This window comes from Phlebotomus argentipes, unplaced genomic scaffold (assembly GCF_947086385.1).
Source record: "Phlebotomus argentipes unplaced genomic scaffold, Phlebotomus argentipes genome assembly contig_58, whole genome shotgun sequence".
NCBI classification, from domain to species: Eukaryota; Metazoa; Arthropoda; class Insecta; order Diptera; family Psychodidae; genus Phlebotomus; species Phlebotomus argentipes.
The window spans coordinates 17,202-89,290 of NW_026776189.1; the positions used below are offsets into that span (position 1 = coordinate 17,202).

General features: G+C 35.5%; 1 protein-coding gene across 1 annotated transcript; it reads left to right on the plus strand.

The window, feature by feature from the left end:
• Window positions 1-13,028: 13,028 nt before the first annotated feature.
• On the plus strand, window positions 13,029-55,526 carry LOC132264391 (paired box protein Pax-6-like). The gene is made up of 6 exons (XM_059764589.1): window positions 13,029-13,089; window positions 26,854-27,045; window positions 45,539-45,679; window positions 54,422-54,703; window positions 54,776-54,960; window positions 55,053-55,526. The coding sequence occupies exons 2-6, from the start codon at window positions 27,009-27,011 to the stop codon at window positions 55,524-55,526; spliced, it is 1,119 nt and encodes a 372-aa protein (XP_059620572.1). The 5' UTR covers window positions 13,029-13,089; window positions 26,854-27,008.
• The last annotated feature ends 16,563 nt before the right edge of the window (window positions 55,527-72,089 follow it).

The window sequence follows — 72,089 nt, forward strand, 5'->3', positions numbered from 1 at the left end:
ATTAATCATTTGCGTTCGAAAAAACTCAAGATTAGGTTAGAAAACAGCTAAAAGTCAAACATAACCTCAAAAAATTTTCTTTGTTTGGTTATTTTCGCAGTTTGTGCTCTAAAGTGGCAAATTTAACATCAAAATTTAATGGAAACATTGTGTTTTTCGCCATTTTCACTCATTTTCAGGCTTAAAACATATTTTTAGGCACAATTCATAACCTCACAATTTGGTCAGAATTGTTTTTCAAGCATTTTCTGCAGATTAAATTAGGAAAATCAAGACAATAATGCATTTTTGTCACTGCATCCTCAATATTAACCACCCCTTGTTGGTGGTTGCCTTGCGAGCCAAAAGGTAATATTTCCAATATACCAAAATGGATGGTTTTCCATCCACATTGAAGGTGACACTCCATTTTTGTCCTTTCTCTCGCGCGCGTATACAAAATTAAATTGATTGATTCACCCTCAAAGGATTGGAAATGTCGCAATTTCTCCATCGCATTTTTCAACCACCCCAATTTCGCAGGGTTTTTCTTCTTCTTCCACTATTAAGTCCCTCTGGTTTTGACGCTTTTTCACATTTGTCGGCAATGGTGAATAAATTTTGTGCGGTTTTGCCACGTAATTGCTGGGCAATTTTTCATTAAAATTGCCTTTTTTTCCTCTTGCGCTGATTAATATCGCTTGTGGAGAGAAAAGGTAGATTTTTTTTTTCTTGCGCCACCCGCGAATATTCATTTGCGCACCTTGTGAAAATGTGCTCCACATTGGAAGCATTGTTTAGCTTTAACGGTGGAGTCTTTCACTGTGAATTGCCATGCACTCAGCGAAAAACAAGTATCTTATCATGCCGATTAACTAACGTCTGTCAACCGTTGTAAATCTAACAATGCGTAATACTTTTCACGCAAAAATCAACTACGGCGTTATGTATAATCCATAATGTTTCTCCAAAAGCTTTGCGAATTCGTAAAGAAATTGTGAGAAATCAACTACGCTTAGTAATGAATACTATAATGGGTGAATTTATGACGTTATAATCAACCATGGCAACCAATTAATACAGCTAAACTACACAACTTCTTAACACTTCCCCAATTTCCGCGGAAGAATCAAAGACATTTCCAGAACTTCTGCAGTGCTTTGAAACATGCGTTTTCCTTATTTTCTTTCCCTTTTTTGGGTCTTTATAGACTTTTTCAACCGTAATTTTTACTTTTTTCACAAAAAAGTAAAAGTTTTCACATTTTATAACGCGTAATTGATTTTCCAGGGCAAAAACGCGGAAAAAACGCTGCAAAAACGTTGTTTTTGTATTTATGACGACGTAGTTAAAAGCTCGGTCAAAAGTCACGTAAGAGTGATTACAGACTAGCCGGATTATCCACAGAAGGTTCAGCGAGAGCGCGAGTGACTGACAGTTCGCTTAGCCAGAGAAAACCTGAATAATTCCTCGATATATCGAAGTTCAGACGATTTTTCTGGGGCTTCCCGACGGCAGCGCACTCGTGCGGAAATGCGCCGAAACATTGCACGACACAGGAAAGGTGCAAAATGGCCGAATCTCTTGCTAATTGATTTCCTGGATTATTAAAATCACATTAAATTCTTCTGCGAATCATCAATTTGCGCAATTTTAACGTCAAATTTCACACACATTTGAAGTATATGCAAATCAACTGACAGCTGAACACACCAAAATACACAGTGGCGCTAGTGTCGACAAAGAAGAATAACTCCTGAGTGTGTTTATGGTGACAATTCAGCCACAATTTGAGGGATGATCGATATTTTGGGGTGTGTAAAGATGGAGATTAACCACGACTTATGGCTGATCTGCGCCTTTGACACACTTCAAGCTCATCCACGGAGGATTATCGAGGATAATCGGCAGGTCTGTAATCACTCTAATGATATTAACTACGTCGTAATTGTATATTTATAACGTTTCATTTCTCCTCGTTTTTCTCTGTGTGTACAAAACTTCACTATATCCATTGTTGACTTGGCGCTTTTTTTCTTCTTCTTCTTCTGCCTTTTTCCCAACCCACGCGGCCAATGAATTTTTCCCGCCTTTTGGCGGAGGCGTGAGACGCGCGAAGGGTGAAAATGCTGGGCATTTTTTCCACGCCATGTCGCACTCTAACTGGAAATGGTTGTGTGTGTGTGTGCAAATGGCTGAAGGAGGGAAAATTAATGGTGTTGGAAAGTCCATATGCACCGATAATAATAATAACTACTGTGCTTCACTTCTCTCTCTTTCTTCACTCTCTGACGGAATATATATTGTAATTATGAAAAGGTAGAGAGTCAACGTTTTTTCACAATTTATTGCCCTGAAATTGTTGCTCAAACAATTGTTCTTCAGTTCCTCTGCCATGTGCAACACTGCGCGATGGTGTTTCTCGTCTGCAAAAGCATCTGGACAATTGATTGTTATCCACCGAAAAAACACACACACACACACACACAAACACAGCGAGAGAAAATTGCATTTTGCAGAGGATAAACAAGAGGACTGAGTGTGGAAATTCGTCAAAATCATCAGAATCAGTGGAAATTGAGACTTGATTTTGAGAAATTTGCGAGTCTTGGAGTGAAAAATCAGTGAGAAACTGAGTGAAAATTGACTCAAAATCAATCAACACAATTGCTCAATGTCTCAATTTTAAGATTTTAATATTATATTTCTGATTTTCCTTATAAAACAGCTGAGATACAACAGTTTCTTTTTCTTTTCCACCTCGCGAAAGAAGCTCAAAGATGAAAAATGTAAAAATTGAGTGAATATTCGGATAGAAAATAGTGATTAATATTTTATAAATATTTTATGTTATTATTTGTCATTTTCGCCACCCATTTATTGCATTTTAACTATTTTTCCTCCGAAAAAGAGAACCAAAATAGAGTTTGATGAAGTCAAAACTAACTCTACAACCCGCGAATTTGTTGATTTGCCTTTCATTTGAACGCTTTTGATGTGAAATCAAGAGTTGCTCAAGTGAAGAATGGACAAACAACACTTAAGCAGGAATATCAAGGAATGACAGGAATGGATAAAATTCTTGACAGAATAAAACAAATATGTTGTAAATATTCCGTTTTCCTGTCAGAATAAAAGATTTTCTACTAAAATCTCACATTTTCGCGCCATTTTCACACGTTTTTATAGCATTTTCAAACATTTAGAATAATTTCAAGCCTCCAAAAAAGCCTAAAAGTCAAACATAACCTCAAAAATATCAATAAAATTGGAGAAAAATGTCTTTTTGTCTTGGTTATTTTTGCGGTTTTTACTGTACAAGAATATTTGCAATGCAAAAGCTTCAATTTCAACCGAATTGAGGCATTTTCTACATAATTCTGTTAAGAAATAATCAAATTTCTTGCTTTTTTGAAGTTATGTGATTGATTTAAAAGGGATCCAGGTGATTAAAAAGTCTTTTAAATCATGAAAATTGTGTTAATTCTGGAATTATTTCTCTTTTTCTTGGCAAAGTTAAGCTTTTTCTGCTTTAAATACCTTCAAATTAGGTAAGAAAACAACTTAAAAGTCACTCATAACCTCAAAAATTGTGTTTTAGTCTAGAAAATTGTCTTTTTCGACAAATTTAATGTCATTGTCTTGTAGAAACATTCTGTTCTTCGTCATATTCACTAATTTTCTGGGTGTAAAAACGTTCAAATTAAGTGAAGAAAGATTTTTAAGTCGCTTTCATAACCTCACAATTTTGTCAGAATTTTTCTAAGTGTTTGTGCGTTAGAAATGAAGAAATGATGAAAAAGTGTTAAATAACAGAGAAAAACTTACAAAAAGCAAGTTAGCAAGATCAAATGAAGACGTGTTTATGATGAAAATGTCTTCTAGACATTCTAAACTCATGATTTAATGTGATTATCCGGGTCAGTTTTGTGGTTAAACCATGAATTTAGAGCAAAATCTGCGGCGTCTTAACTCAATTTTCACTGTCTTTTGTGCACATTTTTCTGCATTTCGTAATATCTCAGCCCCAAATTGAGATATCGCCATAATTTCAACACCATTTGAAAGATTTTTAAATTCTCATTGTTTTTTATCTTTACAAAATTGTCTTGAAAATTGAAGGAAATATCGAATTTTCATCGTCAAAAGTGGAAAAATTACCTAAATTTCATCATAGGTGTCCTAAGTTAATTTTCGCTACTGTAATTGAGAATTTTTAATCGAAAAAAAACACTTGATATTGATGAAGAAAAAGCTTAAAAGTCAATCTTAATCTCAAAAATTGTGTTTTAGACAAGAAAATTGTCTTTTTCCTTGGTTATTTCGGCGATTTGTGATTGAAAATGACAAATTTAACGTTGAAGAAGTGCAAGAAATGCCTTCAAAAACGTTGAGAAGTGTCTGGAAGTGACTTGAATTTCTTATCTCAAAAACTCTTATTTGCTTCTTGTCTTCGTCGTCCAAATGCGATGGTATAACTTTGCTGTATCATGAAAAATTCAGCAAAAACCCCCCGATATAATTTCACAGTAAATTTTCCACTGATGGTGAAAAGTTCTCAAGCTTTGCTGCACGCACGCCAGAGTGGGACACCATGATGAGGAGGAAGTGAGATAGAGTGATAAAGTTTACCTTTTTCTGCTCACTTATGCTCACCTTTTGGGCACTTCCTGAGCTCACAGGCGAAACACACACACACACACACACAAATGTTCACTCACCTTTTGCGCGCTCTTTGGTGGGGCTTCGCCATGGCTTATGAGGAGGAGGTGGGATTGTAATTCACAACTGGGGGTGAATACATGGGCAAAAGGGGCGTTTTATGTACAAGCGCACAGTGTCAAAGAGTGAGACAGAATGCGCGCGCGAGGCGGAGTTTTGAGCATTTGGGCGCGCGAAAAGGCACTCTTTGATGGATCGACAAAGTCGATGCTCGCATTCGAGCGATGGCACGATGGTCAAAGAGACACACTCGCATGACGGAGTGTCAATTGCGTCTTCGGCCAACAGGGGAATAACACAATTGGAAGTGTTTGCTGACTGTTGAGAAGTGAAAGTGTTCCAAAAATTCAATATCGAAGTCGATTTATCATAATTTTCGTCTTTCTGTACAAGAATCTTGAGATTTCTATCTTATGAGACAACAGCAAAAAATCTTATTTAAAAATTGTCATGTTTTATTCGAATGAAAAGTCGAATTTACATTGTTTACGCTGAAGAATTTTTCCCATAAGAAAAATGTCTCAAAAATTGCAGTCAAACGCATAAAACTTAGAACTAGAATTATTCTAAAATGTTTTTCAAGACTTTAAATGAATATTTTTCATATCTTTTAAATTTTTTCACTTGAAAACATTAAGGAAGAGTTCAAGGAAAGTATGAAAAATTGATTTTTTAGAACTATTTTCGATAAAATCGACTTTGAAAAATAAAAATTTTCAGATTTTCCAATTATTTCACTATATTTTAGTCCAAAAATTCCAATAAATACTGATAAAATCAACTAAAATATTTACAAAATAAAAAATACTTTGAAATATTTACACTTTAACGAACGATTTGAAGGCTTTTTTAAGATAAATTTGGCAAATTTTGCCGCGATATTGAAGTGAAGTCTTGAAAATGCTCTGCTGAGAAATTAAGGGGCAAATAAACAAGAAGCGATTTTTAAGGAAACTTAAAATGTTTCTCTAATCAAAAAATTCAATTATTTGAGTAAAATAATCATAAAAAAAGATTATTTTCGCAAGTAAAATTAAAAAATAATCAAATTATGATTTAATTAATTAAAAAAAAGATTATTTTCTCAACTACAATTGCAAAAAAAAAATATAATTTTAATAATAATAATATTATTATTATTATATTTTGAGGTTATGATCGGAAAAGACACACTAAAAAGCGGTTTTTAAGCGAATTCTTACAGAAATATCGGATGAAAATCGAATAAAAACGTTATCTTACCTTGAATTGGACTCTTTTGATGCCAAGAAACACAGCAAATTGTACTGAGATTGAACATAACCTCAAAAATTTTCATTTTGACTTGAAAAATGCTAATTTAGAAAGCTTTTTGGACCATTTTGACTGTTAATTACCAATTTTGAGATGATTTGTGATCCAGAAAGCTTTCCAACGGAGTTTTTGAAGCTTTTTTAGTTAAATTTTGAGGTTATGATCGGAAAAGATGTCCAAAAACAGCAGTTTTCAGTCGATTTTCACAGAAATATCGAATGGAAACTCAATACAATATAATTTCTCTTGAATTGGACTGTTTTGATACCAAGAAACACAGCAAATTGTGCTAAGATCGTACATAACCTGAAAATTAGTCATTTAGAAGAGCTTTTTGGACAATTTTAACTCTAAATCAGCAATTTTTAGATGATTTTGTGATGTGAAAAGCCTCAAAATGGTGGTTTTCAGGATTTCTTAGTGATATTTTTGAGGTTATGTTGGAAAAAAATGGTCAAAAACAGCATTTTTAAGTCTATTCTTACGATTCTTGCAGAAATATCAGATTGAAACTTAAGAGACTTCGAGTTCTAGAAGTCGTCAGGGAAATTTGGAACTGTTAAGAAGTGGTGAAGAGATTTCAGGCAAATTATTCCTCCCCTTGGCTTCTGCGCGGAGGTGAGAAACCATTCATTTCTTGCCTCTATTTGCCCAGGCAATTGTGCAGCGCCGCGCACAGGAATGTTGGCACATCACTCGCCGGGCAATTAAATTGACGGATGAGCCTTGGCGAAGACCTTGCACAACTCTAATGGACACTCCACACAATTTATGGTGCATCTCTGCGCGAGAGATAATTCAAGTGTAATTGTTGCACTGGACTTCAAGAACTCAAAATCCGCCACACGTCGCGGGGTGAAGAACTACGTCAACACGTGATGAAACTATGACGAAACTGCTTATTCCAAGGGGCAGATATTATGGGTCAGAAGTGGTGTACACAATTTTTATAGAAGTATTTGGAAGTGAACGTGCTTGATCAATCCCAATATGATGGGTTGAAAAGTCTTAAAGTCACAAAAAGAATTGTTTTTCCCATCTTTCTAGGTTATGTTATGAATTTAAGACAAAATTTGCCACTAAAAACCCTTCAAAATCAATTATTCCTGCGCTTAAGCTGGTAAATTCTGCATTTACTGATAACATAATAATGAAATCATATGAAAATCACAAGTTTTCAATGCTAAACTGGTATTAATGACGCTAAAATTGATCATAACCTCTAAAATATTGTTTCAAGATACAAAATAGTCGATTTTAAGAAATTTTTGATTGGTTTTCTACTCTAAAAGAGATTAATATTCACCAAAATTTGCCTTTAAAACATTCCAAAATTGATTCTTTCAAAGATTCTTCTGGATATCTGATGCTAATTTTTAGGTTATGTTCCAAAATGCATCCAAAAGAACGATTTAAGAGTGAATCACATTAAAAGATCCACTGGAAACTCAAAATACTGTTTCTCCGTAAGTTTCCAAGGCCATAAACATAAAAAAATGGCGTCTTTTTAGTAGAAAAACTCCTGAATTTGAGGTTATGAGTCTTTTGGCTGTTGAAAAAATCTTTAAACATCTGAAAAAGGAGAAGAAAATAAGGAAAATGCATGTTTTAAGCAGTGCTGATGTTCTGGAATTGTCTGTGATTCTTCAGAGAAATTGTGGAAGTGTCAAAAAGTGGTGTATAAAGTTTAAGGACAAATTTATTGAATCATTAGCATTTTAGAACATAAATTCTTCAATTCCTAGGAAGAATTAGGCATTTTCAAGGAATTAACAGAGCTTTTTTGGTCCTTTGATGTCAAGAAACACTGCAAATTGTGTTAAAATTCAACATAACCTCAAAAACAATCATTTTTACTTGAAAAATGCTAATTTAGAAAGCTTTTCGGACAATTATTACTCTGAAACAGCAGTTTTAAGTTCATTTGCAGATATAGAATGCTTCGAAAATGAGTTTTTTTTAAGATCTTTTAGTGACATTTTGAGGTTATGGTCGTAAAAGATACCTAAAAAGCTGTTTTAAGTGGTTTCTAACAGAAATATCGAATGGAAAATTAATATAAAGTAATCTTACCATTGAATTGAACTCCTTTGATGGCAAGAAACACTCCAAATAGTTTTAAGATTCAACATGACCTCAAAATTAGTCATTTGGACACTTGGAAAATGTTCATTTACACAACTTTCTAGACAATTTTGACTACAAATCAGCAATTTTGAGATGTTTTTGTGATCCAGAAAGCTTTCAAACAGTTGCTTTTGACGATTTCTTGGTTATATTTTGAGGTTATGGTCGGAAAAGATGTCCAAAAACAGCGGTTTTAAGTTGATTCTTACAGAAATATCAGATAGAAACTTAACAGATTTCGAGTTTCTTGAATTGTCAGGCAAATTGTGGAAGTGTTAAAAAGTTGTGTACAAATTCAGGCCACATTATTTCCCCCTTGGCTTATCCAGCAATATCTCACGGCCAGTGGGGAGAAATGTAAATTGGGCTGTATTGAAAATCGATTCCGCACCGGTCATTATGGCCTCTGGGTTGATTGTGTGTCACCTGAGAAATGCGGTTGTTCTGCTCTTCCAAGACTTCTGTAGCGCAAGCCATTAAGAAAAAGAGCCATGGCGATAAGACACACAATGGCGTGGCAAAAGAATCTCTCTCTCTCACATCCAAGGAGGCTCGTGAGAAACGAATTGTGGGAAATTATTGCCTATGCCAATGGGAAAACACTCTTATCTTCAACCAAGACTTTTAGGCCATTGATTTGGGGAATAATTGCTCAATAAGTTACCGTGAAATTTAAATGCAAATCTTGTGTTGCGTGAGTCAAAATGATGGTTTGTGCTTAAGGTTAGCTTTTGGTGCTCCTGAGAGACATTTTCAAAAAGAGAGAAAGAGGGAGAAATATTAGTTTTTTGTTATGGCTTTCAGAGTTTGATCTTCAAACAAGTCTCTTCAAATTAGGTGCCTAAATAACCATAGAAGAACATCACGATGAGAAAATTTCTTTCGTCTATAGAATTTTTGAGTACAAATTGTTTTCTCAGAAGTTGAGAATGTTTTACAGAAGATTTTTTCGTGAAATCCTGAGCTCTAGATTCGATAATTGTCCTTTGAAGAGACCGAAGAAAAACGCGAAAATATTTTCTTAAGCAATTATTTATAAGAAATTAAAGTGCAGCAATATTTGCTTTTTGTTGCTCTTTTGTTAAAAAATTATAATATATAAATTAAAAAAATATAGATAAATATAATCAATTTTGGACACACTGAATAAATCATTTCTACGTGTTTTGGTAAGAATTGTGACTTTTATACGATTTAAAACACGAAAAGAACCTCAAAAAAATCTTTCCTTCTTTAAGAATGTCCACTTTGTAAGTTTCTGTCCATCTTACATTAAAAAACAACTGTTTTTAAACAGATTACAAAGAAATATCCAAGGTGATATCTAGCAATTTAAACTTTAAAACGGTAAACAGAGTCCAAAAAGACTTCTTAAACGAATTCATAACCTCAAAAATCGCTAAGAAGCATTTTTTGATTATCTTAAAGGGTTCTCAGATGAATAACATTTACTAAACAAATTCTTAGACAGTAAAATCTGTTGTGAAAATCTACAATCCAACCATTTAAAGGACTTAAACCTATTAAGATTAGTTAATGATAAGTTGAGAATGAATTTAAGAAATCATGAAAAGGAAATAGAATGGATTTTTTGAAGTACTTTCAACGCGCACCAAAAAATGTGGAATTAACAAGAAGAAGAAGTATTAAATGATTTACCAATAACAGATTTAATGATTTTTCCCATAAACAAAGGATTTTTGATAAGTAAAAAAACACGTTTTCAGTGCAAATTATCCAACATCAAAAGCAAAAACGTGTTAGAAATGTCGTTAAGTCACCATAATTTCAATAAATCTTATAGCTAATTGTCGAGGGTTGCTGATGTTGGAGAAAAGTGGGTTTTCATTCTTTCGTCTTCCATCTATATTCCAATTTATTCTATCCATTCGTAATTTGAACTTATGTTGCCGAAATCATCGATAGACAGAAAGACTTTTTTGCACAAGTTCCAGCGCAAATTTCCGATCGTGAGATTGTGAAGTCGCGGGTTCGATTCTCCTGCAATTTCGTTTTTTTTTTCTTCACAACTCTTTTTCAAGGTCTTTTCCTTCACTTTATCCACTTTATATCGGCATTTTTTCCTCAATCTTCTCCTAAAAACTCTTTCAAACACGACAAATATAATGTTCTCTTCAAGAATTATCTCTATAATAAACTTCATCTGACGCTCAAAAATGCTCTTCTCTCAGAATGAGAGAAAGTTTTTTTTCCCTAACATTCTTTTTAGCGTTTTTAATGTTCATTCTTGGATTTGAAATTTCTCCTAAAAACTCTTTTTTTTTCAAGCCTAAAATGTCATTTTCTACAATAGTCTTTTGAAAAGCTGCTAATATTGCATGTTCGTGTCCTTTTTCTTCGCACACCTGCATTCATAAGTTCGTGTCCAGGTCGTGGTAGGTTTTTTTTTCATATATTTTTTTTCTGTTTTGGGCAGTTTTTTATACAATAATTTACACCATAATTGGTTAATTTTGGGAATTTAAACGCTTCACAATAATCAATTATTCATTACAAACCACGCAAAAGGATATTTGTGAAGCATATGAATTTAATTCACTCACAAAAGCACATTCTTCTGAGTGAATAATTGAATCAATTCTCATATATTCTATGTATTCTAAGAGCGAAAATGTAAATGCCTTTAATTTTCCATCACACATTCTGCGTATTCCAAAGGGATTTTCACTTATTTTTGCATCCATTCTTAGATATTCTGTAATATTCCAGCTGAAATGATTCTTTCATTCCTCACTTGAGCAATCATCGCTAATTTTATATTATTTATTGTGATATTTATTGTGCGCTAAGAATAACATCTATTTATAATTGTTTTCTTTCTATTCCTATAATTTGTGTCATTTTCACTCATGAGAAATATGTATTCAAAAGACATTCATTGGGTGAATTTAATCCTAGAACATGTTGAGATGGTGTTTTTCTTCACCCCTCGACAGATTTCTGTCACACACACTCACAAATATCAAACATTGTCTCAGTCATTTATCATTTTGCACAGAAACTTCGCATATCACGAAGAAATACCAATAAGTCACTCTTGCAGCGTGAACTTGTCCCTGTTATCGCGGTGCAACTCTTGGGCAGCAGAGGCGCTCAAGATGGGCAATTCACAAGAAGCGATTTTTGAGGAAACTTAATGTTCTCCTAATCAAAGAATCCAATTATTTGGGGAAAATAATGAAAAAAAAGATTATTTTCCGAAATAAAATTACACAATAATCAAGAAAAATAATTATTTTCTCAAGTTGAATTTAAAAATATTTTTTTTTGTTTTGCCAAAATAATTTTTTAATAAAATAATAATAAAAAACAGTGATTATTTTCCCAAGTAGATTTACAAAGAAGCTAAATAACCAAATTCTGTAAAAAATATTCAAAAAATAATTATTTTTCCAAGTAAAATTGGATAAAAAAATCGAATTCTGAATAAGAAAAACCAAAAAAAGAATTTTTTCCACGAAAAATTACAAAATAATCAAATTATGAATTAAATAATAGAAAAAAAATTATTCTTTTCACAAGAAAAAAGTTACAAAACAATCCAAATCTGAATTAAATAATAAAAAAAATTCAAAATATAATCAAAATTTAATGAAATATTCAGAAAATAATCAAAAAATAATTCAAATTTATATAAAATAATCGATTTTTAATTAAATATTGAGAAAAAAACTAAAAAATGATCAGAATTTGTATAAACTAAACATTTTCTAATCAAATATTCAGAAAATAATCAAAAAATAATTCAAATTAATATAAAATAATCGATTTTAAATCAAATATTCAGAAAAAACTAAAAAATAATTCAAATTTATATAAAATAATCGATTTTTAATCAAATATTCAGAAAATAATCAAAAAATAATCAAAAAATAATTAAATTTTCATGAAAAATTCACGGAATAATAAAAAAACAATCAGATTTCGTACAAAAAAATCAATATTTGCGTAATAATCCCAGATAATCAGCGAAAAATGATTGAATAATGTCAAATTGCGAGTGATTTTCCCCCTTGAGAGGCGCCCAAGATGGGGTGGGGCGCAAGGGAATGTGTCCTGCGCGGGTGTTTGAGATGAATCTCCAAATGGATGCTGTGCGGCTACTCTTTCGGGTGTCCATTATGCAAAGTGTGTGGGTTGATTGAATAGGAGATTGGGGGCCGCGGCGAAGGTGTGCGAAGAGTGCCACTGTATGAGAAGCGCCCTGCCAATTGAATGGCGCTATTTACCTGTGTGCGCACGAGGCGGTTATTAGGTGTGTGCTCTTCATATTAAAGACCACGTAAACCCAGTGGTTGCGCCCATTCACCATCACTCCATCCCGCTCACACAACCTCTGTGCCATCTCACGCCAGGTGAGATGCTCTCCTCTTTCACTCCGACCCGGGCCGGCGTGTGTGTGTGTGTGTGCCGAGGCGCGATTTGACGCGCGGCGGCTCAAGCTCACGGGTGCTTGATTTTGCTCGAACCTTCGTTGCTTCTTGTTTCCTTCCTTTTAGTCGAACGGTGCTACCTTTGCCGACAAGATCGACAGTCGCGCGATCTGACCATCTCTCACAGGTGTTTCTTTTCTCGATTGCTGGCTCTCGAGAGTGCGCCTTTTCCTCAACTTCCGGACTGTCTTTTTGGCCGAAAACTCTCTCTCACTCACTCTCTCTGTGTGTGGAGGAACTTTGTGGTGCGTGGTCAAGAAGGTGGACAATGCTTGGGTGTGATTGAGTTTTAAGGGTGGTTTTTTCTTGTTCTTGTTGGCCGAGAGAGGGTGAACCCAGAGAATAGGGAAGAAAGTGATAAAGTGTATCATGTTGATTGGATCGACGATCGGGAGTGAGTTCGCGCCTCTGCCCAGTGCTCCGTGGAGCTCCATGGAACCACCGAGAGCCCCCTTAGCCGGTGGCGGATCACTTCCGCCACCGCCACCGCCCACGCTCTCACTCTCCCCAACAGGTAGGAATTAAATTGTGTGTTTAATCGTGATTTAACACAAGTTGAGCCACTGTGAGTGAAGTGTTAAGCGTTCGAAGAAGTATTTTTGAGTGCAATAATAGCTACAATGTTGGGTTTACCAGCACAGCATGGGCATAATGTGCAATATTATGAATTTCTTAGACACTTTGAGCCATTTTCTTGCCATTCATCAATAAGAAATTACAGATTTTCTGTGAAATTGACTAAAAATCACACGTCTTAATAGCAAACTTCTGTATTTTTCACGGCTACATAAGTGTTCTTGAACGATCAACTTGACCTCTTATTCCAACACATCACAAAAAAAATCTTTGAACAGGATTTGAGACGCAATTGATGCGTAAGAAGTGAAGAAATGGTGAAAAAGTGTTAAACAACAGAGAAAAACATATAAAAAGCAAGTTAGCAAAATCAAATGAAGACGTGTTTATGATGAAAATGTCTTCTAGACATTCTAAACTCATGATTTAATGTGATTATCGGGGTCAGTTTTGTGGTTAAACCATGGATTTAGAGCAAATTATGCAGCGTCTTAAGAACATTTTCGTTGTCTTTTTGCGCACATTTCTCTGCATTTTGCAATATCTCGACCACAAATTGAGATATCGTCATGATTTCAACGCCATTTGAAAGACCATTAAATTCTTAATGTTTTTTATCTTAAGGAAAATGTTCGAGAAATTGAAGGAAATATCGAATTTTTCACAGAAAAAAGGGATTTTTTTGTGGAAAGAAATTTGCATGTCTTTAATGTGCTGCGAATTTTCACGTGAAACTCTTGAGAGATGTGAAATTTTCCACCAATCTTCTCTTTCATATTAATGGAGTAATTATCATGGCAAGTTTGAAGACATTCCGCCTAATTCTTCATCCCTTTTCGTCACACTAAACCTGAAACTATTGCATAAATTGACTCTTCAAATATTGTGATATTTTGTGTTCTTATTTGTGGTGTTAAATGTATTCGCGGTGTCTTCAGGATAATTGTCCAGTTGATTTTCAGTTTCGCATACGATCTAAACGAGTCTTACTTCGCGTGTCACGCACGAGACAACACTTTGATGACATAAAGGCGTTCAGTGTTCCTAAATTTTCACTAAAATTAGCACAAAATCAGTTCGCTGTAAAATTAGGAGATTTTAATTAAACTTTAGTATTTTGTACGTGCGTGAATTCACAGATATTTTACCATTAAGACAGTTTAAATTCGTGACAATAGCAATCATAGCCTGAAAAAACTTATATAAATCATTTAATTTGTATAAAGCGCCTAACCGCCTCTGGACTTAGTTTGAACCTTTTTAAGTGTCTTTAACGGGCTTTTGGTTGATCTATGATGGATGAACTAGAAGCTCAAGTATGTTTAATTGACTTTTGATTGCTCGATTATGTATTTTGTGTCTAGAATGTCACGAAAAATATAACAAATCTCTGGACATAACTCTTGTTATGTTTGCAATTATGGGATTTTAGTACAGAAAAGCTCAAAATTTCCCAATTAAGAGCCTCCAGGATTAAGATCATGATAAGATATGTAACATTACTACTGTTTTTGCCTTAAATGAGGAAGATAAGAGGCAAAAGCTGTTGTTTCTCTTAAAATTCCGATATTTATTGGTAACAGAGTCAACTTTGGTGTGTTTAAAGTGAAAGATTATCCATAATTCATGGGTTAACCATCCTTACATACTGTATAGACTCAATCACGATAACTTAAGTGATGTAGTTTGAGTTTAGACTCCGAAAAAGCAGTTTTTTTCTTATATAATTCTCTCGATGAAGTTTATTTTGTGTTAAAATCATCACAAGTGTGTTTATTTGCTTCCTCACCACAGTAGAGAAGTATGAATCCGTGCAAATACCTCAAATGCCTTCAGCAACCCCCCTTTGCCCCCCCCCCCAACCGGTCAATTGCATTTGGAGGGACACTTTTGGGGCACCTTTTGGAGGTCGCTCTTTGGCGAAGAATGGAATGCAATCCGCGCGCGGGCTTCACACAAAACCCGTCCTTCAATCGGCATGGAATGCAATCCACTGTCGACAAATTGATTGTACCTGATCTCGCGAGATCCGCGCAGTTCCCAATTTTGGGGTGACAGTAATCGACTCATTACAGATTCCTCTCACGTTGGGCATTTACGACAAATTCCGCGGGTAATTCTCTCATCTCTAAGAAGAAGAAGTGTGTGCTTTTTTGCCCCATCATAAACCCACCTCTCAAGTCAGATATAATAACAATAATAGTATTTATTACTAGATAAGTCTTCCAATGTGCGACTGCCGCCGCAATTCACCACAGCCTCAGTGGCATAAAAAAAGAAAATGGCAGAAAAGTCCTGGAATCATTTGACTGATTTGTACCACAAAACTGTTCGAGAAAACTTCATATATTGATTGGGGAAAAAGCCTAAAAGTCAAACATAACCTCAAAAATGTCACTTAAATGGCAGAAAAATGTCTCTTTGCATTGAATTTTTAAGCGTTTTTCACTGTACAAGAATATTTCCACTGCAAAAGCTTCCATTTCAATCAAATTTAGGAATTTTACCCTAAAATCAATTTTATTGCTTTTTTTTTTAAATGTTATGTGACAAAATTACACTAAAAATCATCTAATTTGTGTTTAAACTGAGAATTCTTCACTTTTCTTGGCAAAATTAAGCTTTTACGTCCGAAAAAACTTAAAATTAGGTTAGAAAACAGCCTGAAAGTCAAACATAACCTCAAAAATGTCTCAGTAAATTCTCTTTGTTTAGTTATTTTTGCAATTTGTGCTCTAAAGTGGCAAATTTAACCTCATTTTATAGTGAAAACATTGTGTTATTCGCCATATTTAATCTTTTTCAGCGTTAAAGTACTTTTTCAAGCTGAATTCATAACCTCACAATTTTATCAAGATGTTTTTTCAATCATTTTCTGAAGAATTAACTATGAAAATCACGACAGAAATTGTTCATGAACAAATTCTGGACGTTAAAATCATTTTTTACGTTGTGAAATCTGAAGCATTTGAAGAGTTTAAACTTCTTGAGATGGATAACACCGGATTAGCTTTGTGATAAGTCCAGAATTGAGTGTGAGAAAGCGATGGAAAATGTATTTTTAAAGGGGTGTTAAGAAGTGTGTGGAAGTGTTGAAGATTCTGCAGAGGAATTGTGGCAGAATATCTCGTGAAAGATGGTGAAAGTGGTTGTGATTTTAAGCATGTGAGCTTCAGGTGTGCGAATCTGGGTGGAAAATGGACACGACAGCACACCAATGTTCCTCCTGTCTCGTTAAACAGTGTCCATTAATTACCCCGATTATGATCTTGGCTTGCATTTCGCCACGACTCTTCTGTCACCCCGGAATGTGTAATGTGTTAATTGCCGGGAGTTTTGTGTGCTCTTTGGATGGTATTTGGTCATCCACATGGTTGCTGAAGAGAACCTCAATGGGGGCATGGAGAATTGCGTGCAGAATCGCATTTTAATTTTCAATTCGTGAATTTTAGCACCCTTGTTGAGACGAAGAGAGTCACACAATGGCCAAGAGGTGCACCACAAGAGAAAAAAAAAGAGCAAACCGTGTCAAGATTGAGATCTCTTCTCCCTTTCAGCCCACAATTCTCCCCTCTTTCACACACACGGCAGTGGTGATAAAAGTTATCAAGTTATGTGGTGAAATTCATTGAGATGTCCGCACACGCCGTATGATAATAAACACATCATCGCGCATACAATGGGCAGTCAATGTTGTGTCCCATTCACCGACGGTTCACTGTCACACCGCTGAAGAATTTATGGACACCACCGTCGCCGCCGTTTGGCCGCGAGAAAGGTGTACTGTGCTGCCAAAAAGGGTTGCTAATATTGGGTCAAAGCTGCATGAAATTGGAGACTTATTCCAGGAATAATTGGAATATTTAATAAAGAATGGAATAGAGAATCACAGACAGTTGCAAAACTTCAGGGCTGGTATTCTCGAAATGTAAAAACTGGGGCGTGAGATGGCATTTCAGGCGAGAAACTGTGGAAAATGAGTTTTTTTGGTATTTTTGACGGCAAAATCATCCTTTCTTCCTTAAGTGAGATTTCGTCAATCTAGGCGAGATATCTCTCTCGCTTGGGTTGAAATGAAATGAAAAACACACCAAAAATCTCGTATTTTGTGAGAAACATGTGTAAAAAGTGGATATTATTGACTTTTTATTGTGATTATTTCAAGTGTTTACAGCTTAAACCACGCCCATTCGCAAGCTCCGCCCATTTATCTATGAATTGTCTCTTAATACTCGTGAAAATCTAATCCTTAATTCAATGAATTCTTGAAATAAACTTATTAAAAACGATTTAAGAGTAATTTTGGGGAATATTTATCTTTTATCATTTCAACAATGAGTTGAAATTTGCTATTTTAGAGTAAGAAATACAATAAAAATCTCTTAAAATAAACTATTTATAATCCTAAAACTGTATTTTAGGGATTATAATCAGTTTTAGCCTAATTAACAGACTTTAACATTGATATTAGCTTAGACGCAAAACTAAATAAATGATTTTGGAGGTTATTTTGTGGCAAAGTTTCCTTGCAAAAGTCGTCATTTCAACTTTTTAAACTCTTAAAACTTACAGTGAAACAGTATTTAAGGAAATTATTGAAGTTTTCAGCCAGATATTTTTGATATGATTCAATTTTCAATCTCTGTTTTGGAAGAAAACTGAAAAAAAAGATGCGAAAAAGAGCAAATTGAAGGAGAATCGAATGAGTTTTGGCGGGGAAAGAATAATTCGAAGAATGAATTGTGGAATATTATGGGAATTTTGAGGAATGGAAATCCACTTGAGGTAATACTTGGGAATAACAGAGAAATGCAAGAGATTGTGGCACTCAAAACCCCAGATTGGAAACCCCTTGTGTGAGCGGGAATCACAATTCACCTCATCAATTGTCTGTGCGCCTCTTGTTGTCCACAATCGCCGAAAAAAGTCACCTCGCATGCAAATTCAATTGCGCGATTCGCACCTTAAGCAGGTGCGATAATGCAGCATCGCACGATGGGAAAAGATGTGCGCGCGAATGACAATAAATGGCAATAAATTCAATCGAAAAATTTCTCACATTAACCCTTAACCAATTCAGCTGATGCTCAAAATCTTCCTCGGCTTTGACGACACACTCGCACATCATTGAGAGTTGTAAACTCTTAAGGTTATTTCACTCCACTTAATGCCATGCAGAATAATATCCAATGCACACACAGAGAAAAGAGGGGAAATACGTTATAATATACATAACGTCGTAGTTAATATCTATAACGCCAGTCGTAATAATCAAGCCAACTACGCGTTATAAATTTCCGTATAGATAGGGGTAAACGGGGCAGTTTCAGATTTCTTAATTTTCTCAGAGATTTTCACATGAATCAATTTCTAGTCTTCACACAATGTTTTGTAGTCCTTAAGGACTACAATTGACGAAAATTTGCACAGGATTTGCCTTTACTGTTTAGATAAAATAAGTGAAAATTGACGAGAATTTTTCTGCCAAATTGATTGTGTGTTTTCTCCATTAAAAAAGCCACAATTCGCGTGAAACACTTTTACTGGATATTGAGAGTTAAATAGAGATCCTATATAAGGACGAACTTTTCCTCCTGATCACGGCCCTTTCAGTGGGTGGTGGAAAATGCACAAAAACCATCCAATGGGGCAGATATAGATTCCTTCGCGGGGATGTTTCGGATCACCACAGACTGAGAACAGTGCGCTCTGACAGTCTGACGCAACATCACGGTCGAAATTTTCTTGTGGCAAATATTGAAGATTTTTCACAAAGTGCCGTTCTGTGCTGCATTGCTTCATCACGTTAAACGACTTCTTAGTTGAAAAGTGAGAAAATACACGCGAAAATCACTGATTTTAGAGCAGAAAGTTGCCACTGTTGACGCATGGTGGCGTTGCGATACAGGAAAAATGACGGGCAACTTGCTTCTCGCTTAGAAATTTTGACAGTACGTGCAAAAGTGTCGAGAAAAGTCGCGAAAATAGTACTTTAAAGGCGATTTTTAGGGAATTAAACAGTTTTAGTGTGTAGATTAGAAACCAAAGTGATCATTTGCCCGCGATTCAACAATTCCACGAAGGAATTAATGGTAAATATAAATGAAAATTTAGAACTGCCCCAGAGCAATCCGAAACATCCCCGTGCGGGGCAGTTTCAGATTAATTACAATATTATTTTCAATCTCCTTTAGAGCGAAAACGATCAGTTTTAATGCCCAATGAAAGGCATTTTCTGAAGCTCAATAGACAAGAGTTTATTTGAGCGTTGTGATAATTGCAATATATTCAGCCGATTTTTCAAGAAAAAATCTTAAAGTTGAAACAGCATTTTGAATCTGAAACTGCCCCACTTACCCCTAAACATGGTAATTTGTACAATAAAAAAAAATCCATGTTTAATTTTAAAATACTTCAAATATCGTCACTTTTCTCTTTTCTTACACTCCAAAGTGTCTGAAAGTGTTAACATTATTTTTAGTGTCTCAAGCAGCAGCAACACACACATTAAAAGTGTTCTGTCACATCTCCATAAATTTCTTCCTGTGGCGCAAAACGATCCATTTGTCAACATAGTTGCATAACAACCTCAACAATACAATTTAATGCAATTGTCGCCAGATGTTAATAGCGAGGCAATTGAGACCCAATTAGGGTGCAATTTGCACTCTTTTTCTCTCCTCTCCTCTCCTTAAACCACAATTAGTCGCCTTTAATGAACTGGCCATTTACATAAACAGGCCTGTGAACAAATTGCTGTGGTGTTCAACAAAAAAAAAGAGGAAAAATGCAGAAGAAATTGTCGTTGGCGGACTCATTTTTGAGCTGGGCGTAGCCTGGCTCTATCTGTAATCGCGCAAAAAATCAAATGTCGCAAAATCGACTAAAATGACATAAGGGAGGCTAATTATGACGAAATCTGACCATCTGTATGTCGGTCCGCCGGTCCGTCCGTAGTAAATGGACTTGTAGCACCTAAACGGAAAGAGATATCGACATGCTGTTTACACCAATAATCAAAAATCCTACTGTTGCTAGAACTTGGGGATGTCAAATCCAACACACAAACTCTTTATCCGCCATTTTGAACACCCCTAAAACACTATTTCTTCATTAACTCAGGTCATATGGTATGGATTTGCCCCAAATTTTAGTATGTTATAGTTGGCCTCAAGACCTTTCCAACGAACTGTCACTGAAGGACCTAGGTCCTTCCGGACCCTAGATACTAGGGTCCAAATTTTCAAAACTAAAAATGGCTATAACTCCGGTTTTAATTATCCGTTTTGAATGAGTGAAAGTTCGTTAGTTAGATATCATAAAATACCATCTCTCACCCAAACATCATAACTTGGTAGGACCACCGCTAGAGGCGATAAAGTCGAAAAAAACATTTTCGAAATTTCGAAATCGAATAATTCGAAAACTAGATTATCAATTTTCTTTTAATTGTAATATGTTGTAGCTAAGGCCGAGACCTTTCCAAAGACCCCCTATTCGTTAAGATTGAAATGATAGGAGGGGAGATATGGAGGGTCAAAGTTCACGTCTTTACCGGCCTTTATCTCTGTTTAATTTTTAACTCAAAAATATTGTCTAAAGTGAAAATATTTTAAATGAAATTTTTAGATAATTTGATAGTCTAGATTAAAACGTTTCTAAAATGTACTCATTCTTTTTAATCAATGCCATAGAACCCGAGATAAAGCGGTTTAAATTATGTAAAAGTGATTACATTATGCGCCCTCTAGTTATGCTGCTTTCGCTCATGAATCTAGTTAATTGCCTACTTTGTGGCAATTGAAATCCACTTATTTTTTTTTATCTCTAGCAATTGCTTTTTTGTATCCAATCTTCATTCATCAAATCCAACATCACTTTAGCTTAGCTACAAATCGAGTCTGTCACATTTCGACTTTGGCAGCATCGCTCAGCTCACCCATAAGCCAACCTACGCCTTCACTTATCACGTCCTTTTTTCTCATGGCACAGTCAGGGCGGTAGCGCATTTCGTTCGCTGCATTAATTGGAATTTATTTGGCGCTTCTTCTTCTCTGCATTGAGGAAATCTCTTGCGCATCGCGATGGAATGGGAAGTGGACAAGTTGGGAATGAGGTTGATGGATGACGACTAGACGCAGAGAGCGAGAGAGAGAGAGAGCAAGGGGGAGATAATATGCCTCAAATCTGTACACCACTTCCAGACACTTCTGAACGTCTTTGAAGGCATTTCTTACACTTCTTCAACTGTTTCCTAAACGAATTTATGACTTATCACAAATCTAATCCAGGTTTTTCCGTCTTAAGAAGTTTAAACTCCTCAAATACTTAGATTTTAGATTGTAAAAATTGATTTTAATGTTCTTTGATTCGTTCATGGTAAATTTGTGTCTTGATTTCCTAATTTTGTCATCACAAAATGCTTTTAGAAAAATTCTGATCAAATTGTGAGGTTATGAAAACCGGAACTAAAACTCTTTGGATACTTTTCAAACGTGGAAATAAAGTGAATTTAGGACAAATCAGAATGTTTTTACATGGATAATAAAGTATAAATAGCGAAAAAACCTAAGCAAAGAGTGTAAAAGGATATTTTTGAGGTTATGATTGATTTTTAAGCTTTTTCTTACCTAATATGCCGTTATTTAAAGCAAAAAAAGCATAACTTTGCCAAGAAAAAGAGGAATAATTCCAGATTAAACACAATTTTCATGATTTTGAGGATTTTTGATTCACCTGAATCTCTCTTAAATCAAACACATAACCTAGAAAAAGCAAGAAAACTGTTTTTTTCTAAACAGAATTATGTAGAAAATGACTTAAATTTTAAATTGCAAATATTCTTGTAAAGTAAAAATCTGCGAAAATAACCGAGGCAAAGAGACATTTTTCAGCATTTAAGATGATATTTTTGAGGTTATGTTTGCCTTTAAGGCTTTTTTTTCAATCAAAATGAAGTTTTTTCCGCATAAAAATGCTCAAATCTGCCAAGAAACAGAAAAATTTGACAATTTAATCTGTTTTTTAAATAAACATAACCTCAAAAAAGCAATAAAATTGATTTTTGAGTAAAATTAATTGGAAAAATGTCTCAATTTGGGTGAAATGGAAGGTTTTTCAGCATATATATTTTTGTACACCACTTCTGATTGTAATATCTGCCCCTTGAAGAAAAGAGAGAAAGAGAGAGAGAGATGGACAGGATAATTTGCTAATTCTCCGCTCTGCAATTGATGATCATCGAGATCACACCGGATAGGGGGTCTATCTTATCCGGTTAATCTCCCCACGGAGAGAGAGAGAGCCATGGGTGGAAGATGCTTTGCGCGCCACCCGGACGGACTCTCGCGGGTGATCCCACAAGGAGGGCCACACAATTTGTGATTTGGCAATTTGGAGGCGATGATCGACAAGCGATAAGGTTTGATTTTTCGTGTGTGTGTCTTTCTCTCTTGGTTGGAAGACACAATTTACAGCGACCGGACGCGATAAAGTCTCTCTCCCTCATCGGTGGAGATTCAACCCTTTTTCTCGCATAATATTCAATTACCCAGAGGGAAACACACTAGGCGATTTCTGAGGAATCTTAATGGTCTCAGTCGAAAATTTAAAAAAAAATAATGAATTTTTTCCACCAAAAAAATACCCTGCAAAATAACCAAAAAACTTTAATATTTTCAACAAGACATTTAAATTAATTATATTTAAATATTTATTCTGAATTAAATAAAAAACAAAATATTTTCTCAAGTTAAATTAAAATTTTTTTTTGTTTTGTCAAAACAAATTTTTTTATGAAATAATTTAAAAAAATGATTATTTCCCCAAGTATAATTACAAAAAAAAATCAAAATAACCAAATTCTGTAAAAAAGAATTCAAAAAATGATTATTTTTGTAAGTAAAATTGAAAAATAATCAAATTTTTTAATAAAATAGTTAAAAAAATGATTTTTTTCCACGGTTAAATTGAAAAATAATTTAAAAAAATATATTTTTTTCCTAAGTTAAATTGCAAAATAATCAAATTCTCAATGAAATATTAAAAAATTATTATTTCTAATGAAATCATTCCTTTTTAATTAATTATTTTATTAAAAAAAATTAATTATTGTCCAAAGTAAAATTGCAAAATAATCAAATTTTAATGAAAAATCCTGGAAATAATCTAAAAATAATCAGAATTTTGTATAAAATAATCAAATTTTTATTAAATATTCAGGAAATAATCTAAAAATAATCAGAATTTGTAGAAAAAAAACAATTTTTTATCAAATATTCAGAAATGATCAAAAAACAATCAGAATTTTGTATGAAATAATGAAAAAATGAGTAAAAATCACAAATAATCGAATAAAAATTATGGAATGAAAAGAAAATTAATGGTCTAAAATTGCGAGTGACTTTCCCCCTTTTGTCAATTTCCTTCTGTCGAAGCCTAATTCGAAAATCAATGGGATTTACCTTCAACTGGGTCTTCCACTCTCTCTCTCTCTTCTTCGCCCCATCGCGCTAAATTGCCCGTGTGCACGTCGTTAAGCTGTATGAGACACACAAGTGTATAAAATTTAATAGTAATTTAATTAACTTTTCATGCATTTCGATTTTGTACACACATATATATGTATGCAAGATTGGACTAAATTGGCATGTGTTTATATTGTTGCGCGCGGAGTTTTTTGTGCAATTGAGGTGGACTAATGTGCATAAAATTGCACACAAAGTGAATCTCTTCGCCAGAGTGGCACAAATGCAACAAGGCGACGGCGTATAATATGAATTTGATGTACAATCATTAAAATGCGATTAGTGCAAATGTTCACTGAGAACTTGTCCAGTGTGTTTACGGCAAATCCGATTGTGTGTTGTGTGGAGCCCAAAAGAATCACTCAAAGTTTTCTACCTTTGCGCGCGCAAAGAAAAGGAAGACTCGCGAGAGACCATAACAAATGGAGAAAGAATGCAGAAACCACAAAAAAACAGGGTGAACTTGACGAATTCTGGGCAAACATCATAAAATTACCACAATCAGTGTGGATAAATATTTATGTGATTGATTTTATCAAGGGGGAAATCATTAGTGATTTGAGAACATTATTTTTGTGATTATTCAATCATTTTTCTTTGATTATTTTCTGAATATTTGAACAAATTTTGATTATTTCATACAAAATTCACATTTATTTGATCATTTTCTGAATATTTCATTAAAAATTGTTTATTTTATACAAATTTGGATTATTTTTAAATTATTTTCTGAATATTTTATTAAAATTTGATGATTTCAGACAAATTACGATTATTTTTCAATTTTACTTGAGAAAAATTCTTTTTTTTTTAATTATTTAGTTCAGAATTTGATTATTTCGATTTTTTTGTTATTTTACTTTTGAAAATAATTGTTTTTTTTGTTTTTTTTTAACTCTTGACTATTTAATTCAGTAATTGATAATATTTTGATTTTTTTCTCTATTTTAGTTGAGAAAATAATCTTTTTTTATTATTTAAATCATAATTTGATTATTTCTCAATTTAATTTGGGAAAATAATAATTTTTCATTACTTTTTATTTAAACTTTGATTTTTTTTATAATCTCACTTGGATAAATAATCTTTTATATTTAAAATTTGATTATTTTTCAATTGTACTTGGGAAAATAATAATTTTTTTTGATTATTTAATTCCGAATTTGACTATTTTAAATAGGAAAAAAAAACATTTTTTGAAATCATTTTGTTCAGATTTTGATTATTTTTCAATTTTACTTGGAAAAACTTGTGGGAAAATAATTTTTTTTTTATTATTTTACTCAAATAATTGATTATTTGATAAAAAAAAAACATAAATTTTCTTCAAAAATCGCCTTGTGATTTTCCCCTTGGATTTTATAGACAGTCTTCATTAAATTTCTTTTTACAAGTTATTAATTTGTTTTTTTTTTGCAGTACTAAATTTCATTAAAAAAAAATCAAATTTGTGTTAAATTATTCACATGGCCAGGAAAATTATTAAAATGATTTTTTTTTTAATTTGACAAATGGATAAAATTTGTCAAATTGAAGAATATTTATGACATTTGTCATAAGAATTTTGTGATTCTTCTGATGTCATCAAACATATTTTCCAGCAATGCGATTCTCCTGCAGTACAATATCTCCCCCTTTGCCGTGTGAAACCATCTCGATCTTGAGTACATTCCCCAACTTTCCGCACACACAAACACTTTGGCGGAGAACAGCTCATGAGTCAGCACCTGAGCTAATAAATAGGTGGACACGCAAAATCACAAATCTCATTAGGCTCTCACTGACTCCGCAGCTCGTGTGGAAAACTTGTTAACTAGTCAAGACGATGAGGAGGCATCAATTAGCCAGCGTAAATTGCACATTTCACCATCAACTGGGATAATTTGGGGCGTTCCACCCTCGACTCAAGAGTCATGCGACTCTTCTCTTCACAACAACTGGGCGAAACCCGCTGTTCTTGTGATCGCACAACATATTGAAACACGAAAAAATACCAAAATGACATCAGGAAACGTGACGAAAAAGAGGGGGGTCATTTTTTTTTGGGTGCTGTTCGTCCGTCCGTCCGTCGGTCCGTCGTAAATGGACTTGTGGCGTCTAAACAGTAGGAGATATCAACATGAAATTTTCACCAAAAATCAAAAATCCTACTGCCGCTAGAGAATGGTGATATCAAATCCAACCCCCCACCCCTCCGTCCGCCATTTTGAACATCCTCAAAACAGTTTTTCTTCATTAACTTAGGTCCTATGGTGTAGATTGGGCCCAAATTTTAGTATGTTATAGCTGACCTCAAGACCTTTCCAACGAACCACCACTTAAGGACCTAGGTCCTTCCGGACCCTAGATATTAAGGCCCAAATTTTGAAACTTAAAATGGCTATAACTCCTCTTCTAATTAACCAATCGAGATGATTTTGAGCTCATTGGAAAGGTTTCATAAAATGCCGTCTCTTTACAGAACATCATAACTTGGCGTAAGCACCGCTAGGGGCGCCAAAGGCAAGAAAACGATTTTCAAATCTTTAAAATCGAATAACTCGGAGTAAATGTAATGCATTTTGTTTAAATTTTAATATGTTATAGCTGAGGCTGAGACCTTTCCAACGATATCCTACTTGTGAGGACTGATGTTTTAGGGGCGGAGATATAGAAGGTCAAAGTTCAGACCTATATCAGCCCATATCTCAGTTGTTTACTAACCAATTTTGATAATCTCTTCACCAAAAGACGTATCTCGACGCCCTTTAGTAGGCTACATAAACCATTAGTATGTGACGTCATAACAAATGCCGCCATATTGAAAAATTCTTTGAACGCCTGTATCTCGGCTATAAAACTGTGTATTTTCGGTTTTTATTTGCTCGATCATAATGGTTTTGGGCTCATTGAAAAACTCTTGCAAAACTCTAGAACTCATGAGAACAATTGAAAGTCATCAGACCACCGCCAGAGGCGCTAATTTTAATAATAATATTTTCAAATTCCTAAAATCAATAAATTATTAGTTTTAAGATGTTTCCAAAATGTGATTAAGCTTTTTTTCACTGCCATTGAACCTGAGTTATGGCGATTTGAAATTCTTCTATTGAAAGCCAAGGTTTGACGCTCAGCTGATCATAAGCATTCGCTTATCACGACCTCTTCTCACTCCTTTTTCTCTCTGTCTCTTGCAGTTGGCCTGTCGCCCAGCGTCCCATCGCCGGGCACCGTGCCGCCGGCGCAGTTTGCTGGCGGAAGTGGCGCCCCATCGCTGAGCGCCCTGGTGTCACAGCATCGTCTGTTGGAGCTGTCGCGCTTCAGCTTGCGTGGTTACGATCTGGCGCAGCACATGCTCACGCAGCAGGGCGCCGTCTCCAAGTTACTCGGTGAGTGTAAGTTCACGACATTCCATCACTTCTTGCACCACATAAATCGCATAAATATTCCATCCGCTCTGTCCCCGGATTGAACATCAATTCGCGTCGCGCGCAACAATTTCGCCAATACATCATATCGTATAATTCCTTTCAATGGTAATTTCACATTGGCGGATGCGCCAAGCAGCGATCGTGCAGCGCGATATTTGGTGATCGTGTGTTTTAGCTGTTTTTAAATGTGTAGATTCCTAAGACGCTCTTAAGATAAGACGTTTAAAGTACTTTGCGTGTGATAATTGAAGGGATTAATCAGGTCATAGCAATGATATTTTTCAATGAAATTGAAACTATGATTACGCAATTCATTTTCTATATAATATATATCATACCCAGTAAAAACCAATTCGCTATCCGCCGTTTTTCCACCGATTTTTCCATCGTTATTCCATCATGATGCTCCAGAAACTCAAATTATGCTCAAATTGCTGGATTTGTGCAAGAAATCCACCATTTGAATATGACGGAGTCCACACTGCGGGATTCCTCTGAAGAATCCTTAAAGCCAAATCCCTTTTGTCTAAACTGGGGGACAAACGGTGGACGAATCTTGCAAGATTCCTTAAAGAATACCGAAGTCAAATTCCTTCATTTTAAAGACCGTAGAAAGCAGGCGTCCCGCAGGATTCCACCACGAATCCTGCAGGCAAAATCCCTCTTTCTGAGTGGCTGAGACACCGGAAGCGCCGCGACGAAAGATTTGCCATAACGGATTACTGCTGGAATCTTGCGGGAGAATTCTACCGCAATTCCGCCAATGGAATTGGAATTTCCAGCAGGATTCCTGCAGGAAAATCTATAAAAATTCGCCGTTTACGGTCCTTTTAGCCATTGCTGGAATTTCAACGGATCATCTTGCGTGATTCCGGCAAGGAAATCCATTAAAATTCCACCATTGTCCTTGCTGGAGTTTCAACTGAAACTCTTCAATGTGACAAAGAACTTATTAAACTCAACATTAGGGCACCTTTCGTGGATTTAATGGCAAACTTTGTGACCTCTGGTCAAGGGTTAAACTGGATGTCAAGGCTGTGTTGAAAGATACTTCTGTTTCAAATTAAGTGCGCCTTTTCTGGGCGCAGAAATGACGAGTGTGCCAAATTGGCCCCGAAAGAGTGTTGGGATAAATAAATTCAGATAAATTTTATGATGCTAAAATCCTCTCAAGAATCTGCGCGTCATTAAAGAGACTCAGAAAACTCTCAAAACCTTTCCATATATTGCGCGATATGCAAATTGGGCAGCTTTTCTCGTGAGCGCGCGCGCGCGCGCGCGAAAGTCTCTCCGAAGAAAAGAAGATCTGCGGACCGAAATTGATTAACGGGTGTCACAAGTGGGAGGAGGAGTTAGTCCAGGGAAATTAGCCAAAGTGCTAATTGTGAGACTGTTCAAAGAAATTCATTATATTTCCTTAACAATTTATATGTTTTTTGCTAAAATTCTAGCATTTTTTTTCCTTCTTTACTTGTTAGTAAATTTGCATTTTGTTAAATGTTCTCAGAATTCAATTTCTTTGTCCTTTTCTCTCTCTCTCTCTCTGTGGGGGTGGGATGAAGAGGCTGATGAAGCCCTCCATGGTGGATTTCTCAATTGTCTTCCATCGTGCCCTTGATTGAGTAGTTTAAAGAGAGAATGAATGGCTTGTAAATGGCGAGGCGAAACCGCATTTTTCGCACCCGATGCCTAATAGACGGGATCATGTTTCGGGACAATGGAAGCAGTTGAGGATCTCTTTGCCTCTCTCTCTCTCTCTCTCTCTCTCCACACCCCACCAGAGACTTCTGCTGGCCACATCTGCGGTAAATGCATGATCGCCATTAAGTGAGTAGCAATTACATGTTTTCTGTGTGCTGATGCTCAACTCTATTATTAGAGTGAAAAGAGTCCAGCGTTTCGAGAATGAAAAAAAAAAACCCCGATGATGATGTGTATATATAAAATTATTAATGTGATATGGAGAGAGGAAAAAGGCAAAAATTGTAAAATGAAACTCCACACAATGGGTGGATTTTAATAATATGTAAATATTCATTATTGAGTGACCGCAGAATTGGTTTGCCTCAATCTTTTGTGCACTGTCTGTATGCTTGCCTCTCTTTTTTGCTCTCTCTCTCTCTCTCCGCCCAAACCACTCAATGGGCATTAAAGTGTATCTTTCAGAGCTATATAATAATGACTGTGAAAATGGTATTTATTTACTTTTTTGTTATCAAATAAAACATATATTATACAGAAAGGGCGGGTTTTTTCTTCCTGTCCCATCACGAAGTGTTTAGACAAAAGTTGTATCCGCTTTAAGAAGCCACCGTAAAAGGTAAACAGTATAATTTTTTTCTGTTCACTACACGCCTTTGCAACTTTACATTTCTATCTTATAAGATAAGATATGAATTTTCAAGTTTTACTTCTAAAATGCTTTAAGAAACCAAAAATTTTCCTTGAAAAAAGATCGAAGGATGTCCGAAAAGACATAACGTCAATCTGGGTGAATTGAAATGTGTAAAAATGATCAGAAAAAATACATATAAATATGTGATTATTTACATTAAAACAACGATATTGTCTATTTCCTTGGTTTTAATGTGAAGTTTTCGGCTTTTCTTGCCACAAAAAAAGTATGAATTAACGTCAGGCGGCAATGTTTGAAACGTTTCAGGCTTCGCAGAAGATAAATCCACCACATTCGTATAATATACTAATCGTAATCTTGCAACGCCTTTTAGTAAAATCATATTTATGACAGCTTATTAATAATTATTATTATTATTGCAATGATTAGCACTTTTCATTATCCATTTAGTAATAAGAATCATTAGGTTGTCTTAGAAAGTCTTGGTAAAAGTTATGAATTTCACATCTTATTTATCAAATTGTATTGGATTATAAGACGAATCGACGGATTTGACTGTATTTTTGACAATTAAAAAAAATATCTTCAAATTCTCTTAAGAATTCATAACAGCAAAAAAAAAGACGAGCAAGCGAGAAACCACAAATTTTTGCTACTATAAATTCAACAATGGGTGGTTGGCAATAAAAATGCCTCTCACTCTCTCTCTCTCCTCACCTTTCCAAAATACATATCATAAAAATTTATATGAAAACAATTAGTTATTCCTCTTCTGCTGCTGCATTATTATTATTGCGTCTAAAGACCGTGAGATTCTTCCATTATGATTTATTCGGTGAATGATAGTGATCTTTATATTGCCAGCAAAATATCCCAAGTCTTCGCGTCTCACCGCGCGCACATTGGAAAAGCGCCACGTCAATTGCTCCCGCTAATCGCGATGGAATATCAAATGTGAACCCAAAACATATCAGACAAAGTCAAAGTTTCGCCTCTTTTTTTCTTTTTTTCCCCCATTGCTTTTGCTGTCTATAAACAGTGACCATCTGAGGGAAAATTGCACCACCAAAATTTGCGGTGCGAAAATTTTTCGCTGTGGCTTTTAAAATGTGGCACTGCGCGCAGAGTGATTTTTTTTCTACGCGATCGTAAATCATTGTTGCTTCGCCATCCGGAGTTTTGGCAAAGTTTTCCTCTGTCTTTTATGGCCGTCGGGGCGAAAGGGAGTGAAGAAGATCGCACCGACTGAGCATCTGTCGGTGATAAAATATTCATAAAGTCATAAACGATCATCCTCAGCAGCCCCGATTATCCCACCATCGATCCTCGCGGGCTCTCCTCCACCTGTGCGGTGGTCTGTCTTTTGTCCGCCGTCGCGCGGCAATAATTACGCATAAGTGGCGCAATGATCGAAATCATAAAAATATACCCAAGAAGCACCGACAGAATAAATCGGTCAGTTCTTTGCATAGATTTTTCGATCACAAGGGGCAGATATTACAGCCAGAAGTGGTGTACAGCTTGAAAAAGATGATTTTGTACTTCAGAAAGCTTCCAAACTGAGCCTTTGATGATCTTTTAGTGATATTTTGAGGTTATGGTCGGAAAAGACACACAAAAAAGCTGTTTTAAGTGGTTTCTAACACAAATATCGGATGGAAACTTATTACAAACATTATATTTCCATTGAATTGGACTCTTTTGCTGCCAAGAAATACTTCAAATTGATATTTTCCAAGTGTCTAAATAACTATCTTTGAGGTTATGTTGGAAAAAGATGGTCAAAAACAGCGTTTTTATGTCGATTTTTATAGAAATATCGAATGGAAACTCAATACAACACAATCTTTCCCTTGAATTGGACTCCTTTAATGCCAAGAAATCCCTCAAATTGTGTTAAGATTCAACATAACCTTAAAAATAGTCATTTGGACACTTGGAAAATGTCAATTTAGACAACTTTTTGGACAATTTTGACTGTGAATCAGCAATTTTAAGATGATTTGTGATGCAGAAAGCTTTCAAATACAATTTTTAAACATCTTCTTATCATATTTTTGAGGTTATGATCAGAAAAGATGTCCAAAATCAGTAGATTTAAGTGGATTTTTATAGAAATCGCAAATAAAACCTCAAGAGATTGACTTTTATTTGGGAATTTGATGTGGAAACAGATTGAAAATTTCATATTCTAGAAGTGTCAGGGAAATTTGCAGTCATTTGACCACCAATTTTCCTCATTTTCCGGTCCTCTGGTCATCTGATGGTGTCACTTGGGTATTAATGTGTGGGATAGAAATGCACCACGCGGTGTTTGAGAATGCCCGGAAATACAGTCAAGTTTGCAGAGATCACTCCGATCTATAAATTGTACAGCGCGATCTGATGAGTGACATGACAACAACACAGCGTTATGTGCTGTTTCGCTGTTGTTCTATTAAATGTTTTTTTTTCTTCTTCTTCTTTCATGAATAATTAATAGAAATTGTACTGCGGTCATCCGTTCTCCAATGCAGATCGCGTCGTAATTTATTCACTCACTCCATGCCTTCAATACACTGCGCGATCTGCACTTCTCTCTGTTTGTTTCCCAAATCATCATCATCATCATCACATGTGGGTGGATCGCGAGTGCATCCCAATTTGCTCAGTGTCGCAATCTCTGGCCTTCTGGCTGGTGTATCACGAAAGATCATCCACTTTATCAGTAGGTATTTAAATGATTAACCACTTGTTCTATGTTCCCAGCGAGCCAAAAAAGCTAAAAAAAAATGAGCTAATTTAGCTAAAAAGTGCTAAGTCTACGAACTAAAATTTTAACAGCGCTGGAACTAAAAGTGTTAAGCTGAAGCGCCGTTTGAGAGATAAGAGACAGAGTCTCTTAAGCGACGCGTTCACAACTTTTAGAGCTTAAACTATTATAGCTAATTATTAAACTATTAAACCGCGCGGGATTCCCACCGGTCGCGGTCACTTGTTCCCCAGTGGATTTTTGACGGAAATCCCCCTCGGGATTCCTGCAGATTTTTCCATACACAAATTTGTATGGAGCCTGTCCGCGGATATCCACTGGTTTTTCAGTGGACTTTCCTGCGGGATTCCTGCAGGAAAGTCCATTGAAAATCCTTCAAGGTTAAATTGGACACAAAACGATGGATTTTCAGTGGATATTTGCGAGGAATCCCGCAGGAAAGTCCATTGAAAATCCATCGTTTTGGGTCCTTTTTATCCCCAAACAGTGGATTTGCCCGTCAAAAATCCAGTGGATATCCGCTGGATTTTTGATGGGCAAGTCCACTGTTTGCCCAGCCTTTTGGGATGAAGGATTTGGCCTTAGGGATCCTCGCGGGAATCCTGTGGCGCATCCATTATACTCCATGGCAGCAGTATGGAAAAACGATGGATAATCGATGGACAGATTGTGTTTTTACTGGGTTCTGATCGAATTGAGATCCAAAAACTCTTTTTCTCTCTCTCTCTCTCTCGAAAATCTCATCTAACTTATAAGGCGAGATCTCTTGAGAGTTAGTTATAGAAATTTAATGGTTTGTGGGATAATTAAAATTCACAACATTATGCATCACACCGCGATCACAGTTGTTGTGCAATTTCCCTCCGCGATTGACAATCGCGATTACCACCATTGCATTGTGGTTGACTTTTCCATGCGGTGTTGCGGCGCTCTGGCGTCTGGGAAATTTCTGTCAGATGGTATATGATTTCGATAAAACAGTGGCGAGATTTACGAGGCCAGCGCATTTGATGATCGCACAAGAAGTCAACACCTCGAAGGTTTCAATGATATGACAGCCTAATTTCTGACCACTCTCATGGCAATCTCTCTCTGTGGCCACTGGCTTGGGATAATTGGCAATATAATGCTCGAAAACTTTTCAGGAAGTTAGCCATTATGACAGAGAATCGCATCGAGGTCATGCGATCGTCGATGATCACGCAAGATCACCTCGCGCGTATGCAAATGTGTGCGGCGCGAGGTGACAAAAAGGACGAAACAAAGGTAAAAGAATGTGAATGAAATCTGTACACCACTTCCTGACCACTTCTTCAACTCTAGCAGAATTAAGAAGAAAAAAAACATTCATAATTATGAGAATCTTAGAAGAAATTACAAATTACAAAGAGATATTGAAAGTTCTCAGTCGGCAATTTTGTGAAAAACACCTTTAATTTTGTCTTTAAAAAAGCTTTTTCGATCATAACCTAAAAATTATTAGGTTATTTTATTTGTGAGGTTATGAAAGCCAACTTTAGAACCTTTTTAAACTAATTTCAAACCCTTTTCAAACCCTTTTACAATGTTTTTTTACTTGGTAATAAAGTATAAATTGCATAAATAACCGTGAAAAGAGGTTAAAATGACATTTTGAGGTTATGTTTGACTTTAAAGCTCCTTTTTTACTTCTGAAATTAAACAAATTTACAGCTTTCTTGATCACAAAGGCTCAATTGTGTCAAGAAAATGGAAGAAAATGCTTCGAAAACATCTTGAACAAATTGTGAGGTTATGAATTCAGCTTGAAAAAAATACTCTAAGTCTCTATTTTGACAAGAAAAGAGAAGTTTTCTCTGTTAAAACAAAAATTAGATGATTTTGAGGGTTATTTCATCACATAACCTAAAAACAAAGCGATCAAATTGATTTTTCTAAGAAAAGTAATTAAAGAAAATCCATCAATTTGTTGAAAATCAAGCTTTTGCAGTGGAAATATTCTTGTGAAGTAAAAACCGCGAAAATAACCGAGGCAAAGAGACATTTTTCTGCAATTTAAGTGATGTTTTTGAGGTTATGTTTGACTTTAAGGCTTTTTTCTCAATCAAAATGAAGTTTTTTCCGTACAAAAATGCTCAAATCTGTCAAGAAACAGAAAAATTTGACAATTTAGACTGTTTTTAATTAAACATAACCTCAAAAAAGCAATAAAATTGATTTTTGAGCAAAATAATGAGAAAAATGTCTCAATTTGATTGAAATGGAAGCTTTTTCCACTTCTAAACACTTCCTTTCAAGCTGTACATCACTTTCGACCACAATATCTTCCCCTTGCAGCATATTTTGAGGTTTTATATTTTACTTTTGTAGACTTTTAAGTGTTTTTTAAACGGATAAAAGTAAAAAATCACCATTTTTATTGCATGCAAATGCTTAATTTTGTCAATAAAATAAAATATTTTCACTTTCAGTGTGAGAATTGATGTTTTTGGAGATTACTTTTATTCACTAAATTCTGCTTTTATTAATTACTTAAGCTGGCAATTAATTTGGACGAAACAATTCCACTTCTTAAGAGACTTCTTCTGCTCAATTGTACACCACTTCTGACCATAATATCTCTTCCCCTTTGGGACGAAAGGTTGGGTGACTTTTCTTGATAAATGTTGGCTTCTTGGGAAAGCGCTTTCTGCGCGCGGTCCATTAAACGGTGGCGGAGGAAATTGCGGCCGCTTAATTGATGGCAGAGAGAATGCGCGTAGTTATTGTAATTTAAATATATACGCATGTAATGAACATGCAATTACTCAATCCATTGGCGCTGTAATTGCACTTCAATTGCCAATCATACGGATCGTGAGGATATTTATTTGCAAAAGCACTTTTGCATGATCGATTCTTGGGAATCGCCTCGCAATTTTTCCCGCCTCGACGCCGCGTGAAGACGAAGAGAAGATGAGAGAGAAAAAAGCTGCCAACAATGATTTTTCCAATGAACAAATTATGATTCAGTATAATATGTATATCACTTAGTGCCGCGGTGAGAGAAAGAGGGAGAAAAAGCTTAATGAATTCTCAAGGGGGAGATAATATGTCTTAAATAACACTTCTTAAATATGATATTTGGAGTCTGTTTCCACATTAATCCCCAATTTATAATGAATTTCTTAAGTTTCCCTTCGATAATTCCATAAGAATCGACTTTGAAGCACTTTTTTGGATATTTTTCCAACTATAACCTCAAAATATCACTAAAAGATCATCAAAAGACTCAGTTTGGAAGCTTGTTTATGTAGAAGCTGACAGAAATGTCCTTTCTAGCTCAAATACCTTTTCTTCTCCTTAACACAAATCATGCTAATGTCAGCACAATCTTCCCTCTTCTTCACATTTCTATGTCTCGATAAGAAGATATGCAGGGCCTCCAATGCTATGAGTTTTTTAACGTTATATTGTTAATTCAGAGCCAAAATCATCCAGAAAGTGGTGAAAATAATCATTTTCCACGTTCTAAATAATTATTTTTCAGGTTATGTTCGACATTAACCACAATTTGCAGTGTTTCTTGGCATCAAAGGGTCAGAAAATTAGTGTTGATTGCATGAAAATGCCTAATTTTGCCAAAGACTAGCAGAATTTATATGAATTTATGTCAGAATTGTCCAAAACGATGGTAATTTTCGAGGTTATGTTCAATCTTAATAGAATTTACAGTGTTTCTTGGCATTAAAAGATCAAAAAATCACTGTTAATTGCTTGTAAATGCTTAATTTTGCCAAGAACTTGCAGAATTTATTTGCTTAATTTGCATTTTGTGTATAAAATGCTAATTATTCATTAAATCTGTTCTTGATTCTTTACATAACCTAGAAAAAAAGATTCTAACGTTTGTTTCAGCATGAAAATCGAAGAAAATTCAAAGAATCTGAATGATTTTATAAGAAATATTGACGGGTATTTAACACTTCCACTTCTAAAGTACTTCTGCTGAACTTGTACACAACTTGTGGACTGTATTATCTCCTCCTTATGAATTGTCTTTGTGGAGAGATCGTTCGCGATCACTTCCTGACTGTGACTGTTATAGGCCAGTGTTTGCACAATTGGTTTTGCTGAGGCTGAGAATGGAGATCAAATATTTTCGGAGCACTGTGTGTAAGACGATGATGTTAGGAGGCAAATGCAGCAATTACCATGAGAGTGGCTGGAGTTTTATTTGATCACGCATTCAATGGAAGAGGTGTTCTGGTATTGAGACATTCATTGCGTGCTCCACGCTCTCGCGAGTGTGTTTCAATGGTGCAAAAGAAAAGCCACAGTGCAAGAGATGCGGTCAACTCACGTACAGACCTTTTGATTTTTCTCTCTCTCAAAGCGAATGTCCAGAGGCGACAGGATTGCACTCCAGAAACCAAGGAGACAGAGAGAGAGAGAGAGATGGATCCTCAGCAGCACCAGCAGGGCGACAGTCTCACCAATGTCTCAGATGGAGACTGCGCCTCTGGTGTGGCAACCACCGCAGAGAGAGACAGTGAGAGAAGTTGAAAAAGAAGTGGCTGAGCTATTGATTTGAACTGATGGGACGATGATTTCTCGGTAGCTTTGCCACGCACAGTGGATTTATTTCTTTTTACTGGCCATTTCAACAATAAAATAAAATCCACCTCATTCCGAAATCGTGTGTGTGTGGAAAAATTATTTTATTGCCTTTATTGCCCATGTTTTGGTCCATCATCGCGATGGAAACACAGATCATTTCATATTTTTCCCTGTCTCTCTCTCGAGTGAAAAAGCCACCCATCAATCCTTTTATTACCCATCTTGAGCGCGCGATGAAGAAGATCACCAAAATAGAGACACTTTTACACTCACTGAATTCCCTTCTTTTCTCCCCCGTGATTGAGTCTTTCAACAATGACGAGCAAGATGTTTGTGAGGTTTATGGAAATATTCGAAAAATTTCAGTCTTTGCCTTGAGCACAAGTTAAACCTGAGTAAATGATGGTAATTTTAGCGATTAGTAAGGCGAAGATAATGTATTAAACTAAAATTTCTTAGATTGTTTGCACGCTGATTTTCAAATTAGAATAAATTTCTAAATATTCAGGTTTAACACTTTCTGCTATTTTAATGACTTGTAGAGTTTTACAAGAGCTTTCCAACGAGCCCAAAATCGTAACGATCGGTCAAATAGAACCGGAGTTAAAGCGTATTCAAAATTAAAACTTTGAACCGTCATAACTCCGGTTCTATTGCATCCACAGAAAACTATAACCTATTTTTAGAGACGTCTCGAACTGGACTACAACATACTAAAATTTGAGAATAATTTATGAACAAGTAGCCGAGATACAGGCGTTCAAAGGTTTTTCAATATGGCGGCATTTGTTATGACGTCACAGGCTAATGGTGAATATGGCCTACTAAAGGGCTTCGAGACACGTCTTTCGGAGAAGAGATTATCAAAATCGGTTGGTAAACAGCGGAGATATGAGCCGGTAAAGGTGTAAACTTTGACCTTCCATATCTCCGCTCCTAATAAATAGGGCCTCATAAGTAACGGTTCGTTGGGAAGGTCTCGACTTCAGCTACAACATAATTAAATTTGAAGAAAATGCATAACGTTTTCTTCGAGTTATTTGATTTTGAAATTTTGAAAATTCTTATCATGACTTTAGCGCCCCTAGTGGTGGTTCCACCAAGTTATGATGTTCTATTAAGAGACGGCATTTTACGGTACCTTTCCATTGAATACAAAATCATTCCAATCTGTTAATTAGAAACGGAGCTGTGGCCATTTTAATTTTTGAAACTTGAACCTTTATATCTAGGGTCTGGAAGGTCCTAGATCCTTAAGTGGCACTTCGTTGGAAAGGTCTTGAGGTCAGCTATAACATACCAGAATTTGGGCCCAATTCATATTATAGGAGCTGAGTTAATGAAGAAATAGTGTTTTTTGGATGTTCAAAATGGCGGACGGAGGGGTGGGGGGTTGGATTTGACAAAAAATCTTCATTACCACTGCACACTTTTAACCTTTGCCGCAAACCGCATGTTGATATCTCTTACCGTTTAAGCCCCACAAGCCCGTTTGTCACGACAGACGGACGGACGGACGGACGGACGGACAGACGGAACGACAAATAGACACGAAAAACGAATACGGACCGAAAATAGTATGAAAAATCAAATCGAAATCATATAAATGCCACTCAAAAACAAGATTGTTTGATTTACAAGGAAATTCAATTTCTAGAAGATTTGGTTTTTAATATATTGGTTAAAGAAATATGTATGAAATTAAGATAAATCAATAAAATAAAATTCCATTGCAACAAAACTTAATCTTGAACATTTGAAACTTTGTGAAATTTAATGCCATGTAAGTGACTTTATGGCCTGAAACTTTCCCACCATCCCGAATGCCTCGCATGGTATTGAAGTCTTGGGCTATTCCGATTGATGTTCCTCTGCGGTGATTAAATGAAAATGATTAAATTAGGGTGCGTTCATATAAAATGACACATTTTTACGATCCACACGGATTCATTGGCTTTTTGATAGTAATTTGATAGGGCGATTTTATGGCTGTCTCTCGCTCTCTCCCTGCGCCCGCGGGGGAAAGACATTTTAATTGGATTAACGCGCACAAGGGTGATCCTCAGATGGAGCACGATCGCGGGCAGATCATCAAGAGCCAAGACCAAGGGGCAGATATTATGGTCAGAAGTGGTGTACAGCTTGAAAGGAAGTGTTTAGAAGTGGAAAAAGCATCCATTTCAACCAAATTGAGACATTTTCCTAACAAATTTTGCCTGAAAATCAATTTTATTGTTTTTTTGAGGTTATGTGATTAATAAAAAAACAGTCTAAATCGTCAAATTTTTCCGTTTCTTGACACATTTAAGCATTTTTGTGCGGAAAAAACTTCATTTTGATTGAGAAAAAAGCCTTAAAGTCAAACATAACCTCAAAAATATCATCTTAAATTGCAGAAAAATGTCTCTTTGCCTTGGTTATTTTCTCTCTGTTTACTTTACAAGAATATTTGCACCGCAAAAGCTTCTATTTCAACAAATTAAGATATTTAATAAAAAAATTTTGCCCAGAAAGATCAACTTGATGGCTTTGTTTTTAGGTTATGTGATAGAAAAAACCCTCAAAATCACCTAATTTGTGTTAAAACTGAGAATTCTTCACTTTTCTGGGCAAAATTAAGCATTTTCGTTCAAAAAAAACTTAAGATTAGGTTAGAAAACAGCCTGAAAGTCAAACATAACCTCAAAAATATCACTAAAATTGCAGGAAAATGTCTCTTTTTACTGTAAATAATATTTACGTTACAAAAGCTACCTTTTCGACAAATTTAGGTATTTTTTCTTATTACTTTGACTAGGAAAATCAATTTTGATTGTCTTTTTTAGGTTATGTGATGAAATAACCTTAAAAATCATCAAATTTCTGTTTTAACTGCAAATATTTCTCTTTTTCTCTGTAGATTTCAGCATTTTTGTGCGAAAAAACGTCATATTGAATTGAGAAAAGGCTTAAAAGTATTGGAATGATTGCATAACCTCAAAAAATATCGAATTTCAGACTAAAAAAGTGTTTCTTTAGGTTATTTTTCGCGGTTTTTCGTAGAAACATTGACATATTTCACTATTTTTACTCATTTTCAATGTTTGGAGGAATTTAAATTAGTCGTAAAAGAATTTTCTAAGCAGATTTCATAACCTCACAATTTGATTCTATTGTGAAAAAGTCAGAATTGAGTAAAAATGCATTTTTAAGAGTGTTAAGAAGTGTCTGGAAGTGTTGAAGATTCTGCAGAGGAATTGCAGAAGTGTTTTGGAAGTGTTGTACACTGTTTATCTCCCCCTTGAGCAAAGACAGCATAAGCTGTGGATCACCCTGTGTGTGCGCGCGGAGATGGACACTGAGACGAGGTTTCTTATCAGGGGAAGAAGTTGAGAGCACGATTGAAACTTTTATTGTGGACTCTGGCGTTGCTTTGTGCCATTTTATGGAGTTGCTTTCCAAATTGATGAATTTTATCGTTTGTTTACAATAAATTGTATTTTATGGTTAAATTTTATTTACTTTTTTACTGACTTTTGGGCCGACTGATGAGCATTTTGGGTGGAGGATGGCATTCTCTCAAACACACAGCGACACTTTTAGATGCTTCCTCGTGTGCTTAGTTGGTCTGTTGTGCGCGTTCTTTTGCTTGTGCGCAGACCCAGAAGACGATGAAAACACATCTCAAGCATCTCTCTCTCTGTCTGTCTCTCTCAAGAACACTTGCTTCAATTTGTGTGTCTGCGTGTGTTAAAAAGTGCGCAACAACCTGTTTAAACTACTCTTTGAGAAAACGTTTGAAAATTCCTCAATATAATCGCCTCGATCTCTTTTTCTCCCCGCGCCGCAATCGGCAATTCAACACACCATCGAAGAAAAAGATCTCGAAGCGGAAGACAAAAGTCCACGCAATGTCTCCTTATCTGCTTCGCATCTGGTATAGATGTCCACGAGGATAGATCGTCGCGAATAGGTTAAACAAGGGGAAAATCACTTTTTGTGATTTTTACTCAAATTTTGATTTTTTTTAATTATTTTCCTGAATATTTGAAAAAAAATTTTGATTTTTTTTATAATCAAAAAATATTAAAAATTAAAAAAAACATAAATAATTATTTTTGATTTTTTTCCAAATTTTGATCATTTCATACCAAAATTTGGATTGTTTTCTGATTATTTGTTTTTCAAATTCGAATTTTTTATTATTTTATACAAAATTCGGTTTATTTTTCAATTATTTTCTGAATATTTATTATTAAAATTTGACTATTTTATACAAATTCTGATTATTTCTTGATTATTTGTTTTTTTTTAACTTCAAATTATTTTTGATTTCTATTCAAATTTTGATTAATTCATACCAAAATTTGGATTATTTTTTTATTATTATTTTCTAAATATTTATCACAAATTTTGAAAATAAATTGAATAATTGTAAAAATCTTTTTTTATTTCATGTAGAATTTGAATATTTTTCTATTTTACTTTGGAAAATACTTTTTTTCTTTTATTATTATTTTATTCAAAATTTTGATTATTTTGCAATTTTTGATTTGAAAAACAATAATTTTTTTTTGATAATTTTACTCAAAATTTTGATTATTTTTCCAAATTTACTTGAGAAATATTCTTTTTTTTTAATATTTAATTTAATATTTGGTTATTTTGATTTTTTTTGTAATTTTATTTGTGAAAATAATAATTTTTTCAAATTATTTTCAATTTTATTTGAGAAAATATTGATTTTTAAAAATTATTTTAAACTAAATTTGATTATTTTTCAATTTTATTTGGAAAAAAAATCATTTTTTTTTTTATTATTTAACTCAAATAATTGATTATTTGATTGGAGAACATTAAGTTTCCTCAGAAGTCGCCTTGTGATTTGCCCCTTGAGGTTAAAACGACACTTTTCCCTCTGCCAAGATCTTGCGTGGTTTTCGTCGATAATCAGACCAATCTTCTCGCATTGACACACGATCCTCATCATCGTGGTGCAACTTGTGGGGGTTTTGTGCGATAATGCGACGAAAATTCTACAAGAGTTTCACGCGGATTGCAACTCCTCATCATCTCTTTAGCCTCACACTTTATGGCCATGCCAGTTAAGAGTTTGATAAGCGCTGTCAAGTCCGGGTGTCTTTCGGTTTCAAGATCACCCGAAAACGGTAAAGTTTTTTCGATAGAAGACATAAAATTGTGTTCCAGTTTTGCACGATGAGAAAAGTATATATATATATATTCAGCAATAAAATGGCTTTTAAGAATCTTTATCATTACTCAATCATCTAAAGAGCTGTCTATTTGAGCAGATCAAGTCTTAATTATTCCTCAATGAGCACAAAAAAAGACCCAAGAATCACATTATTTCTTCGAAAACCTGACAGTGGACAAATCTCTGTCGAAAAAAGATGATGTCTTTAAGTACTCTGATGAAGATTCTGAATAAAGAGAAATTTTCACTTGCATTCTCTTTAGTAATCAATAGTTTACTTTATAATATTGTAAATTCTAATTGAAAAATTTTGTCATATTGTGATTTGTTTAATGCACTCATCAATTTATTGGCTGAATCACTAGGCAACAAAAATCACACTCCCCCCCCCCCCCTTTTTTTGAAGTGTGGATTTTCTGATTCCTTGAGTCATCAGCTTTCCAACGGTATCTCACTTTTTCCCTAGACTCTCAAGTTCGTCCTTTTAGAGCCTATTTTCCCCTATTTTCACCCACTTTGCCGCACTTATGTGCTCATATTTCGCTCAATTTTCCACGGATTTCCCCCAAATTAGGCTCAAATGATAGCTATTGAAATTATCTACTACTTTGTAAAACATTGTGAGTGTTTTAGAGCACTTCTTGTTGGTCAAAAATGATCTTTTGTGAAGCACTAGGTAAAAAATTTGCCGGGTTTTTTACTTCACTTTTTTCTAAATATCGCCGAAACAAAGAAACTTTTATGTTGGATTATTTTTCTTATGTGTAAAACACTTCAGGGGATGCATTTCCCCCCCACCGTATACATGTCGAAGGGATATTACAAGATATCAAGAAAGAACAAATCACATTTTTGCTCATCACGCCATGAAAAAATAGTAAATCAATCTGAATACGTGCGAAATTCTGAGAAAAACTACCCAAATTCCGCGAAATACTCTTAGGGATTGCGGATTGCGCTTAAGATTGCACTTAGAATTGCGGTGATTGCGCCAAAACATTGCAATTTTACACTAGAGATTGCGAAGATTGCGTTCTCAGTGAACCGTGATTGCGCCACATGTTTACCCCTTGTTAATTTATCAGTTCTTCACTAAATCCAAGACGTCCAAGGGTAGATAATATAGTCAAAAAGTGATGTACGGCTCAGCAGAGATACTTAAGAAGGCGAAAGTGTTCAAAAACTTACTGACTAATCATCCAGATTTTTGATATGTCTTTTGATTTTTACAAAGAAACAATCTTTTTAGGTTATGTAACAAATCACACATCATCAGAATTTGATTATTTTTCAATTTTATTCGGGAAAATAAACATTTTTATAAATTATTTTTATCAGAATTTGATTATTTTTCAATTTTAATTGGGAAAATAAACATTTTTTTAAATAATGTTTTTAAAAACTTGATTATTTTTCAATTTTAATTGGAAAAAAATCATATTTTTTTAAATTATTTCATTCAGAATTTGATTATTTTTCAATTTTAATTGGGAAAATAAACATTTTTTAAAATTATTTTTATCAGAATTTGATTTTTTTTCCATTTTTATTTGGGAAAATAAACATCTTTTTAAATAATGTTTTTTAAAACTTGATTATTTATCAATTTTAATTGGCAAAAAATCATTTTTTAAATTATTTTATTTAAAATTTGATTATTTTTCAATTTTAATTGGCAAAATAATAATTTTTTCTTATTATTTTACTCAAATTATTGGATTTTTTAATTATGTTTCCTCAAAAATCGCCCCTTGTGACTTGTCCCTTGGAAAAATCTCCGAAGTTTCCGAAAGAGTTGTAGAAGAAAGTAAGGAAAAACACATGTTTTAAAAGCACTGGTGATGTTCTTGGAAGTGTCAGGAAGTGCGTTGTGTACACATTTTAGCCTTTACTATCTTCCCTTTGTTTGACCACAACGATGGTTATTCTTCTGGCCCAGCAAAAGTCATCGGCAGAAATGGGGGGCGGCAGAACGTTGGCAACAATTCCTCCCATTCCCAATTAATCCGGCGACTCGTTGGCAATGCAAACATCGGCCGCCGCCGGGCACGAGAGGGGGTGGAGCTGTGACCATAACTCCTCGGCAACTGCATGCGCTTTTGGGCCCCACTCGATGACATGTGGGCCTCCGCGGACATTAATTAAGCACCTCTAATCGCGAATCGCCCGGGTGGTCGATTCTCCACCTCGAAACCCAAAGCAGCCCCCCGGCGGCATTTCCAGCGCGCCGCCAACAATCACGGCCCAATTGTGGCCGGCCTCCAATGGCGCACACCTGCAATTCCGTATGGTAATGTTTCAAGGGCGGGGGGAACGAGAGCGAGAGAGAGAGAGAAAGAGAGAAATTAATAAAGCATTTCGATAAATGCAGATCTGAATCAATTTACGCGGGAAAGTGGATTTGGAGCGACTCCACAAGACACCTATCAATTTGCCCGATCTTTTGTGCTGCTCCTCTCTTTTTTTCTTGTGGTACGCCAAAGGGAAGAGATTAGACGGTGAGGAAGTGGTGTACAGAACAGCGGAAATGTTCGAGAAGATGTCTAAATATTTACAAAATTCATTTGTCGCACAGTTTTTTTTCTCAATTTTATTATTGAATTATTCAGAAATTCGTCGTTGTAACATTACAGAATTCGTATATCAGTTCCTTAAAAGCTACTAATTTGGTGTTGCAACTTTACTTTGTCATATAGTTAATATTGACGGCCGCCTGGTGGCGCTAGTGTAAAGTACGAATGAAATACGAACGAGAAGGCGTTGCAAGGCAATGCTGGGACTTTATTTAATACAAATTGACAGCTGTCACAATGACATTTGCTCTTTGATGATGTTTTTAGGGCAGAATATTCCAACTTCCGCCCAGTTTCTGGCCATTTTCCTCCTCGTGGAAGTTCGGAAATGTTCTTTAGTGGAAGTGAAACTGACTTTCAAGACAAGATATCTTCATTTGACAACTATTCGTGACATTAGGTGTGTTTTCAATGGGTTTCTTGAAGGATTCTTTGTGGCCAAATTGTCGCATTTTCGAGTTTCACTTGAAAATGCCTTAAGAAACCAAACATTTTTCCTAGAAAGGATCGAATGATGTCCGGAAAAACACATAACCTCAATTTAGAGCATTGAAATGTGCGAAAATGACCCAAAAAATACAATAAATATGTGTTTATCTACACAAAAAAAGCATAATTGCCTATTTCCTCTGGTTTTATATACAAAATTTTAGGCTTTTCTTGTCTTCACGCGATGAAAAATATGTGAATTGATAAATTCCCCACATTAGTAAATATTATCAGAATCGTAATCTTGCAACATCTTTTTTGCAAATTCATATTATTGACAGCTTATTTTGAAATGTTACAAAAGAATAGTTGCAACGAGGGATAAGAGATTTTCCACTTTAAAAGAAATCAAGAGCATGGTGTACATGTTTGAGTTGTGCCAACTTCCCCTTGACACGCCGTGCGGGCATTTGATGATCATGGGCAGAGTGAATAGATTAAACTGTGCGTGGTGAGCAATGTCGGCAGCCACTGACCAAAGATCCCTCTGTCTCTCTGACTCATTGCAGGCACGCTGCGCCCGCCAGGACTCATCGGAGGCTCCAAACCAAAGGTAGCAACGCCAGCTGTCGTCTCAAAAATCGAACAGTACAAACGGGAGAATCCCACCATCTTCGCCTGGGAAATCCGGGAGCGATTGATTTCGGAAGGTAAGAATCAAGGGGCAAATCACAAGAAGCGACTTCTGAGGAAACTCAATGTTCTCCTAATCAAATAATCAAATTATGATTTAAATAATAAAAAAAAAAGATTATTTTCCCAACTAAAATTGCAAAAAAAATCTAATTTTAATTAAAACAAAATAACCAAATTCTGAATAAAATAGTCAAAAAATTAATATTTTCTTAAACAAAAATTGAAGAATAAATGAAAAAAATTATTATTTCCCTCAAAAAAATACCCAAAAAAAATTAAAATAACCAAATTTTAAATTAAGAATAAAAAAAAATAATATTTTCGAAAAATAAAATTGAAAAATAATCAAATAAAAAATATCCAAAAAAGATTTTTTTTCAAAGTAAAGTTGAAAAAAAAACAAATTTTCAATAAAATAATCAAAAAAATGAATGTTTTCCAAATAAAAATTGCAAAATAATCAAATATTGAATAAAATAACAATAAAAATTAGTATTTCCCAAAGTAAAATTATAAAAAAAATCAAAATAATCAAGTTCTGAAGTGAATAATTTAAAAAAAAAAGAATTTTTTCTCAAGTGAAAAATAATCAAAACTGAAAAATAATCAAAATTTGAATTAAAATCACAATAATAAAAAAAAATAAACAGAATTTGTGTGAAATAATCAAATTTTGAAGAAAATAATCAAAAAATAATCCGAATTTGTATAAAATAAAACAATTTTTAATGAAGTAATTCAAAAAAGAATCAAATTTTAATCAAATATTCAGAAAAAATTAAAAAAAAAAAATAATCAGAATTTTGTATATTAAATAATCGATTTTTAATCAAATATTCAGAGAAAAAATCAAAAAATAATCAAAATTTTGTACGAAATAAAAAGTTTTTAATCAAATATTCAGAAAAAAATCAAAAAATATACAAAAAATAATCAATTTTAAATCAAATATTCAGAAAATAAATCAAAAAATATACAAAAAATAATCAAATTTTAATTAATTATTCAGAAAATAATCAAAATTTTGTACGAAATAATCAAAATTTCAATTAAAATCACGAAATAATCGAGAAAAAAGATTGAATAATCACAAAGTTAATGGTCTCAACTTACGCGACTGACTTTCCCCTTGGTAAGAATTGACGAACATTGATTGCTCCACATGAGACAACATCGATTCCATCTTCTTGATAAGGTCGCACGGCCGATTTATTGCCGTGCGATCGACGCTCCGCGGAGTCACATTCCCAAAATGGGTTTTGATGTGGTGGAATTGCTTCTTGGATTACGCGGCAATTTCCATTGTAATGTGCGCCCCACAAAAGCCCCGGCAATGAAACTCATTGGGTGAAAAAGCGAGAAAGAGAGAGAAATTGGGCGCGCCGGGGTGCAATTTTCAATTATTTCACACCATTCACAAGATCGCCCCCCAAAAAGAACAGCAGGAGAAGGAAAAAACTCCGCGTGATCACGAGACGCGACAATTCTGGCATGACAACAATCGCCATTCGTCCACATCATTCGCCACGCTCTTGGGTCCACTCTTCAAGGGGGGAGATATTATGGCCGGAAGTGGTGTACAGCTTGAGAGGAAGTGTTTAGAAGTGAAAGTGGCAAAATATATTAGAATATTTGCACTGAAAAAGCTTCCATTTCAACCAAATTGAGTCATTTTTCTCATTATTTAGCTCAAAATTCACTTTTATTGCTTTTTTGAGGTTATGTTTAATTTAAAACAGATTCAATTGTCAAATTTCTCTCCATCTTGCCAAATTTGAGCATTTTTCTGTGGAAAAAACTTCATATTGATTGAGAAAAAGCCTAAAAATCAAACATAACCTCAAAAATATCATCTTAAATTGCAGAAAAATGTCTCTTTTTACTGTAAATAATATTTTCGTTGCAAAAGCTACCTTTTCGACAAATTGAGGCATTTTTTTAATTACTTTGCCTAGAAAAATCAATTTGATCGCTTTGTTTTTAGGTTATGTGATAGAAAAACCCCTAAAATCATCTAATTTGTGTTTAAACTGAAAATTCTTCTCTTTTCTTGGCAAAATTAGACATTTGCGTTCGAAAAAATTTAAGATTAGGTTAGAAAACAACTTAAAAGTCAAACATAACCTCAAAAATATCACTTAAATTACAGAAAAAGTCTCATTGCCTTGATTATTTTCGCAGTTTTTACTTTACAAGAATATTTGCACTGTAAAACCTTCCTTTTCAACCAAAATTGAAGCACTTTCTAAATTATTTTACGTGGAAAAATCTATTTAATCGCTTTTTTTAGGTTATGTGATTGATTTCAAGCAGATTTTGTCACTTTAATAATCCTCAAAGTCATAAAATTGGTGTTAAAGCAGGAATTTGTCTCTTTTCTTTGCCAGAATTGAGCATTTACAGCTTAAAAACAGCTTAAAAAAGTCAAACATAACCTTAAAAATGTCACTTTAACTGAGATAAATGTTAAAATAACAAATTCAACGTCATTTTTTAGTGGAAACATTGTGATATTCGCCATTTTTCCGTCATTTCCAGGCTTAAAGTTTTTTTTTTAAGCATTTTCTGAAGACAAAACTATAAAAAATGCGAATGAACAAATTCTGGGGACATTCAAATCTTTTTCTTCTTCTTGAGGCGGATTAAACCATGGATTAACTTTGTGACAAGTCAGAAATCTAGAGAAGAAATTGAAGAAGTCAAAGAAAAAGCGATGGAAAATGTCTTTTGAGGCATTCAGAAGTGTCAGTGAAGATTCTTGGGTAAGAAACTGTGAAAATGTCAGGAAATTGTGTACAGATTGAAGGCATATTATCTCCCCCTTGGGTCACTTGTTCCACCGACTCCTCCTCTGGCGGGTCTATGGAAAATCTTGTGACTTCCGATCGCACCGAAGGTGGCCATTAAATCTTTTTTCTTTTTCCCCACCATCGCCAAGCGGATGGAAACCACAACGGAATTTTGTCAGTATCACGAAACAAACCACAAACCATCCATTACGCCGCCCGGCGCACATTCTTGCCTATTGACAATGCTAAAAGGTGGATAAACATGCCCCAAAAGATAGTTATTTTGCCCTATTGTACTCATTTCTGTCCGAGCAGATGCTCAGAAAATTGATACATTGATATTAGGAGTTGCGCGGGATTCGCCTATTTCCTCTGTCTCTGACTTCCATGGCAAAAAGACAGTGAAATTCACTCGCCGCAACGGTTTTTCACTACAATGAGAATGCTGGAAAAATATAAGGAAGATTTTTTATAACTTCCTATTTCTTATCACAATCTGTTTATCCTTAAGGGATTTAACAATAAGTAAAAATCAATTGGCGAGTTTTAGTGAGCTTGCTGGGAAATGGTCCAATGACAAAACCCTTATATACACTTAGAATTTACATTAATATGTAAGATTTGAACATAAAAGAACTATAACTCTACTGGGTGACTTATTCTTTCACATGATTGTAGAGAATACAAACATTTTCCACTTCATTTCCTCTCCAGTCGCAACTCGTGAAGCTAATTTAAATTTTTTCTTGTCAAATGATGGACAAGATAATAATTGACAGATTAAATATGAAATGCATAATTACAGCCCATGATTCTCAAGATTTGTTGCGCTTAATTCCGCCAAGTCACCACCACCACACTTGGCTCTGACTTTAATAGTCAATCATAAAACTGTCTTCATTCTTAATTACCCGATCACGTGAGCGCCGCGCACTGAGGATTATCTGCGGATAAATAATGCCAAGCTCAAGACCTCAAGATCATCCACCAAATCGATCGACTGCAATTTGCAAACCATTTAGTCATTTGCATGGCTTTTTTTTGTACATCAGCTCGCGGTGCACAAAAGAAGGGTAGAAGTGCATGCCAAGGGGGAAATAATGTGGCTGAAAAGATGTTCAACGCAGCATTAAGAGAATACTTCTAGTAAAGCTCAGTTTATGCTTTTTTTCCCTCAGGTTTTACAACAGGTTTTACAAGAAAATACTTCATATTGAAAGTGTAATTTTGATATATTCTTCTTACCACTATTTATCCCTTCATATCTTGCAATGTACCTGTCTGATTACTAATCGCCTACAACTCTCTAAGACATACCTAAGGTTGGTAAATGACCAATGATTCGAATTTATGCGTTGATATGAAGTTTTCGGATATCTTTAAGTTAGACTTTTTGTCTCTTTTAAAGTAGTCACATAATCTTCAAAATACATGGAAAGATAAGAAGAACCAATCACAATATCTCCCCCTTGATATGTACACTCTCAAGCATTGCCACTTCTTGGGCATCTCGTCACGAGCCGCCCAAGCAATTTTGACCAATTGTGGCTGAAAGAGGAAATTGTGGTACTTAATCAGCGAGTCGTGATTGCGCTACCGCCATTGTTTTTTGCCACAGTTTTTCCTGCCCTCAGGAGCTTTCCATTGTGGGGCGCGCGCGGACATCGTGTGAAAAATACGGAGGGAAATCACCATGATCAGACGCGAGGATCTAACACTAATCGATTGCTGTATCTTGTGTGCTGCTGGAGAATCTCTTTGGCGAAGGCAATCAGTGGTGAATTGTGCCAAGTCACTGGACACTCTTTAGCCTCTTGCTCTGGAACGATGGACGCGGGCGCAGATAAAAAAGGGGGTATCACAATATTTAGTCGATGGATCAGCAACAAAGCATCGATCGTAATGATCACCCAGTCGCTCATTGACGCTCACCAAAGTGCGCGCGGTTTGATGATTGAGTGAGAAGAAGCGCGCGGGATTCAAATGATTGCGCGGCACAAATCCAATCAAAATGCTGCGCAACAGAAGAAGAGGAAGAAGAAAAGCCTCTCTTCACACACTCTCTTTGGGTTATAAGATAAATGAGGAACAATGAGAGGTTCTGCGCGCGCTGAAGGAGCACAAATCGTGAAGAAGATGATGGATTGACGGGTGTGTTGCTACACATTTCCAACATCTGTGTAATTTGTATTTGAAAACACCCTCAAAGGGTCGCCCTCTTATCGATCATCATCATCGAACCACGGGTAAATGATTCATTCAACAAAAGACCCATCTTCACGGGCTCTTTTATTTATTTGCTCGCGCGGGCATTAATTTCTTCAAACACTCTCTCTCAAGAGGTTGCGCTCAAGAGATCAAGTGTGGATCAAAAGTTGAAGGCTTAACCACAATTTATTTCTTTATTGGGATATTTTTGGAGAGCATCGATTGATTGAGAAATGATTTTATAGGATATTTTGTACGGCAACAAAATGGAAAGATTTCCGATATGTTTTTAAGCAATTAGAAAATATCTAAATTTTTATTCTAATTTTACTCTTCAGTTAACACTAGACACACTTCAAGTGAGTAAATTCATTATAACTATAGCGTAATGATTTCAATGTTTTTTATGATCTAAGATCTCAACTTTTGAGTAAAAAATGATCAACATTTGATTAGGGGTAAACGGGACAGTTTCAGATTGGGGCAGTTTCAGATTTCTTAATTTTCTCAGAGATTTTCACATGAATAAATTCTTCGTTTTCACACAATGTTTTGTAGTCCTTAAGGACTACAATTGATGAAAATTTGCACAGGATTTACCATTACTGTTTAGATAAAATAAGTGAAAATTGAAAATCACTCACAAACTAGAATTTTGCTGCTAAATTGACACCTTTAAACGACTTCTTAGTTGAAAAGTGAGAAAATACACGCGAAAATCACTGATTTTAGAGCAGAAAGTTGCCACTGCTGACGCATGGTGGCGTTGCAATGCAGGAAAAATGACAGGCAACTTGCTTCTCGCTCGGAAATTTTGACATTTCGTGCAAAAGTGTCCAGAAAAGTAGCGAAAATAGTACTTTAAAGGTGATTTTTAGGGAATTAAACAGTTTTAGTGTGTAGAATAGAAACCAAAGTGATCATTTGCCCGCGATTCAACAATTCCACGAAGGAATTTATGGTAAATATAAGTGAAAATCTAGAACTGCCCCACAGTGGGGCAGCGTTGAAATATTTACAACATCTTTTCAATCTCCTTTAGAGGAAAAACGATCAGTTTTAATGCTCAATGAAAGGCATTTTCTGAAGCTCAATAGACGAGAGTTTATTTGAGCGTTGTGATTATTTCAATATATTCAGCCAATTTTTCAAGAAAAAATCCTAAAGTTGGAACAGCATTTTGAATCTGAAACTGCCCCACTTACCCCTAATTAGCCTCCCTGATGTCATTTTAGTCGATTTTGCGACATTTGATTTTTTGCGTGATTACAGATAGAGCGAGATTTTGCCCAGCTCAATAGAGTGAGCAAAAAATTGTCCGTTCCGTTTCAAAATTTCATTAAAAAAAAAAACCGGCTGATCGACCATTAATTTTCACCTCATGCGCCAATAATTCACGGATGGAATTATTATTATTGGATTTTCCGCTCGAATTTTCTCCCCGCGATCGGGCTCACATTGGGGGGGGGCCGTCCAAAAGAAGAGTAGCGGCGGCGGCGGCGGCGGCGAAGAGTGTGAGGCACTCAAAGAGCTCCCAATTTTCCCCTATTAACACCGCCGCGCAATTCAATTTGAGCCGCGCGCGAATGTTTGTCGACACAAATTCAATTTTTTCCGTTTCGGAAGATGAAGCAGAAAAAGAAAAGGAGGGAGAAAAAAAAAGCAGAAGTGAAGCACGCTCAAGAAGTGGCCTCCACGTGAAATCGCCCTGGTAATTGTGATAATTTTCCCCCATGATTGCGTGCCACGAACAATTTTTAATTTGATGTCCATAATTGATCACAATAGTTACTACATATATCGCGTTTCTAGTGTTTTTTTTTCTTTTCTACCGAAGGAGAGAAAAAAAGACCCAACAATCTGAATATCTCAGTGGGATTTCACTCACCTGAAGAAGGTTTTATTACAGTTTGTAATAAGCACGAATTTACCAATACAAATTACACATTTTACATTGATTAGAGAGAATTCAATTTTGAAAAATAATAATGTACAGATAAATATTAATAATATCGATTTGAAATTATTCATTTGCTAGCTTGAAATTGAAGAAAAATGCAATTAACATTTGGATTATTGGACTTTCAGCTGTGATTTGTTCATTAAAATGGGAAATCAGGTTCATAAACAGCGCATTATTGTGGACTAAGACACCAATTGTGGTCACTTCCTCAATTTCTACAAAGGAATTACGAAGAAATCACAAGGGGGAGATAATACAGTCCAGAAGTGTTGTACAAATTCTGCAGACGTACTTAAGAAGTGGAAGTATTGAAAAACCTTCAATATTTCTTATCAAATCATTCAGATTCTTTGAATTTCTTTCGATTTTCATGAAGAAACAAACGTTAGAATCTTTTTTTCTAGGTTATGTAAAGAATCAAGAACAGATTTAATCAATAATTAGCATTCTAGCATATAAATTCTGCAAATGCTGGTCAGAATTAAGCATTTTCAAGCAATTGACAGCGCTTTTTGATCTTTTGATGCAATGATTGTGCTAGGATCGAACATAACCTGAAAAACAGTCATATTTACTTGAAAAATACTAATTTAGAAAGCTTTTTGGACAATTATGACTCTGAAAAAGCAGTTTAAGGTTCTTTAGCAGATCTAGAATGTTTCAAAACTGAGTTTTTACAAATCTCTTAGTGACATTTTGAGGTTATGTTGGGAAAAGGTACATAAAAAAGCGGTTTTAAGTGAATTTTTGCACTAATATCAAATCGAAACCAAATACAACATAATCTTCCCTTTGAATTGAACTTCTTTGTTGCCAAGAAACACTGCAAATTGTGTTAAGATCGTACATAACCTCAAAAATAGTCATTTGGTCAGTTTTCTGGACAATTTTCACTGTGAATCATTAGTTTTGAGTTCATTGGCAGATCAAAAGAGACGATTTTATGCTTCAAAAAGCTTCCAGACTATGTCTTTAAGAGATCTCTGAGTGATGTTTTGAGGTTATGGTCGAAAAAGACACCCAAAAAAGAGTTTTCTATTTTTAACTCTAAATCAGCACTAATCAGATGATTTGGTTGTCTATAAAACTTCTAAAGGGAATTTTTGAAGATTTCTGGGTCTTATTTTTGAGGTTATGGTTGGAAAAGATGTCCAAAATAGCGTTTTTTACTGAAATTCTTGCAGAAATATCGAATGAAAACTTAAGAAATTCGATTAAATTTGGGAATTTGAAGTGTCAGGCAAATTTTGAAGTGTTTGGAAGTAATGTAACAGTTTGATGACATATTATCTCCCCCTTGAAGAAATCATAGACATTTCTTGCACTTTGAGAGTGCGTAAAAATATCTCTCTTTCTCATCTTGCAATAGTGAATTAGTTTTTGACATCATTTTTACATTCATTCTTACCTTTTTCTGACATTCCTTGAACAGATTTTTCTGTAAATCTACCTTACGACCAAATACGAACCCTCAGACGACCTAGTTACGACCTCATCACTACAGTTTTTAGTGGTTATTTGTAGAAATCTCATTCAAAACACTTTAAGTTTGTCTTTTCTCACCATCACCTTTCAAAATTGATAAGAATTTTTTGATAATATTATTCAAAAACTTTGCAAAATGAAAACTGAAACGTAATCTATGGTCAGAATTTGGTAATAATCATGAAACTTGACAACTTCCAGCAAATAAAGCTACGAAGAGCTCTTAAAATAAAGCAATTACATGCTTTAAGAGAGATATTATAGTAAACAAAATGAACTCCCCTTAAAATTCACCCTTAATTCTGTTCAAGGTGTCTGCACAAATGCAACTGCGCCGTCTGTGTCGTCCATCAATCGTATTTTGAGGAATAGAGCCGCTGAGAGAGCAGCGGCTGAATTTGCCAGAGCCGCCGGCTATGGCTTGTACCCGCCGCATCCCTATGGAGGCTTTGCCTGGCCTCCGACGCACCTCTGGCCGCCCAATGCGGCCAATCTCAGTGGAATAACCCCGCCCGGCTCCACCTCAAGCACTGCAGTGTCCCCTGGATCGTCCCACGACACCGCCGGCTCTCCAGACGGCAGTCGCCTCATAGGTGAGTTTGTGAGGTTATGTGCGCCCTTCGATGCACTCTCACGCGACCTTTCAAATGCCTCCTTTTCCGCAGATGTCGAGGGCGAGGACTCGGGCAGCTTGGATGGGGAGCAACCCAAGTTCCGACGCAACCGCACCACCTTCAGTCCAGAACAGTTGGAGGAGCTGGAGAAGGAGTTCGACAAGTCGCACTATCCGTGCGTGAGCACGCGCGAACGCCTCGCCTCGCGCACTTCCCTGAGCGAGGCGCGTGTTCAGGTGAGTTGTCTTGTGACCGTTGCATGTGTGTCCACTCCGTGAGTGGGGGTGGCTTCTGGCCGTGTCGACTAATTTCTTCATTAAAACACTAGGTTTGGTTTTCCAACAGACGAGCGAAGTGGCGGCGCCACCAGCGCATGAATATCCTCAAACAGCAGTCCTCACCCACGCCCCAAAGAGCCACCCCAAGCAACAACAGCAGCAGCAGCAATTTCACCCCTACCGCGACGCCCGCCAGGGAAGTCGCCACCTCCCCGGCGGCGGCGGCAGCGGTCTCAGCGGCCGTGGTAGCGGCGACAAGCTTAGTCACAGCATCCACGCCATTATTAATGGGCGGCGAACATAGCGCCTTTCGCTCACTTGTGCCCTCGTCCGCGGCGGCATTGCTCGCCGCCTCGGCGTCACTCGGCCTGCGGCCACCCTACGCCGGCCTGCGCGCCGCCGCAGAATCCTCCATCTCCTCCTCCGACGAGGAGATCAACGTGCACGATGACGATTCCAATGGCTCAGCGGCCAAGAGCCGCTCCACGCCGCTTCAGCTCACGACGCACGACAGGCCAAACTAGGCCGGCGCAGAGCACTCGCAATTCTTCAGAAAACTTATAATAATCGAGTAATATCGGCTAATAATGCCCACTAATTGGTCTTTGGAAAATATCTAATTGATGGCAATGAGTGTGGAGATAATTAGACGCAATTGTGGAAGTATTTTTTTAGACCAACTGTGAAGCTGCCATTTGCTGGGAAAGAAGGGCGCCGCGGTTGCTAAATTATTCACGATTCAGGTCGGTTAAAAACAATGTGTCCCTGACAAGATGGTGAATTTTGCTGTTTCATTGAGCTTTTCAATGTCTTATGACACAGTGGAGGACATGCAGTGACGTTGTCACACGACATTCCGATGGATTTTCATAAGATGTCGATCAAAATTTCGATAATTCGCAATTTCGAGTGTTTTTTTTACACCGATTTCAATTATAGCAACTCAATTTTTCTCTTTTAGTGAATTCCATTCTGTCTTATGACACATCTATATCAAAACATTAATATGTCCTACGACATTCCGATGGATTTTCATAAGACAGTCGTTCAGAATTTCTCAAATTTTCCTTTTCCAGTGTTCTAAGGAACTGAATTAAATCATTTTAGACTCCATTGAAAAGCTCTGTGAAAACACTTCAACTCTTCTGAACACTAGAAATTCATTTGATCATTGGTAATGGCTCTTTTTGGGGATACTCAAAGCATTGTTTTCTCCGTGGACAAATCGACCTGATGATGTGGAGAGTGCGTCTGATTTGATGAGGCGGAGCTCCGTGGCCCCAAAAAAAGGGTGAGAACCAATAATTTTCTGAGGTCGGAAAATGTGTGACATTTTCCCTCCTCAATTGCCCAACTAGAGCAACTTGTATTAATTACCACGAAGAAGAGAGACACGCAATTCGAGTGTGTGATGCCCATTAAATTTTCAATCAATTATCGATCCCTTTTCACACTCTCAATGTGTGTGCGAATGGAGTGTTTTTTTATCGTTTGTTGTTGGAGATGAAGACGAAGAAGATGATGAAAAAAAGCATAGAAGAATAACACACAAGACTGTTTTCGTTCCCCCCCTTTTCTTTATATATCTTTTTTTCTTAATTTAAACTTATAGATTAATTATTCCCCCGAATACTTACCCAGTAAAAACAGTCCTATAGGAATCGTGCGGGATTCCGCTGTTTTCCCCAGCGGAATCTTCCACCAAAAATCCACTGTTCGCGGAAAAAATACGCGGAATTCCGCAATATTTTCACCGGATGATTCCGCTATTTATTATTATGTCCCGGAGGTTTTGGGTCTTGGAATTTCTCGGTAGAATTTTAGAGGAAAATCGCGTTTAAATTCCAGCAGGGACAGTGGCGGAATTTTAGCGGATTTCCTTGCCGGAATCACGCAAGATGATCCGTTGAAATTCCAGCAATTGGCCAAAAGGACCTTAAATGGCGGATTTGTGCTGGATTTTCCTGCAGGAATCCTGCAAGAATCTACCATCTTGAAAGACAATCTCGGAAAAATAGGCAGTTCAGTCATTGCGGAATGCTCTGCAAGATTCCACCAAGAATCCACAAGGCAAATTCCCCCCACTTGAATAGTGGAAAAACGCCGGAAGCCTCCCGCAAGATTCCTCTGCTTTTTCGCTATTTGAGATGAGAACGGCGGAAACGCAGCAAAAGTGTCCTCCAGGATTTCTACCACGAATCCTTAAGGTCAAATCCTTCTTCCTGAGTGGCGGAGATGCCGATTGCACCGGGACGAAAAATTTTCAGGACGCGCTTCTGCCGCGTTTCCGCCGTTCTCTTCCCAAATTGTGGAAAAGTGGAGGATTCTTGCGGGAGAATTCCACCGCAATTCCGGTATTTGAGAAAGAAGATACCGGAATTGCGGTGGAATTCTCTCGCAAGATTCCAGCAATAATCCGTCATGGCAAATCTTTCGTCCCGGCGCTTCCAGTGTCTCAGCCACTCAGGGTGAGGGAATTTGCCTGCAGGATTCGTGGTGAAATCTTGCAGGAGGCTTCCGGCATTTGTACGGCCTTTAAAGTGAAGGAATTTGAATTCAGGATTCCCGCAGGAATCTTGCAAGATTCGTCCACCGTTTGTCCCCCGTTTAGTGATAAGGGATTTGGCTTTAAGGATTCTTAGAGGAATCCCGCAGTGTGAACTCCGTCATATTCACATGGTGGATTTCACGATGGATTTTCCTGCAGGAATCCTACAGGGCTCTGGAGCCAACATGATGGAAAAATCGGTGGAAAAACGTCGGATAGCGGATTGATTTTTACTGGGTTCTTGTCGTTCCTTTTCGACGTGGAGACAAACATCTTTAGCAAATATATGTTGTGTGTGTGTGTTTGCGCAATTTTGATGGAAATTTAAGAAGTTATTTCTGGCAATGTAAATAAGATGAGGAAAAATACTATATATGTTATTTAATTAGTTGAGAATTGCGCACGTAAATGGATTGATCAATTAAAGAGTGGAGATGTGAGATAAAAGATTTTTTTGGCAGTTGTTATAAAATTGAAAAGGAAGCTGAGAATTGTAGAATAATTTAAAGAGAGAAGAAGAAAAAAATCTAATTATATATATATATATAAAATAAATTAAGGAGAATTCTTGTATTTAGCGCCCTTCTCAATCTCTCTCTCTCTCTCTCTCTCTCTATCCCAATATTCCTATTCTATTTCGAATGACAAGACAACAGAATAAATTTAAGAAAAAAAAACTATTAAATGGTTTCAACATATCGACGGGTGCCTCGAAAACTATGAAAAGCCAAAATTGCACAATTTTTCAGCAGAGCAAGTTCAAAATTAAGCGCTAATTGAAGCTGCAAAATTTGCGAAATTTATCTTAAAAAACCCACAAAATGCCTTCAAATTGTCTGTTAAAGAGCGCAATATTGCTCTGTATTTTTTATTTTGTAAATATTTTCGTTGATTTTATTGATATTTATTGGAAATTTTTTGACTAAAATATGGCAAAATTAATTTGTATAAAATAATTAATTTTTAATGAAATAATCAGGAAATAATAAAGAAGTATTCAAAAAAATAATCAAATTTTAATGAAATATTGAGAAAATAATCAAAATTTGAGTAAAAATCACGAAATAATCGAGAAAAAAGATGGAATAATTACAAAGTTAATGGTCTCAACTTGGGTTTTTTTTTAAGAAAAATCGTATTTCTTTATTTTTTGCCGATCTGAACCCAATGGAATATTTTTACCCGTGATAAGAAGACATTAAGATCAATCCAAAATAAAATATATAATACGTCAACTATCAAAAAAAAAACGACTTTTAATAGTCTTCGATTCACCCGTCGATATATAGTAGATGGAATTCTATCCAATGGAAGGACAGAAGACAACGCAAGAATTCAACAACAAAAAAAATCGATTTAGAGAATATAAATTAAAAATGATTGTACATTGAATTTACATTAAATAATTAATTAAGTGAATAAAATGCAATGAAACCATTAGCATCTTGACTTCTTCTATATCTTCTCTTCGCTCTCTCTCTCTGTTCCTTTGCCTCATTTTGTCTTCTTCTTCATGTGTCCGCGCACGATGGGGAAGATGGACAAAGAGAGGTGAGAAGAGACACAGTCAAATTGAGGCGAGAATCACACAAGAGATGACCACTAATTAATAAAACAGGTGATATTTATGTGAATTTAAGCATCAAATAAAATCGATTCCACTCCCATTTTCCTCGATTACGCTCGATTTCTGTTCGCAAAATTCCACACACTCTCAATGTGATGTCTTTGCTGACCATTTTATTTGTGATTTAACCTGAATTGCGTGGGCTTCAGCCGCCAGACGTCTTGGCAATTTTACTATATGCTTCTTTCACCCCACACTGATGGACAATTTCATCGTGACCAAAACACTGGATCTAAGTCAAGGGATAGATAAATATGCCTTAAATCTGTACACCACTTTTAACACTTCCAGCACTTGAAATTTTTAGCCTGCTTTCACACTAATTTATTGAATTTCTATTAATTTCTCAAATTTCAATCCGATATTTCTGGTAAAAATCATTGTTAAAAAGGTTTTTTCGATATTTTTTCAGATTTTAACCTAAAAATTCCACTAAGATAAATTAAAAGACTGTATTTTGAAGGTCTCAAGAACACAAAATCATCTGCTATGATTTGCGGAAACACTCAAGGGGGAGATAAAATGCTTTAAACACTTCCGAATTTGCCCGACACTTTTAGAAAAATTAAATTTGTTGTTTGTTTCTACATTGATTCCCAGATTAAATTGAATCTATTGAGGTTTCATTCGATATTTCTGTGAAAATCGACTGAAAACAGCTGTTTTTGGACATCTTTTCTAATCATAACCTCAAAATATGACTAAGAAATCTTCAAAAACAGTGTTTGAAAGCTTTCTGGATTACAAATCATCTCAAAATTGCTAATTAACAGTCAAAATGGTCCAAAAAGCTTTCTAAATTAGCATTTTTCAAGTCAAAATGACAATTTTTGAGGTTATGTACGATCGAAAATAATCAAAAAATTGATTATATTCCCAAGTAAGATTGAAAAAAATCTAAAAATCAAATTATGAATTAAATAATTTAGAAAATGATTTTTTCCCAAATAAGATTAAAAATATACCTAATCAAATTTTGAATTAAAAATAATAAAAAAAAAATTATTTTCTTCTAAGTTTTTCTCAAGTATAATTTAAAAATAATCAAATTTTTAATAGGATAATAAAAAAAATTATTATTTTCCCAAGTAAAATTAAAAATTAATTAAATTTTTAATAAAAAATTATTTTTTTCAAGTAAGATTCCAAAAAAGATTAAAAAAAAATTCGGAATAATATTCAATAAAAAAGATTATTTTCAAGCAGTGAATCAGAATATTCCGAATATATACAATTTTATTCAATTATATTCACATTTTGATTAAATATCCAGAAAAAATCGAAAAATAATCCAAATTTGTATAAAATAATTGATTTTTAATCAAATATTCAGGAAAAAAATGAAATTTTTATGAAATATTCAGAAAATAATCAAAAAACAATCCAAAATTTGTATGAAATAATCAATATTTGAATTAAAATGACATATAATTAAAAAAAATGAATAAATAATAACAAAGTTAACGGTCTTAAGTTGCACGAGTGATTTCCCCCCTTGTTAATAACCATCCTTCCAAGATCGTATGGAAATGAGCGCTGGAATTGTCCTATTTTTCACACTCAGTGACATGCATAAGAAATGATATTCTTAAATTGGAATGACGAAATTTTAATTTAATTTATGGACACGAGGTCGTTTATTAAGACGTCAATTCCATTGCAATAAAGTCAATTACAATGAGATCGAATAATCCGCGGCGTGAATCGCTTCGAGGCGCTTCCAAAGTGGTTTTCAGGGGCAATTTACTCTGGTCACAAATCAACTCGCAGTATTTCTTTCACCATTATCTTCCGTCCACGCGGAGAATTGATTTTATTCATATTAGGGCCCATTTAGGATGGACATTTTCTCTCTCTCAACATCTTCGTAACGGACCTTTTTTCGGGTGTCGCTTTTCTTTCTTTCTTTCTCCCCGCGCGCAGGCAATGGTAAAATCGCGGATTTATGGTATCGATCCTCGGAGCGATCAATTAACATGGATGCCGAAGTGGTGTTAAATTACACGATTTTACATGGCATTTGCATGTAATTTTTATATGTCCACGCAGTGGTATTAAAAATCATAAAAGAGTGGCATTGCAGGAGATGCAACACTTCTTAACACCCTTAAAAATGCATTTTACATCACTTTTTCCACTCCATCAACTCTTTCTCACACTCAATTCTGGGACTTATCACAAAGCTAATTCGGGTTTTTCCATCTCAAGAAGTTTAAACTCTTCAAATGCTTCAGATTTCACACCGTAAACATGATTTTACGCGTATCAGAAATCGTTCATGAACAAATTCTGTCGTGATTTTCATAGTTTCTCCTTCAGAAATGCTTGAAAACCATTCTGAATAAATTGTGAGGTTATGAAAGACAACTTTAGTAGCTTTTTGAATTAATTTCAACCCTTTTCAAACCCTTTTACAATGTTTTTACTTGGTAATAAAGTATAAATCGCATAAATAACCGTGAAAAGAGGTTCAAATGACATTTTTGAGGTTATGTTTGACTTTAAACCTGCTTTTTTACTTCTGAAATTAAACAAATTTACAGCTTTCTTGATCACAAAGGCTCAATTGTGTCAAGAAAATATGAAAAATGCTTTAAAAACATCTTGATAAAATTGTGAGGTTATGAATTCAGCTTGAAAAAGTATTTAAACGCTGAAAATGAATAAAAATGGTGAATATGACAATGTTTTCACTAAAAAATGAGGTTAAATTTGTCACTTTAGAGCACAAACCGCAAAAATAACTAAAGAAACAGAATTTTCTGAGACATTTTTGAGGTTATGTTTGACTTTTAAGCTGTCTTCTAACCTAATCATAAGTTTTTGCGAACGAAAGTGCTTAATTTTGCCCAGAAAAGTAAAGAATTCTCAGTTTAAACATAAATTAGATGATTTTAAGGGTTTTTCTATCACATAACCTAAAAACAAAGCGAATAAGCTGATTTTCCTAGGCAAAGTAATAAGAAAAAATGCCTCAATTTGTTGAAAAGGAAGCTTTTTCAGTGAAAATATTTTTGTACAGTGAAAACCGCGAAAATAACCAAGGCAAAAAGACTTTTTTCAGCAATTTAAGATGATATTTTTAAGGTTATTTTTGACTTTTAGGCTTTTTCTCAATCAATATGAAGTTTTTTCCACACAAAAATGCTCAAATCTGCCAAGAAACAGAGAAATTTGATAATTTAATCTGTTTTAAGTTAAACATAACCTCAAAAAAGCAATAAAAATGATTTTTAAGCAAAATTAATTAGGAAAATGTCTCAATTTGATTGAAATTGAAGCTTTTTCAGTGCAAATATTTTATATATTTTGCCACTTTCACTTCTAAACACTTCCTTTCAATCTGTACACCACTTCCGACCATAATATCTCCCCCTTGTCAAAAGCAAAAGTTAACAAGATGCAAGCAAAGGATTAAATCAATCTGCGATTCGCAATTTATGTGTGAATTCCACCATTTAAATTAAATTGTTAATTGTTAATTAACGACAATTTTGAATTTGAATTTTTATTTACAATTAAGATAAATTTTATTAATTAGAAGTTATTTTAAAAAATTTCGCTACTTATAATAATGTTTAAATTAATTTTATTTCATTAAATTTAATAGCATAAAATGTTTTTTTTGCAATTTTTGTGTCTTGTAATCTTGAATTCTACTTTTGAGTGACAATTTTTGTCTTGAAATCATTCTTTTAGAGTCACCAACTTGTAGATTTACTACTTGATACTCTCTTTGGACTGTCTTTGTGCAACACGTAATTTAATTCACACCAATTTTGCCTGTAATTTAACACTTTTCTTGCATCCGAATGCCAATTGATCTCGTCGTCGTTTTTCTCGCGATGCGCGTGGAATTTATCGTGGAAGCGCAACTTTGCGCTCCAGAGAATCTTGATTAAAATGTCAATTGTTGGCGCGCAGGAATGGAATTGGGCATAAATCGAGTTAATCGCCACCCCCGCGGGTCAGATTCTTTTGCCTGCGCGAAGTGGGGATAATTTATATAAATTAAATTATGCCGCGCTTCTGCCGAGCAAATGCCAAGAGATCCTTTCGAGCTTTCGGTGAGCAGAGAGTGACCGCGATGGGCCATTAAATGCAGAATTATGGTGAAATTGGTTTGGGCGACGCGCCAAGGTAAAAGAAGATGGCAAAGAGATCAAGCGATTTCGATTCCAGAGCGACAAATTATCGTGCGATTTGCATACAAATAGGTGTTGGTTTTTATGGATCAAGAGGGTGAGAAGAAGAACTGATGCGAGCTGAGAGATTTCTTGTTCATTTTCGTATCTCGTTTACAACATTTGTGAACCAAACAGAGAAGAGATATCGGACCTTATTAAACTGACAATATCATCTGTTAATTATGGTGGTCATCATCCCAAGAATGGTGCGATCGCAGAGCTCTCGTGAATGTGCTGTGGAAACCGCCTTTGACGATGTCATCGGGTTCATTATGTGGACGTTATTGAGGAAGAATTCTAATTCTAATTCCCTGATCACACATCAAAATGCATATACCATTCCATCTCTATGCGCGATGTCTTCAGCAATGGTGCTGTTGCGGGAATGACATGACCAAGGGGAAAGTAACTTTGTGATTATTCAATCATTTTTCGAATGCCAATTGATTTTCTGATTTTTTTCAGAATATTTCATTAAAATTTGATTATTTTATTCAAATTATGATTATTTTTAGATTATTTTCTGAATATTTCATTAAAATTTGATTTTTTCTTTAAATATTTTCTGATTTTATTCTGAATATTGGATAAAAATCGATTATTTTATACAAATTTGAATTATTTTCTGATTTTTTCAGAATATTTCATTAAAATTTGATTAATCTATTCAAATTATGATTATTTTTAGATTATTTTCTGAGTATTTCATTAAAATTTGATTTTTTCTTTAAATATTTTCTGATTTTTTCTGAATATTTCATTAAAATTTGATTATTTTATACAAATTTGAATTATTTTTTTGATTTTTTTCAGAATATTTCATTAAAATTTGATTATTTTTTAAATATTTTTTTTCATTGTTCCCTGAATATTCATTTTGACAAAACAAAAAAATTATTTTTTATTTAACTTGAGAAAATAATTCTTTTTATTGATTATTTAATTCAGAATTTTAATAGTTTGTAATTTTACTTGGGAAAATAAAATTTTTTTGGCATTATTTAATGCCGAATTTGATTTTTTTTTTGTTATTTTCCTTGGAAAAATCATTTTTTTATTATCTATTATTCAAAATTTTATTATTTTTTTTTAATTTTGCTTGGGAAAATAATCTCTTTTTTATTATTTTTTTCAAAATTTGATTATTTTTCAATATTACTTGGGAAAATAAACATTTTTTGAAATTATTTAATTCAGAATTTGATTATTTTGATTATTTTTCAATATTACTTGGGAAAATAATCATTTTTTGATTATTTTCCTCAAATAATTTGATTATTTGATTGGTGAACATTTAGTTTCACTTAAAAATCGCCCCTTGTGATTTGCCCCTTGGACGTGATGATATGGCCTTTCTCATCGCGTCTCTTCAACTGCTGATCAACTAATTAACACTAATGACGCAATATTCGGTGAGTTATGGCACGATCAGAGACACTGAAGCGAACGTAGACAGAGAGAGTGTCAAAGAGCCCGAGGAGGAACACTTAAAGCTTACCAAGCTTCTTCTATTCCCGACAGAGAAAGAGAGAAGAAGAAGAAAAAAAACATGTGCCTCCAATCAATTAATCACACCTGGGATTTCTCCTCTGCGCGCTCAGCGCGGAATGGCCCATAAATTACCGGCGACATTCCAATATTGAGACATTTTCCGTCCGGAGACAATCTCAAGAGTCTTGTTCACCAGACACCTCTTAATTCTGGGGCTGTGCGCGCGCGGGTGTGGGTGAGAGGACCATAAAACGAAATGCTCACACCAGTAAAAATTGCCGTGGACACGAGATCTAATCTGGTTGTGGCGCGAAGGGGCTGAAGATGCGACATGAGAAACACATCAGAAACCGTGTGGCTCTTTTCCAAATACTATTACAAACGCCTCTTTCGGCAAAGATCTCGCGGGATTTTTATTGGCCACGGGCAGGTAATTGACGATTGAAAGTGCAAAATCAGTCCTTTTGAATGCAACGGCAAGAAAACTGACAGAGAAACGCCAATTATATATCATTTATCAAGGGGAAGATATTATGATAAGAAGCACAGATTGCCGAAAGTACAAGGAAGTGAGAAGCAAATGTCTTCCCTCCACTTTCGTCATTTTAAGATTACCATGAGTCGATTTTAGTTGATTTTGCGACATCAGATATTTTGCTCAATTAAAGTATAATCAATTTAACGCGTTCTTATCACCTTAACAGAGACTGAAGATGTTTTCCTCTAGAAATTATTCCAATAAAACAACAATTGGAGAGACAATGTGGCTAAAATCTCTACACCACATCATCATTGACACTTCCAGAAATTTGTATGAAAATGTATTAAACACGTCTCAGAACTTCAGACTTTGAGGATTCTTTTAAAAGAATGTTTTCGAGGCATGTTCGTGAGAAAGTATGGAAATGATTCTCATGATATCAATTTATCTGGCCTCCTGAGCATAATTCTGTCATCATTTAACCGAAATACCGCCGATGATTTTGTCACCACGAAGAGCCAAAATCGATTGTCTTGTGAGAAGTGTGAAAAGTCAACAGAGAGATTTTTGCCATGAGAATCCTTTGCGCCTTTTTTGCTCTTAATGTCCATCACACACATGGGGACACAACACAATTTAGAATCTGCGCGGACGCGATAAGGCGCGTCCCGGAGCCGCAGTGGTTTATAATTTATGCGTGGCGTACTAATTAAGCAATTCCGATGATCGTTTCTTGTTGTCGTGTTCAACACTCAAAGTAAATTAAGACGGCGCGCAGAGAAGACAGTGGAGGGCAGTGTCACCAGAATTTCCTCACCTTCATCACGCGCTGCCGCGCGTCTGGGTGCTGGATGGTGTGTGGTGGAAGAGGTGTGAAAGAGGCCATGGCGAAGAAGAGAGGGATCATTAAGTTACTCATTAAGGCGCTGTGGCGGACAGTGGGCAATGCGATAGAGCCTGCGCGCGGTGGTTTTGGAGACACTCCCTCCTCTCGGCAATTGAGTATCAATTTCCATTGATCACCGGCGCGCAGGAGAAGCCTTAATGGCAGCAAGAACTTAACCAATCTTTATTCCATGGCCTCTCCAAAGTGTGTTTGCGATTGAACATTATGGGAACAGAAAATTGTCACTGCGGTGAAACAGATAAATTCTCTTGAAAATGCATCACACAAGCATCTCTCTTACCACCGCAGGTCTCCTCCTCTCAACAAGGAGTGATTTTACACACTTTGATGTTTATTTATTTCAACAGGAATTTTATATTCATGAGCACAGAGTGGGATTCCACCACTTCCAGCGCAGGTTCGTCGCTTGAGTGTTGAAGTCTTTCGTTTCAATGATGCATAGAGTGCCGAAAATATTAATTTCTTTCGCTCTTTATGTAAGTTTAGGCGTAGAAATGAGTGTGAAAATCAAATTTACTAATTTTAGCAAGGAAACATTCTACTGGGCTAGTATTCCGTGATATTTCGAACGTTTCTCGCGATCTCACGTCCTTTGCCCTTGCGCCCAAAGATTGCGGATTGCGCCCAAAGATTGCGGATTGCGCCCAAAGATTGCGGATTGCGCCAAAAGATTGCGGATTGCGCCCAAAGATTGCGGATTGCGCCCAAAGATTGTGGATTGCGCCCAAAGATTGCGGATTGCGCCCAAAGATTGCGGATTGCGCCCAAAGATTGCGGATTGCGCCAAAAGATTGCGGATTGCGCCCAAAGATCGTGTGATTGCGCCCAAAGATTGTGGATTGCGCCCAAAGATTGCGGATTGCGCCCAAAGATTGCGGATTGCGCCCAAAAGATTGCGGATTGCGCCCAAAGATCGTGTGATTGCGCCCAAAGATTGCGGATTGCGCCCAAAGATTGCGGATTGCGCAAAAAGATTGCGGATTGCGCCCAAAGATTGCGGATTGTGCCCAAAGATTGCGGATTGCGCCCAAAGATTGCGGATTGCGCCCAAAGATCGTGTGATTGCGCCCAAAGATCGTGTGATTGCGCCCAAAGATTGCGGATTGCGCCCAAAGATTGCGGATTGCGCCCAAAGATTGCGATTTTACACTAGAGATTGCGAAGATTGCGTTCTCAGTGAACCGTGGTTGCGCCACATGTTTACCCCTTGATTGAGGCTTTTTCAACAGCTGACTAATTAAAGCAACCCAATAACCGGGGTTTTGTTGCTGTTGAACTGTTCCAGTTGAAACATACGCTTCACTGGAATTGTCTTGTGCTCTGTCTCTGTATATATAAAAGGTGGGTGTTAGAACCACTGATGGTTCTAACGGCAAAAAACAAACAATACTCGTCTTAGATGTCTCTCTATTAATGGAGAAGAAGACGACTGCGCGTCCCCCTCAATGGGGGGGGGGATGTTTAAAGTGCCTTATAAGTAAAAGAAAGTAAAGAAAAACAATTAAAATGAAGTCCCAAACACTTCTTTCTACTTCCTTAGACTTCTGCTGAAGTGTTTTCAGAGATCATCACATCTCTTCTTCCCTGGTGCGATTCCTAACAGTGGAAAAAGAGTCTCCTCAGTCCGTCCTCCGGCGCAAACCAACTCGCTGAGAATCAGACTTCGAAGCGTTTTATCTCTGTTTAATGCTTCTAAATTAGTTCGGAACGCTTGGAACTCTATCTTCTCGCGACTCTCTTCTTCTCGCCTTGTTGGAAATTCCGTGTGATTCCTCGGCGGAGATTGAGACATTTGCCCATGTCGCGCGGCGGAAGGGTGAGTCGGGGAGGCGCGCGATGTTCAATTTTAATTGCCATTTTGGCACAAAGTGGCGCTCTCACGGCCTTTTTGCTCGCATTTCCCCCCGCGCCGTGGCGAAAGAGAGAGAGAGAAGGTGGAGTTTGCCATTTGCAAAGGGCGTCAAAGGGAGGCCTAATTAAGATTCATCGCCGCCATATAAATTTCATTTACACTTCCATCGCACATTGCGCAATGGCGTAATGGGGCCGATTCGTTTTTTTTGGAATATTCTCAGAAGGTTTTTTAATTTTGCTTAAAAATCAATTTTATTGCTTTTTTGAGGTTCTGTTTAATTAAAAAAAATATATTAAATCGTCAAATTTCTCTGTTTCTTGACAGATTTAAGCATTTTTGGTGCGAAACAACTTGATATTGAATTGAGAAAAAGCTTAAAAGTCAAACATAACCTCAAAAATATCACTTAAATGCAGAAAAATGTGTCTTGGCTTGGTTATTTTCACATTTTTTACTGTACAAGAATATTTTCACTGCAAAAACTTGATTTTCAACAAATTGATGCATTTTCTTTAATTACTTTTCCTAAAAAAATCAAATAAATCACTTTGTTTTTAGGTTATGTGATAAAATAACCCTCAAAATCATCTAATTTGTGTTTAAACTGAAAATTCTTCACTTTTCTTGGCAAAATTAAGCAATTGCGTTCGAAAAAACTTAAGATTAGGTTAGAAAACAGCCTGAAAGTCAATCATAACCTCAAAAATGTCATTTTAACCTCTTTTCTCGGTTATTTTTGCGATTTATACTTTATTATCAAGTAAAAACATTGTAAAAGGGATTGAAAAGGGTTGAAATTAGTTCAAAAGGGTTCTAAAGTTGGCTTTCATAACCTCACAATTTATTCAGAATGGTTTTTCAAGCATTTTCTGAAGATTAAACTAGAAAATCACGACAATAATCCATTTTTAGGGGTGTTAAGAAGTGTTGAAGAGTCTGCAGAGGAATTGCAGCCGTGTTTGGAAGTTAGTGTACAGATTTTAACCATATTATCTCCTCCTTGGCGCACGCCTTGTGCTAATTAATTAGACGCGCGCGATGAAAGTCCAAATTTGGCGTATATGGGATCGATTGTAATTATAGATTTTAACGAGATGATCAGCCATTCTCAGCCTCCCATTGGGTTTCTCTCTTCTATGGAGAGAAGAAGAAGAAGCCCATCCGATGAAATCCATCGCCAAGCGGGGGGGCGTCTTGTAATCTCCGGCGCGCTGAATTGTTATATTCCACTTCATTCTATGGGAGAATCTCTTCGGTAGTCAATTTATTTACAAGCCCAAAAGCGAGAGGAATTACACACGGACAACACCTTTTCGGTTGTGAATCCGTCAGCAAAATGAATTGCTTGGCAATGATGGTGCTATTTTCTCTCTTCTTCTTTTGGCCCTGTGTGTGACCCAACAAAACGCCTTCCATCCTCTCTTTAACGCGCCAGCTCAACCACCAGCCGAAAAAAGGCCCGCGAAAGAAAGAGGCATGAAGAGATCTTTTGACCATTACACAGTTAATTATTCCCACAAGACACTCAATTCGATTTCAATTTGTGACTCCTCGATGGCCTTTGTGGCCACCACTGAGGAATTGATTATATATTTGGAGATATTTCAGACAATTTTTTGGCAAAACAACCAATCAAAAGGTTCCACAAATTGATTTTGCACTCTTGTAATTATTTTTATTTATTATGAAATATCATTTGATATCTCTTGGCGAAATCACTTTTCACCTCACAAATTCAAAGATTGCAATAATTCACAATGAACCCCAAATTGTTACTTTTAAGTGGAGTAGAAAAAAAAGGAGTGAGAAAACTCCGTTAAATCGTGATTAATTAAGTCAAGGGGGAGACAAACACTTTGAAAGTGTCATGAAAAATGCATTTTCTTATCTTTTCATCACCTCTTAGACTTCTTAAATTCTTTCTATATTTATTCCTACTTTATCATAATTTTTAATCGAGGGTTTATCCATTTCAAAAAGAGTCTTAAGTTTTTAAATTCGGAGAATTGATTTCACTGCTTCTTTGATATCTGGCCTGAAAGCACATCAAAAGAATGGCGAAAAGGATTCTCAATGAAGTGTGAGGTTAGGAATTCGCTTAGGAAGTCTTTTTGGCACTCTTTTAAATCCTTTTAAGGTTAAAAAGATTAGAAAAATATTCCTAGTTTTTTTTTATTTGCATAAAGTGCTCAATTTTAGCGTTCAAAGATTCTCTCATGCAATTCAAGGCATTTTTCACCCTAGCAAAAGTTATTCATACCTTCAAACCGTTAAGTCGCCATTGCTGTTGTAATAGAAGCGAACATCCTTCTGTAACACTCAGTCGTAAATTGCATATTGAGAGATGTGAATTGTGGGGAAATTATTTGTTTAGATTCCGCAGTCTGCATTGGGCAAAGAGAGGCACGAAGGTGAGATGCCACAAAGGAGGATTATTTACGACGTTCCAGTTGCACTTGTGAGAGCGGGAGTCGCACTTCGCGGCCTGCCATCAGCTAATATTCACCAATAAATCATCCAATTATTGAGATTATTGGTGGCAGAGTCCATTTGGGGTGATTTATGCGACTCTTGCGTGGCTCCCTTTTGACTCTGTGGCAAAAAAAAAGAAACTCTTCGGTCGATGCATGGTGACAAAAAGGTGCAAATCCACCTTTTCACGTCCACTGTGTGAGCCAAAGTCTTTTTCCACCCAGCCTTTTCGCGATGGCATTTTTCACACAAACACACCGCGCCATCGCCCAGAGTTGAACAGCACGCAAATGGTGAGAAACAAGGAGGAGATAATATGGCTAAACAATGTACATCAACTTCCAAAACACTTCTGCAATTCCTCTGCAGAATCTTCAACACTTCCAGACACTTCTTAACACCCCTAAAAATGCATTATTGTCGTGATGTTCTAGTTTAATCTTCAGATAAAGCTTGAAAAACGATTCTGAGTAAATTGTGAGGTTATGAATTCAGCTTTAAAAAGTACTTAAAAGCCGAAAAAGATTAAATATGGCGAATATCACAATGTTTTCACTAAAAAATGAGGTTAAATTTGCCATTTTAGAGCACAAACCGCAAAAATAACTAAAAAAAGAGAATTTTCTGAGACATTCTTGAGGTTATGTTTGACTTTTAGGCTTTTTATCAATCAATATGAAGTTTTTTTCCACACAAAAATGCTCAAATCTGCTAAGAAACAGAGAAATTTGACAATTTAATCTGTTTTAAGTTAAACATAACCTCAAAAAAGCAATAAAAATAATTTTAAGGTAAAATTAACGCCTTTTTATACTTTTATGACCCTAAAAACTTTGAGAGAAACAGTATTTGAGATATATTTGAAGTTTTCAGTGGATATTTTGATGTTATTCAGTTTTAAAGCGATCTTTTCAATGGTACTTTGAAAACATAACCTAGAAATTGTCTTGAAATATCGAAAAGAATCCGTGAAAGAAATTTATTCGGAACGTTTTAAAAGCAAGAACAAATCCGACAATGAGTTGAAATTTGTTATTTTAAGGTAGAAAAAATCAATCAATCAAAGAGCTCTTGAAATAGTCAATATTTTTTAGAGGTTATGATCAATTTTAGCACATTTAACACAGTTTTAAATGATGAAAAAAAAACCTTCTGATATTCATCAAATTTCATTATTAATCTCAACAAGTAATTGCAAATTGTGCCAATTTAGGTGGCAAAACTTGATGATTTTGATGGTTATTTAGATGGAAAAAGTTTTGTCTTAAATTTCACAACATAACATAACCTAGAAAAATACAAAGAACAATTCTTTTTCACCAATTTCATTGTGTTAATTCCTTGTTGAAAGTGAGACTTTTAAACTCATAATATTGATGATATTCAAGCATTTCTACTTCGAAAACCCACTTCTCGACCATAATATCTCCCCCTTTGCTGAGTAAATATGACGAGAAATTGTGGAAAAATCCTCAATCTGCACACAGTTTTGTCGCCACCAACTCTGCTGAAGAACAAT

Excerpts from the sequence above, each read along its gene's own strand:
- LOC132264391 (XM_059764589.1), top strand. The coding sequence starts at position 27,009 with ATGCTCACGCAGCAGGGCGCCGTCTCCAAGTTACTCG. Across the intron at positions 45,680-54,421 it reads GGAGCGATTGATTTCGGAAG|GTGTCTGCACAAATGCAACT; the intron begins GTAAGAATCAAG and ends ATTCTGTTCAAG. Across the intron at positions 54,961-55,052 it reads TGAGCGAGGCGCGTGTTCAG|GTTTGGTTTTCCAACAGACG; the intron begins GTGAGTTGTCTT and ends TTAAAACACTAG.